General features: G+C 37.6%; 2 protein-coding genes and 1 long non-coding RNA gene across 8 annotated transcripts; 1 reads left to right on the top strand and 2 right to left on the bottom strand.

Annotated features, from left to right (window-relative positions):
* Positions 1-11866: 11866 nt before the first annotated feature.
* LOC109014544 lies at positions 11867-12884 on the bottom strand. The gene is made up of 4 exons (XR_004801198.1): positions 12662-12884; positions 12511-12533; positions 12258-12364; positions 11867-11913 (listed from the first exon to the last, which is right to left on the bottom strand). It is a non-coding gene; the product is annotated as an uncharacterized LOC109014544 (long non-coding RNA).
* A 1861-nt stretch (positions 12885-14745) lies between these two features.
* LOC109014542 (protein ROOT PRIMORDIUM DEFECTIVE 1-like) lies at positions 14746-19674 on the bottom strand. Of its 3 annotated transcripts, none has more exons than XM_035688181.1 (2): positions 17861-19674; positions 14746-14986 (listed from the first exon to the last, which is right to left on the bottom strand). In XM_035688181.1, exon 1 carries the CDS (start codon positions 19397-19399, stop codon positions 18122-18124), a length of 1278 nt encoding a protein of 425 aa, XP_035544074.1. In that variant the 5' UTR covers positions 19400-19674; the 3' UTR covers positions 14746-14986; positions 17861-18121. The 3 variants fall into 3 exon arrangements, with proteins under 3 accessions (XP_035544074.1, XP_035544075.1, XP_018852588.2); XM_035688182.1 differs by having other exon boundaries at positions 14746-14973; XM_018997043.2 differs by lacking the exon at positions 14746-14986 and adding an exon at positions 17370-17684.
* Positions 19675-46012: 26338 nt separating this feature from the next.
* Positions 46013-55774, top strand: LOC109014543 (50S ribosomal protein 5 alpha, chloroplastic-like). 4 transcript variants are annotated; one of them, XM_035688159.1, is made up of 3 exons: positions 46013-46294; positions 46630-47001; positions 55593-55774. In XM_035688159.1, the coding sequence occupies exons 1-2, from the start codon at positions 46201-46203 to the stop codon at positions 46944-46946; spliced, it is 411 nt and encodes a 136-aa protein (XP_035544052.1). In that variant the 5' UTR covers positions 46013-46200; the 3' UTR covers positions 46947-47001; positions 55593-55774. The 4 variants fall into 4 exon arrangements, with proteins under 4 accessions (XP_035544052.1, XP_035544053.1, XP_018852590.1 ...); XM_035688160.1 differs by lacking the exon at positions 55593-55774 and adding an exon at positions 54220-54247 and having other exon boundaries at positions 46032-46294; XM_018997045.2 differs by lacking the exon at positions 55593-55774 and adding an exon at positions 48095-48437 and having other exon boundaries at positions 46032-46294.
* The last annotated feature ends 8098 nt before the right edge of the window (positions 55775-63872 follow it).

Genomic DNA, 63872 nt, shown 5'->3' with positions numbered 1-63872 from the left:
ATTCGGTGGTCTTTAAGATCGGCGGCAGGGCATCACCATGGCAGGGCGTGTGTTGGCGGGAAGACCCAGATCGGCGATTCACTGTTATTTCGCTTAAAAATACACAAAAATACAAAACAAAAACTACATAGAAGAGAAGGGAAGGAGGAGGAGGAGGAGGAGGAGGAGGAGGGAGGGAGGGGAAGGGAGCCGAAGCTCCCACCCCTCAAGCCGGATCTGCGAAGGAGGTTTTTAGAGAGAAGGGAGAGAGTCCAAGGAGGTTTTTGATCAAAATCTTTTTTATTTAATCCTAAACTTCTAAAATAACCTATTTAATTCCTTAAAACCTAAAATTACAAATCATCACTTTCTAAAATCATCAATAATCGCATAATTCTCTTAACATAATAATAACAAAATATATTAATACTAAGTAATATAGTTTAAAATCTTATTTATTTTCTATAGGAAAAATAAAGTTTCTGTAATAAATTATTACCTGGTCAGTCTATTTAAAACACAAAATCAACCCAATTATGAGTTCAAAACACCTTATAATTGACTTGAAACCTTGAGGGTAAAATAGTAATATCATAAAATGAGTCTTCTCCTACGTAAAATGCAAGAAAGCAAAAACACTTGTAAAATATCACAAGCGAGAGGGAGGCCTAGGTGCAATGGAGACTCACCGAAAGAAGTTGCGGCAGAGCTGGGCGGACACAGAGGTTGTGTGATGAGAGAGATGGGTGGCTGAGCACTGATGAGAGAGAGAGAGAAAGAGATGAGAAAGGGTGAACACAATGAGAGAAAGAGACGGAGAAGCAGTGGAACGTTCGGCGATGGCTCACCGTGAGGAACAAGGCTGAGATAAGGTGGCATCGCGGTTGACGATAAAATGACGATCGGCGGATTCTGTTGCTCATCTAATTGACGACACTGTATTTCCTTGCCGTGGCTGGTGGCACAGAAATGAGTTGATCGGGACAAGGCTGTCGTTGCTTTGTTTCGGGGAGGAGAAACCAAGGACAATGGCTGGGTTATCCGTTAGCTTGAGGATGACCTGGTGGCTCTCCTAACAGGTGGTTGCGATGGTTGAGGAGTGGGCTATCATGGAGGTGGTGCAGGGACGGCGACGGAGATGGCATTCGGGTTGCTTTGTTTTTGGTATAGTAAACAGAGTATTCCAAAGGCTTGGAGATGATTCACGGCTGGGCTATCGGTGGCTTACGGTTTCACATGGGGCTAGGCATTGGCCAGTGGCTTCCTTCGTGCAGGGTGAAACTTTTACGGGGTGGTTTCCATTCGGTTGAGTGCACATGAGAGTTGGTTTTTCTTATGCAGTAATGCCACGGAAAGTAACGTCAAGTTGCGTCTTGGGCTGGCTCGTTCGCGGCAGTGGAGTGGTGGTTGAAGAGGGTAGCAGCGGCGGGAACTTGGTGGAGGGTTTGACGGAGGGTGAGCCACAGTGTAAGCATGCTACGAACGTACGTGCGTGGGTGGAGGCGTTGGGCTGATTTTCGGATGGTGTGAAGAAATTGAGTTACAGTGCTGCAACTTGGTGTTTTGCATGAAGCATGTATATATAAATGCGATGGAAAAACCCTAGAGAAAAGAGGGAGTCGTGCGTGTGCATGGAATGGGTGAAACATTAGAGACGTGTAAGCTTATGACTAACGGAAAGAGAGGTTGGGATTTATTTTTTTAAGAAAAACAATATGCGGCTGGGTGCTGGACCTGGGTGTTACAGAAGGCACGAGTAAAGTATTAGATAATGGTAGGGCTGGTGACAACATCACAGTCCCAGCCCCTCTTACAGAAGAGATGCCTCCATTAGCATTGACAATGCTAGTTCGCCGAGGAGGGGAGTGCTAAGAAAAATCATTTGCATCAAACGTCATATGGTCCATGGCGCCAGAATCAAGTATCCAAGCATTGTAGTCAACCTCTCGATTAGAACCAAGTAGAGCATTACCTGGGTTAAAGTTTGAACTATCGGCTGGAATAAGGGAAGGATGTGGTTCTACTGCAGCCACAGCAGCCTTGTCGGTGCTATCATCATTCCCACCTCCATCACGGCGCTTTCGAGCCTGGAGTTCATGCCACCAATCGAGATACTCATGAAGCTTGAAGTAGGTCTCACGAGTATGCTTTACACTCCCACAGTGTGAGCATTTAGTGCCATAAGAGGTGGCTCGGTTAGAGTTGGAACCGAATTTGCCACCATGCAAAGAGAGAGACCTGGAGGATGCTTGAGATCGCGAGCCATGCTTGAGACTCTTGGATGCCAGACCCGCTCCTGGTATATCATCGGGGCTACTCGTTGTCATGACAGCTTGACAAAGAGCTTCCCTCCGGACGTGGGCATAGGCTTGCTCCACTGTTGGGATTGGCTTTATCTGCAGGACATCACTCTTGATATGGTCTAAGCGTGCATCGAGACCATCCAAGAATACATATACCCGATCTTTTTGAACTAGGGTATTGTAATGTTGAATATCGGTTGGGCATTCCATCGGGTTTGGACGACAGAAGTCGATTTCACGCCAGAGGCCTTGGAGATCATTGTAGAAGTTTTCAAGAGAGCCGCCAACCTGTTTAAGGCGGGTCATGCGTCACCGGAGGTCATAGTTCATATACCTGGGAGGTGTTGTTGCCATCAAAGTATGTAGTAGCAATTTCATCCCACACCAACTTGGTTGTTGGGAAGCGAATGAAGTTACCGATAAAAGAGGAGTCCATGGAATTAATCAACCATCCTTTAACAATAGCGTTGTTGGTGCGCCATCGTCGAAAGGTAGGGTCTATTTGAGGAGGTTGAGGTAGATCGCCGTTTATGTATCCCAGTTTGTCTTTGCTTGAGATATACATCTCGACCATCTGGGACCAAAGAGCATAGTTGGTGCCATCCAACTTGATGCCGATCGGTGCAGTAGCAATATCGGAGGTTTGGGTTGGGGCTGAAGCTTTGCTGAAAACTTCAGTCATTTTCGCGGTCAACTCGGCTAGGATGAAGGAAGATGGAGATTCATTAGTATGGGGGTCTGTATCAGCCATGGAGGGAGACGAGATTGGTTAGGAAATTGACAGGAGGATCGGTGGCTTTGATGCCATGACAAAAAGTATAAGAAATCTCGTATATTCCATCCTTTCTTTACAAGAATGAGTGGGTATATAACATAACGAAAACCTCTAAATTTCGCTATACATGTATCACGGCTTAATTAACTAAATTGATAGTGTATCCCAAAACTTCCTCCTATAATCTCGCGGAGGACAACTCACGCCAACAAAGCCAACCTCCATTTTTCTACATCTTCCTTTTCATTTAGACTCCCACCTCTCAGTCCCAAAGCAAACCAATATACTTACCAATTTTCTACATAGCAACATCGACTCCAAAATGCCAGCCTCTTTATCCTTAACTCAAACACTCTTAACACCTCTTCCTATGACCAACATCATAATCTGTCTTAATAAAACTCAACGACTGCAATTATTCTGTGTTGAGACCAAAGATAACTAATACTCTTTTGCACATATCTGACTAGCCATGCCCATGCATCAATTTTTTAGCTTGCTAAAACCATCAAAATTGTCGAAAAAACTACCAAACAAAGTACTCTTTGATCCCCAAATTTTCCTATCGTTTACCAAGGTTTTATAGTCCAATATCTTGGTTAGTCAACTTTAACTCAATGAATCAATGAGTTCAGTCTTTAATCAGTATAGAATATGTAACTGCATCTTTCGAGAGTTCTTTAGTGCAATCTTTGATTCTGTATTTGATTCCTTTTGTTGGACTGTACCAAATAATACCTTTCTAGAAGCATGATATTTTAGACATGGGTTGGTCAATCTGTTTTGCCATTGGAAAGGTACTTTAGCAACCAAATATGAGTACCATGGAGTTTTCTTTTACTTTGGAAATCTCCATGGCCACTTCATAAATTATTTTTAGGGTAATCGATTCGAGAAATTATTTCAATGTCCATAAATATTTAGTGGATGAGTTGGGTTTATTAGGATTCAAGAACTAAATATTGGAATTTATTAGATGAAATGGCCAATGAAAATACAGACGAAGCACAAGAATTTTGTTAGGCCTATTTAATGGCCCAACCTACTTTTTAAGCCCAAAGAAATTACTTGAAGCCCATATAGGCCATAGGACACAGGGGAAAAAGTAGGGCTAGGTAGCAGGGCACTGCCCCCTGCCACCCTACCATCCACCGCCTCAGGCCCAAGGAAAATTCCTCTTACTCCTATGCAAGAAGAGAAAGACGAAGGAAAATCCTCTTCAGTTGAACAAAAGTATACCCAGGTGACGCCAAAGGAAAAATCCTCTTCATCATAAAAAAGTCTACCCAAAAGTATCATTTCTGGCACGAAGAAAAAATCCTCTTTAGCAGCTGCAGCCAAAGGACTCCCACAGTAAGCCACACTGTCGACGTATCCCATAGTCGCCGCCGAACACTATCGACATTTCCCACAGTCGCCACCATAAGCCACGCCGAACACCTCCTGGTTTGCTTCCTTTTTCTTTTTCTTTTTTCTATTTTATTTTCTAGGGCTGCATTTTATTTTGTTTGGTCGAACTCTTCTTGTTTTGGGGCTGCATTCTTTTTTCTGGGGCTGCATTAAGGTATGTCTGTGATCCTTGTTTTGAATTACTGTAAAACTCTATTAGTTTTATGTTGCAATAGAAAACTTCATCTATATGATTGAAAGTTGTCTGCATATTTAATTGTCTCACCCAAGCATCTGTTCCTGCCCAGGATTGGCTTGGCCCTTCATAAAGAAATCACAGTTCTAGTGAAGATAACTTCACTGTTGCCATTCTGATTAATTTTCATTTTTGGTATGATTTCGCATGTTTCTTATTATGCTAGATCGCCAACAATATGCAGGGCATGAAAATGATAATAGAAACGGCTGATGATCACTGAAAATAAATTATTTGATTATAAGTATAGCTATTTCGGATCAAGTGATCCAGATCTTGATTCATTAGGGTAGTGGTGAATTATGGTTTCTAACTCTATTTCAAAAATAATAGCAAGACCATACTATTAGAAATTTGTTGACAATGCCCTCAATTGCAAATTATGAAGACTGGTAGAAATCTTGGATCTATATGTGAACTCACCTTTAGTTTACAAGTGGGTTGGATGATATTAGTCGTGCCCCATGTCTAAGCGACAATTAATATGCTAGTATTTGTGGTTCAGTCTCTGGAAATATAGGTTACTTTGTTTCCACATAATGGTATGTACTATATGAATTATGGAGTAACATTTATTTCATGTTTTGAATCTTGGATTGTATTTGACATTTTAGGAGTCTTTAACTCCAACGTTGTTTATGTTTTATGAAGTAACGTTTATTTGATGCAAGGCAAAAAGGTTTGTAGTTAGTGAATCGGTATGGCACGATTTTTTTGAAAAATTGAAAAGAAGGCATCTATTAGCATAGCATAATTGAAAAGGAAATTTCTATTTTCATATGTGATACTACCTAATTTAATGTATATAGAGTAAGCAAACATCAAACATTCAAAATGTCTAGGAACATAGAAACTACCACGAAGGGAAGCCACAAAACAACAGACCATGAGAGCTCCTCAAACACAAAATCCATAATTCTCAGCCTTTTCGAAAGTGAGAAACATAAAACTTTAATACAACCATAAACTTTAATAACTTTAATACAACCATACACCATAAAACATTAATACAACCATACACTATAAAACTTTAATACAACCATAAACCTTAATAACTTTAATACAACTATCAACTTTAATACAACCATACACCATAAAACATTAATACAACCATAAAGCATTATGCGGCACTCATGGCTCATTGCTCTTGGAAGCAATGAAATAAACCCAAATAATCTCTCTCATTCTTTTTGCGTGTGTGCATGACTCATGGCTCTTGGGCTTGAATGAGAGAGGCCTTATCACTAAATCTTTTCGGGTAAAAAAGAAATCTCAAGATCTATTAAGATGGGCTTGAAAAGATTTTACTTGGCCTAATTGGGCCATGAGTCAAATTTATACCAAGCTTGGCCTAAAGGCCTTATACCTTCCTCATGCTTAGGCCAAAGCTAGTCTTAAATTCCTAAGGGCTTGTTTCAAGGCTTCTTGGGCTAGGTCCATGAATGCTCTGAGGTCCTAAAAGCCTCACTAAATTTACTAACGGACTTGCTTCTCTAATCATTCATGTTTAATAAGTTGGGCCTAATACCTTAGTGTCTCTCATAAACCTTTCTACCGAAAAAGCTTGGGCCCTTAGTAAACCACTCTTTGGGCCTTCTCCAATTCCATCAAATATTTAACTCAAATTGCTTAGCTCATTAATGTGGCAACCATCCAATATGCCATGTGTTATTCCCTTATGGGCCTTTTGGCATTAATCCTCAAAATTAAATAAGCACTAAAAATTCTCCAAATAATATCAAGCTCCAAAATTTTCGTTTTTCCTCAAAAATTACTATTGCACTAAAATCTTCTAATAATTCTTCTAAATCCAAAGTATAAGGTCCTCTTGCCAACTTAAATATCCAAAATTATTCTTATTCTAGAATAACTCAACTCCTAATTAACTAGGATTAAGGTTACTAAGGTCAAGGGCTAATGAGCTTTTAGGCGGGGTGTTATAACTGCTAAAGAGGATTTTTCCTTTGTGCTAGAAATGATACTTTTGGGTATACTTTTTTATGAAGAAGAGGATTTTTCCTTCGGCGTCGCTTGGGTATACTTTTGTTCAAATGAAGAGGACTTTCCTTCGTGTTTCTCTTCTTGCTTGAGAGTAAGAGGATTTTTCCTTCATCTTTTTCTTCTTGCGAGGGAATAATAGAGGCAGCGGAAAAAGAGGAATTTTTTATGATGAAAATGATATTTGGCTGGCCAGATTTGTCTAGTGAACAAATGTTGGGTTAAAATTACTGTAGATTTATTGAGTCCATTGTAGTAGATTTTTGTGCAACTTAACTAAACTTTGGCCAAAATTTGGCTAAGTTGAGTCCGTTACTAGTGCTCTAAATTTATAAAAGTGAATTCTCTAACCAAATTTTGATCAAATTTTGTTGAGTCCACTACTAATGCTCTAAGACTCTTACCTATGGCATTGTAAAAAGGAAGAAAAAATTATAACTTGGGATAGTTAAAAGACACATTAAAATAAAATATTCTGAAAATTATTTATTTTGAGTGATTGTTTTATTGGAGAATTATAAAAATTATTAGACTTTTAAAATTAATCCAATACAAAATGTTGATAAATGATTCTTTTATTTAACAAGGTTTGAATAATTAATTTTAAATATTTTAAAATATTTTTATTAAATATAAAATATAATAATAAAAAAACATTTTTAAAATTTTCACCTAAGCATTGGCATTTGGATAATCCAATGCCAGTGAAATGCATAATTTGACTTATCTAAACGCAAAATTATGACTTCTAGCTAGGGTCACGATAGGGTCAAAAATCCACTCAAATGTGAGACAGAATTTCTGAGTTTTATCACGAGTATAAAAAATCAAATATTGTGAACCGTTCGATAGGGTCATTGATCAATCGTTGGTCCATGATCCAGAAATGCACAAACAAGTTTTGTGCATTTCTAGCGCAAGTAGAATCATTGCACCCAAGTGGTGCGACCGAGCAAGACAAGGTATGTACCATTTTCCTTTAATAATGTATTTATTTATCTAAGATTACTTTTCTGATAATATTCATTCACTTTTTCAGATTGAAAAAGAAAAAATAATGTACAAAGAGATAGAGAAATCTAACTTCACACTAGAGCATTGTTGGTGTCTTTTGAGACACCAACCCAAATGGCAGCAACACATGATCTTACTGAATACGAGGAGAAGACCACATGATAAACGTCTAGCTAATGAGCAGTCAAGTGAAGTTGCCGACGACGTTGTGGAGGAGAACGTTGAGAGGCCTCCAGGCAAAAAGGCTGAGAAAGATAACTTGAGGAAGCGAAAGGCCTAAGAATCATGTGATGCTGAGTTCAACGGTGTGTTAGAAAAAATGACCGATGATAGACGGTTGTTTATGGCAGAGAGGAGAGCATGGGTGACGAAGGCAGATGAAGCTAGAGGTGCACAACTGGAACTTGATAAGAGAAAGTTCATGGCGGAGATCATGAGCAAGGATCTTTCTAGTATGACTGCCATGCAACAAGCCTACTTCCTTAATATTCAAAGGAAAATTTATAAAGACTCTTTGAATAATTCCGAAGGTACATTCGACAAATCTCCATCCACACCTCATGGAGGTGTGTAACTGTTGGGCTGATTGCGTTTTTCCAGCTTTTAGTGGCTGCCCAGCCACATGTTTTGGATAAACATGTGGCTGGGCAGCCACTATGAAATCTGAATTGGTTTTTTTAAAATGATTAATTGTATTTTGGAAAGGTTAACTTTTGGGCTGATTGTATTTTGGGCTGATTGTGACTTGATTTTGGAAGTGGAACTGAATTGTGACTAGATGTGAACTGAATTGGAAGTGGGCTGGAAGTGGAACTTCACACTTGATCTGAATGTCACTTGATGTAAACTGAATTGTGACTGGAAGAGGAACTTTTTGTGGGCTGATTGTAAATGCTTGTTATTTATTTTGTGTAATAGCAATTAGTTGAGTTAGATTAATATGAATGTTATGTGACAGCAAGTTCAAAGTGTTACAGTTTTTAATTTGATTGTTGGAATTAATCTGAATGTTGGAATTTAATTTGATTGTAGATGCTTGTTAAATATTTTGTGTGATGACAGCAAGTTCAAAGAGGTACATTAATCTGACTCAATTGGGTTGTAGATGCTCAATATTTCAATATGAGGATTGATTAGTAGATGCCGTGTGGTTTAATATTCCAAATTATGATTTAATTAATTTTTCTTTTTAAACTGAAAATTTGAATTAAATTATTTAAGTATCAAATTAAATTATTTACTTAACATATTGTTAGTGTACTTGCAAGATATGAAAGAAAAAATTAAAAATATTTTTTTAAAAAAATATTATTATATTATTATTTTGATGAATCTAATGACTAATCCAACGTGGGATTATGAATATGAAAGTTTTACATTTATGAAAAATATATACTTTTCATCAAATTTTAAAGTTAAAATTTGATGAACCCAATGCCAATGCTCTAACAACCATCCCTTTCATATTTGACTCTTCACTGTTCAAAGGTCAGAACAATAATTTAAGAGAAATTCTATTTGCAGTCCTGAAGTGGGGACTGCATGTGCAGGCACATGCTTAAATGAGAGAAAACATTATTTTAGGAGGGATAATTTTGTAATTTTACAAAATTTTAAAGTTAAAATAGCCTAGGCCTGCACATGCAGTCTCCAAGTGAGAACTGTACCTAGCATTGCTCATAATTTAATTAATAAAAGGTCCCGTCCAATGCTATTTTATTTCCCTCAAAATTTTCTCTTTCCTAACTTGTTTTTGGGAAATCCATCTTCACCATTTTTGCTATTTTCCTCTTCCCTAGTCACTTTCCCTCTTCTCTCCGTCCGTATTTCCACTTTCAAATCACCATTTTTGCTTCGATCTATATCCAGAAATGAAGAGTGAAAATTTCTCTCATATCTGATTATTTCAAGCAATCGTTTTAGGTGTGTGATTATTTCTCTGATTTTGCTTCTGGTTTCTGACTCTCTCTCTGTTTTGTAGGCCGACTCTTTCTCGTTTCCGTGGTCCGTCGCACAGATCTTTACTCTCACAAATTCGACATCAACGGAATCTCAACTCACCCATTATGGCCAACTCACGAGCCCTACATTGCAAAGATTCCACTGCTGTCACGTAACAGAATGCAGGCACAACGCACGTCATTCTCTGTATATGGCAACAACACCTTTTCGTAACAAACCCAAGTCTAGCATAGAATATTCTAGCACCTGCTGCATTGCAGCATTGTACAGAAACTCTGGCTCACATCTATATAAGAGCCTCATGTAAATTCATTTAATTTAATGAGAAATACAAACAATACGTTTTGTAACATGGTATCAGAGCCAACAAGGACTAACGTCAATGGCTAATCCAATGTCTTCTTCTCCCTCCCTCCCTCCCACAACCTTCCCTTTCTCATACAATTTTTGTCAAATTAACCCCAGACAATTACCTGTTATGGAAGATTCAATTGGTCCCTTACCTACGCGGTCAGCGCCTCTATAAGTTTGTTGACGGCACCTGCCCAGCCCCTAAACCAGAGCTCGAAAATCATACTCCCAACCCTGCATATGACCTATGGCTACAGCAAGATCAATTAGTGATGTCTGCACTAATTTCATCTCTAGAATCCACCTACGCTTCCGTATCCCAAGCTTGTCTCATCCAAACCCAACTCCAACTTGCCTCTCTCAAAAAGGGGTCGGACTCCATCTCTACCTACTATCGACGAGCCAAAGCCCTTACAGATACCATGGCTGCTGCAATGATGCTCCATGGAGGATTCGCTTCAGCTAAGCTGTTGGGAAGCTCTCTCACTCATCACTCAGCTCTTGATGTTTCATTTTTCCTTTTATGCTTTTGCGTTAGGAAAAAAGAGAAAAAAATATATCTTGTAAGTTGGACATGTAACGCCCCGACCCCGAGGATCCGGAGAGTTAACTCATAAAACCTGATAATCAACTCTAACAAGGCTAGAGTACTCCCAAAATCAATAATATATCCACTTTCCCAAAACTCAAATCGAACGTAAATACTTCAATTAAACACATCAAATAAGTTCATTTATCCAATATTCAATCCAAATAACCCAAATAAAATCAACTCTTCTTCTTGTCTCAAATAACAACTAGAAATAATAAAACATTAACATAAATCTCCATAAACCGTCTAAATCCATTGATGCAACTTAAGAAAATAATTAGTCTCTAACACCAACACTAGTAACATGAGATACCCAACCACAAGTCAGTGCTAATCTTCTCCATAGACTCTAATACTGATCCTCAGCTGAACCATCGATGTCATCTGAAATATTATGAAGATTAACGGGGTGAGTTATCAACAACTCAGCAAGCAAGGAGCATATACCAGCATGTAAACATGAGCATTTATAACATTTGATAAGCCGAACAAAACATTTACTTTCAGAATGCAGAAACAAAACTTTTACAAAACATTAGAGCGAAGTTTTCAGAAAATAAACTTATTCCAAAAAGAACTTCCGTTGGCATTTCCAAACTGAAACATTATAATTAAATCATCTCTTAGCATCACATCGGGACAATACCATGTTTAACCCCCGTGGTAGGGTTATAAACCACCATTATACCCGTGGCTGGGCCATATTCCATGTTTCACCCCCGTGGTAGGGTTATAAACCACCATTATACCCGTGGCTGGGCCATTTTCCATGTTTCACCCCCGTGGTAGGGTTATAAACCACCATTATACCCGTGGCTGGGCCTTAACAGAAACAGAACGGATTTCATCGAAAATCCGGTTACAATCATATACAGAATCAGAACATCATGCCAAGATTCTCAGATGATACCTCATATCAAAACAAAACATTGAAAGGCTTCAGATCATTTCACATGTTCGAGATAAACATAAACAAAATATTCTCATTTGTTCATAACAAAACTTCCAGATTTTCATATTCGCTCTTTTACATAGTTCAGAAATAAAGTACACAAAACTTGCTCATGTCTACACTAGTCATGACAGAAAAACATTTTCCCTTATATAGAATTTATGCATATGCAGAATAAACATTTGAGGTTGTTTTCAGATCATCTCTTTCAAAAATAAACACATTTATTCTCAAAGTCAACCTCCTTTCATTTATTTTATGCAAAACTAGTATATAAACCCCGCTTACCTGACTTCTTCGTATTATCAACACCTTGAGCCGGAACTCTAATAGTAACACCACCTAAACAAAAAGAATATATATCCAACATTTAATAACCAATCTAGTAGTCTGCTATTTAATGAATAATAATTCAAAACAGTCCCTTCACAACTCCATAACTATCTAACAATTAAACCCGAACAACCTTCTCTTCAAATCATTCGCATTTATAACCCAAAACAACCATCATTTTATATCAAAAAGTCTCAAATAATAGTCCAAAACAGTCTCACAAATCCATCCAAAAATCATACTCCTCAATATAAAATCTCCACCACACTCAACCACCACTAAAACAGTAACTCCATTACATTTCACAGTCCAACCTATCATTCAAAAGCTACCAAAAGCTTCGGGGAACATACCCCAAGAGGAAAAATTTCCAAAACTCCAAAAAACCACTTCGAATGGGTCACTGCAAATTCACGTCCAAAAAATGTTCACATAAATCCCCAGTGAAAGAGAAAGTGGCCTGCACAAGGAAAGTTTGAGAATCTGAGTGTGTGCGTGTGATCAAACCCAGCAGCACCAAAAGGAGATAAGCCGTGCGATTAAAACCAGTAAAACAGGAAATAGAAAGTGATAAATCCGGATTGAAGGAAAAAGAAAATACCAAACCTTGTTCAAGAGACCGAACGACACTGCAGTGAAAAGAAAAATAAGTAAATAAATTGCAGTTCCAAAAGCTTGAGTTGCGGACGGTTAAGCCCGAAAAGAAGAAAAAAAAAAGAAAAAAAAAATGTAGAACGAAAGAGAGACGATGGCTCACCTTCGGAGAACCAGAAAGTTGAGACCCACGGAAAAAAAATCCGAAAACACCAGTCCAGAAAATACCAGCCAAGGTGAAAACACCAAAACGCGCAAGAGAGGATCTGATTAATTCGGAAAAGTGATGAGAAAGACACTCGTGTGGAACCGCAGCAGATAAAATCGTGGGGCGTGGGCGTGGGAAGCAGTTGCACGAGAGAAATGGGGAACTCGCGGACGCAAAAGGGGACTCAACGAGGAAGAAGAACAGTGCACGGCAGAAAGGAAAATAATTCCCTCTCCAAACGACGCCGTTAGACTAACACAGATGCTCGTGGGCTGGGCTTCGTGCCTCCTGACCAAAATAAGGGCTGGGCCTAAGCCCGGTTATTACAGGACATATTTAAACGTATACAAGTTTGTTTGCTGGTGCTTCTGTGGGAAACGATTAAGAGGTGCTATTGTTTTTTAATCTGAGAGAGGATACCAGAATGCTTTGGGTAGAAAAATGAGTTAATGCACTTCATTATTATTGATCATGGGACGATTGTCGGCATTACTTTCAATTAGGACTGTTAATCAAGGTCGGATTTTTTTTTGGCCCGGTCCGAAACTTGAAAAATCGGATTTCGGTTCCGAACCGGAACCCGAGTTGCAAAACTTGGATACACTTGGTCCGGGTACCAGGATTTACAATCCGGTACCCCCATTTTTTTTTGTCAGTTTGAATTTATGTTTCAGTAAATCCGGGTACCCCCATTTTTTTTTTGTCAGTTTGAATTTACATTTCAGTTTCAAAACATTCAAAAATCAAAACAACAGTAAATGGTTCTAGTAGCTAAGAAAGAAAGTTAGCGAGAAAGTGCAAGAAACGGAAGAAAGAACCATAGGAGAAACTTTGTTTCTGTCAATAATTTTCTGGGTCGAATACTCGAATTCCTTTATTAGCTTTTTGGAGACTTGGTGCGGTTTTCTTGGGTTTGGTGAAAAAATTTAGAGTTCCAAACTCCAGTGATTAGCAGAGGTGGCAACTGCAATGGTAAAATATTTTAGTCTGCAATTTCTATCTGTTAATCTCTATCTTTTCTAAATGTCATTTTTATTTGTTTCAGTTTCAAAACAATAATAAAAAAATAAAAAAAAATACCAGGTTTCGAGTTGTAAACCCGTGTTCTGGATTTACAACCTAGATTCATTCGGGTTTGACCCGGGCTAACCCGGCCCTGGTTTGAAACCCATGTTCCTGGGCCGGAATCCGGATGAACAGTCCCACTTTCAACAACATCATCTTATTGCAAGTTCAATAAATCTCTCATTTCAAAAATCTGAAAACTTTGTTCTCGACCAAAGCATGACTTCTCATATTTGGAGGAAGTGGCAAGAATCAAAGAGCAATAAAAAATTCTGAAGAAGGTAGATATTCGCTTGTTCACAATGAGTGCTGTCTATTTTGGACTATCATAACTTAAAGAATGGGACAGTGGTTCATTTGGTGTATGGTGCTCACGTGCATGAATTGTTTGGTAACATTGTCATTTTGAGACTGGGCAGTGTTTTTCTTATGCATTCTTATGTGTTTTGAACAGCTGGAATGATAGTTATGTGTTTTGAACGGCTGGAATTACCTACTGCTGATGGTTACCTGCCGCTGTTTCAATTGTGGAATGTCGTTGTGGAATTACCTGCTGCTGATGGAATTGATGTTGTGGAATTGTGGAATTAGTTACCTGTTGCTGCTCTTGTGTTTTAATTGTGGAGTGTTGTTGTGGAATTAGTTATCTTGTTGATGTGTTTAAATGATTCTGGTTGTTTATTAATGACTTTGAGTAGTTGTTGGATTATGTAATTTTTACTAGTGTGGGATTGATATAATTCAGTGGCCTGAAATTAAATGAACCTTGAGTCCTTGATGGTCATCAAACATAGCAACATATATAATATTTTATTATTATTTAAAAAATATTATTAAATTGATAATATTTTATTATTATTTGACTAATGGATAGATAATCTAATATGAAAATAAATTTTGAGTGAAATAGTCAAATACCAAATCATGTGATATTATACAAATTTTATATTTACATTTACATAATCCAACGAAAATGCTCTAAGGCCGCCTTTGGCATTGAACCGGCCCAGGAACCACCCAAGGCAAATCCTTCACGGCACCACAAACCATCCCAAACCGATTGCATTGAGAAGTTCACAACCCACGTCCTAGACACATCCAAATTGCGTGACGAATCCGTCCACGTCGCCGCCCTCTGTTGAAAGCAAACCAGAGGCCACCGTGAAGCACAGCCTCCTTCCACCGCAGCCTAGTCACCAAACCTGTTATACCGTCCTAGCACCATTGCAATTAAACAAATCGTGTTCGGATTAACTCATATAATCTAATATTCATAATTTGACATGATACTCAAATTGTCACTCCTAAAAATAAGTTAGAGCTGTTTTTACACCACTAGAGTCTTGAATAAGCAAAGATTAGAATCTCCAAGTAGTGAAATATCACGCTTGGAGCCTTGGACAGACAGAATTTCACATGCTTAATTGCCTGAATTCGGGATTTATCGGGTTCCGCATTAATTTTGAAGTAGAGTAGTTATTGCAAATGATGGCATACAAATATAAAAACATAGCAGAGCATTCACAGTAGATTTTGTAAAATATAATTTTCTGTAGAACATAAAAAAAGATGACCAAAAGTCCCCTCCAATAGATCATCTATTCTATTTCTATTTTCCGTTTAGCTATAGTACACTGGCTACATGTAGTGGTTACTGTTCATTCTTCTAAACAATTTGTTATTATTTCTCTCTCATTTCATCATCATTTTCTTTTTATCTTATTTTCATTTTAGCCCTTTATCACTTTCACACGGGCCCCTCTTGTCTCATTACTTTCTAGCACTCCATTTATAGTTTTGGACTTTTTTTTTTATTATTATTTTTATATTTTCAAAGTAAGCATAATATAGATTAACTAAGTGGTTACAAAGATACAAGATTCAATAAGTAATCATTCCAAAACAAGTAAAAACAATACCAAAAAAAAAAAAAACGAGAGCTGGTGCCAAAAGTTTGACTCACAATCTTTGACTTTTATGCATTAGAAGTTTTGATGTTAATAATAAGGCTACCCTTTCAATCAAGTGTGGGGCATCAGGATCAAATAGATGCATTGAACAGATACTAAAAATTAAATTAATTTTCTCTGAACAAATCAGGTTTGTTTGGTTTAAGCTAAATTTACTTCATGTGAAAATGATCAAGACATCATGCATTTAGTTAAAAAAAGCACGTATTCTCTCCTTCTCTACCCATTCTCTCCCACAGAACCCAGGGTATTACGACTCTCCATTCTCGCCCAGGGCCCTCTTCACCATCAGGGGAAAAAAATCCAAGATTTTTTGCCAAGGAAAAATAACCCAAATTCTCTTTTTAGTTTCTAGTCAATCGCAATCATGAACTTGCTTATTAAAACCCCACCACAACATTCTGGTAAGACTTTATATTTTCGTTGTTTGAACAAAGAAGAGAAGGAATAGAAATTATTGGTTAGACATGACTGACTCGTCCTCCTCCTCTTGATTCTGGTAAGGCTTTATATTTTCATTGTTTGTCATTGTTAGTTATGGTTCTTTTTTTCCTACAAATTTGAGTATAAATTTTCCGAAGTGTTTTGATTTATGATTTACATGGGGATTTCTTTAAAGTGCTTTACTTTCTAAGTTGAATTTTTTTATAGATCTAAATCTAAAAATTTGTAAGTTAATTCTTTTTTAAGATTTTGTTCTTGTCTTTATCTTTTTTTTTTCTACAAATGTGAGAGGGAAATCTTTTTCTTACATTTTGACGGTGTTTTTTCTCCTCTTCACCTGCAATAAATACTTAGATTTGGGCATCTCTTTTTCGATCGGCAACACAGGAAGGTAATAGCCTGCCTCTCTCTCTCTCTCTCTCTCTCTCTCTCTCTCTCTCTCTCTCTCTCTCATTTTCATCTTCAATGTTAATATCAATGCAATTTAATTAACTGTGCTGTATTTCTCTCATTCTTTATTGGATTTTTTTCTACAAAATTGGTACTTTCGCTCCAGAATTTGTGGACAATTTTCATATGGGCATAGTGGGTGACAAACTGGTGGAGGTGGACTGCTGCGGTGGAACTTTGCTCGGCGGTGAAACTGGAAACACAACATAGTTGAGGTTCCCATGAAGAGGAGATCGATTTCCTATTTGTTTGCTTTCTCATGTGAACGAGTGTAACTTGAATTTGATGTAATTTTTGAAGTGGCAGCACGTAATTGGAAGGCTGTTATTTGAGAAAAATTGGCCAGACCGCTTAGAAGCGGTCCTTTTATATATATATATATAGTTTTACTCTTAAGTTTTTTTCTATTTTTTAAGTAATTTAAATATGACATTATATATAGGAAAATATTGTAAATATTAAAAGATATGAGAATATCATTAATAGTTAGAGGAAATATTAGAAATGAATAAAAAATATATTAAAAAAGAATATTTAAATGATATAGAGAAAAAATAGATAAGCTGATGTATGATGTATTGTAAAAATCAATATATAAAATAAATAAATAAATAGATTTTGGTTATGTATTTTGAAGAATAGGATAAAGAAGTGCTAAGATGTTGGCCTCTCTTTTCTTTTCTTTTTATATTAAAATAAAATTTTATTAATAGAGGTAAATGGACGTAATCCAGGGACACAAGAAGTACACAAAGAGAACACCTAGTTACAGTTAGGGACTACAAATGGATAAAATAAATCAGGAAAACAAGCCCCGTTAAGAACAACTACAGATGCACAGAAAAATGTGTTGGAAGGAAGAAAGAATCTCTTAAAGCTCATCCAAAAAAGGTTCCCGATCTTCAAAGCTCTTGCCATTTCTCTCCATTTAAAGGCAGCACATGAGACATATGGGGATCACAACGATTACTGATGACAAAATTGTTTCTATAGAGAACACTATTCAGCATACAGGAAAGCACCACTTCTTTTCGTGCAAGTGCTAAATTCTTGTGATATGAACCATAAGAAAAGAAAACCCAAGAAGATGTCACGAGTTAGACAATGAAATTAAGTACAGGTTCTTCAGCGCCAAACAGGTGTTTAGGGAAACAATCAAGAGATACTACTACATCCAGGCCAAATAAACACTCGAGACAAAAGAATTCAGGGAGATGCAACTTACCAAAATCGATATTTTTCACGGGGAGTTACTAGCAACTAGTCGCCTTGGGTGGTCCATTGTTTGAGGCAACCTCCTTGAGGTCCACGAAGGATATCATCTGACACTTTAGAGAGAAGAAGACCACTTTCCATAGATTAGATGTCAATCATCACATGGTTAAATTCGACTAACCCTTAATGCAAGCATCACTTTCACTACCTCCAGTGAACTTCTTCAAATTAATAATTGATTTCGCCTGCACTGTCGTAAGGATTTCCTTTGTCAAAGACTCTCCACAATTGGAATAACCCAGTCTCCATCTCTCCCACCTTCACCATCAGTTCTATAGACTAAAGAATCACTAGCCTCCTTGACTTCCTTCTCAGTGACAAATTCTCCAGTACTTCGACACCCTTGCAAGACAAGGTCCAACATCTTCCTTCGAACAACATATATTGGGTTGGGCTCAATCAGATATCCTTTGCAATATGCTTCTCTAAGAAAGACCATTTGTAGATTCCCTTTCGTCGATATGTAAAAAATTCCAGGATGCTCAAGAAGTAGTTCCCGCACATTAACTTCCATGGCAAAGTCCCTTCGGAAATGAGCTAAACGATCAACTTCAACCATTTTCTCCACTGTCAAGCTCAATAACTCATGAAGAATTCCGACTGCTCTCTTCTTAAACCGCTCCATCCCTCCACAAGTTCGAACCCGAACTACTTCTTTCCTCTCATACGGCTTCAAATACGGTAGCCTTTGCCAATTCTTCAACCTGTCTCTAACACCTGCCTCGATCTTAAACCCAGTCGGGAAATTAATAGGAAATGCGTGTTTGGTCTCGAACTCACTCAACCACTTCTCTCTATACTCTTTCTCCCTCCACGTCTCAACTTGGGCAACTCCCAAATTCTCATCCCTACAAACCAATCCCACTACCTCCAAACCAATTAAATTAAAATCACCAGAATACTTTGCAAGAATCGAGTCACGAAAATCCCGGGGCAAACCCAATTCCGTTCTTATCAACCTCAAAGCATGAAGACGAACAGTGCCACTGACCGACATCATTAACAACTTCTTCACGCGGCATACAGCTTCCAACTCACATTCTTTAACAGCATTCTCTTCCTCCCTCATCAAAACTCTTACCTTCTGCCTAATGCGGCAGCATAAATTCCTCCTAATTGGATGCGTAAACAGCTCAAACACGTGTGGGTATTTTTTAATAAAACCGCCGATAGCGATGTTTAGTCCAACGATGTTCCTCCACCGGGACATCAACTGTACGGAAACGAAGGGACCGCGTTTTCTTTGCAACATTAGCTCAAGCAGGTTGAAGATGGTTCTGAGTTTTTTTATGGAGGTGACGAGCTTGTCAAGCTTGGGGTCCCTGACTCGGTCTTCCAAGCGAGTTCGGGCAGAGATTACTGGTTTCTTGAACCTCTTCTGAGTGAAAAAATTGAATGGACCAAATTTGAATTTTTGCGGCCTCGTGAAAGGCAGACAAAATGGCGTAGATTGCAAGATAGTGAGCCTGTACCTATCTAATACCCTCATGATATTCGATTCGGAGAAGAGGGCTCTGAATACGAGTATACTTTCGCAGTCAGAACGGAGAATCAACGGGGGAGAGTGAAACTAAGCTGAGGAATCACTGATCACTATTCCATTCATTCAGGGACTTGAGGCCCCGTTTGGGTTTCTAGCCAAGAAACTCTTTTCAGAACGAAATTGGTTTATTATTGGGGCGAAAATTCTATTTATTAGACTGTTCTTTGACACTATGGCCACACTCTCCATACAAAAAGGGAATGAATTGGCGTTAGGAAGAAATTGGCACCCGTGAACCCCTTCTTCAACGAACTAGGGGCTTAAAATTTTCGGTCTAGACTAGAAAAACTGACTGGATCGGATTGAAAACTTTTTTTAGTAGGTTTCGGTTTTTTATTTGTGGGACCGAAAGGTCCTGTCTTAGAATGAGATTTTTTCATTCCGAACCGGGTCGGACCGATCAAACTACAAATATATATTTTTAAATATTTTTTATAAATTACATATATTATTTTGTATATTAGTTATATAAGTGAATTATGTAATTTTCATCTAATTTATAACTATTGAAAATATAAAATGTTAAATATATAATTATTAATCAACTAATATCAATTAACTAATATATAATTATCATTTTTGATAATTTGAACAATTTTTTTTAGGCTATTTTTAAGTAAAACATATGCAAATTAAATTAAATAGTTGTATTATTTAAAATTACAAATATCGTGAATTTTTTTTTATACTAATGGGCCGAAAATACACATGGCAAGCTTTTTAGTATACTTCAAGAATGATGGACTTTTTTGTATGATTGGGCCCCATTTTGAAACTGGCCCGGACCGATAGCTAACGGTCCGGTCCAGTCCACTAGGAGTGATCGATTTGGTTTGGTTCGGAAAAATGATGGACCGATATCTCCTTGAGACTGAACCGGACGGATTTACACCCCTACTACGAGCTGGCTTTCTCAAAATCAAATGCGATGAGTTTCGGCAACAACTTCTTCAAACCGACAGCGACACTAGCTATTTAACTCGACGGCGACATTGGCCAGGGAGGCTTCCTTTCTTCAAACAGTACCAACCCAAATCGCAAAAGCTAGGTCACTCGGTGACGACAAACTTTTGCAAACCTCAAGATTTCTTCTACTTTTGACTTTGTCATTGTCCTCACTTCGGTCTTTCTTTGATTGTTTTCTTTTTGTGATCTTTTTGACTGTTGAAACTTTTTGTGTTGCTCATGGCCTTCCTTTAGAAGATTAGTTGATGCAGTAAATATAGCGGCCACAACTCTTTTGAGAATCTCTATAATAAAAAAAAGGACTAAAGAATAGAATTTTTGTTAATAAAAATGAGGATGCAGGGAACTTGGAAGCAAATTTTTCTGATGGAGGTGGAAGTTGTTATGCAAATGGAAACTATGACATCAAATGCATGTCTAAAGAAAGGGTCCTGAGGAGCAGGGAATTCTATAAATCCTTAAGCATGCAGCTAACGACCAAAGGTAGCTAGTCCATACGCATATTGGACAACATTTGTCAAATTTAAGCAGTCCATGTTGCTCATTTAGCAAAGAACTTAGTGACAGTCTATTAGGCTATGGGTGACACACTTGCACTACAATATGGTGGTTCCCAAGCACACAATAAGGTATTAATCCTTCACAAATTTGGTTTATGCTGGAAATATTAAAAATGATTACATGTTAGTGGAAATGAAATTTTTTGTGTTTGCTAGTCAAAATGATAACATGTGAATGGCCAAATTTAAAAGAAAAAGAAAAAACAAACAAAACCAAAGGGAAAATAGAGTTATTCAACCCAAAAATCAGGGAGGACCCAGAAAGGCAAAGACATATGTACCTTTTAACAATCTTAGCATAAACTCTACAAAGATTTCGAAATGTAAAGTAGAGAACCTGAAAAAAAATCCCAAAATTAAATCAAAAAGAAGAAAATCAAAATGCAAATGCAAGAGCTTCATGGTGTCATTGAAGAACCCTGCTTTCGTGGGTTGAATCTTCACTTATAGGCGATGAGGATGCAATGCAACACTAGAGAACACAACTTCAGGATCAAGCAGATGGGGAAAACTTGTGGCTGCTCCTTAAGGATTTTTTTACTCTTTTGAAAGATTTAAGAGGTTGACCAAATGGGGCATTTGCTGTTAGTTTCTTTTTTTCACTTAAGCCAACTCAATGTACATGTTGGCCAGTGTGGCCAGAGTGTTACAAACTAAGCCTGAAGCATAGTAGAACTCTTATTGGGGTGGTGCTAGAGTCACCGATAGTCGATACTGAATTCGGTACTGACTGTGTAATTTTCTTTTCCCTTTTTCAAAGCATTTTTATGTATTTTTTTTAAAAAAAATGAAAAAAAAAATGAAAAACACAATACTTAAATATAAAGAAACAAAAATCCTAAAAAAGAAACAGAATTGGTACACTTTGTTAGTAGAAAGTGTAGGTGGGAGTATCATTTCCCTTATTATTGATGCAACATTCATTGTTGACTAACATGTTCACGATATAAATAGGGGCTTCTCTTCATTTAAGTCTATCACGTTTGATTCCAACAAATAGAACTTAGTTATGGAAGCCACTTCCTACCCTTTCAACTCAGGAAAAAAAAATTGTACATGATAGAAATAAAATGTACTAATCAAGTTACAAATAAAAATCGTAAGGTTCTTTAATATCATCTCGTGCAATGGTAATGTTGATGTATATTCGCGTGACACCTTCACGTACTCTACCAACCTGCAACCAAAATAAGACTCTCGAGAAACCCTGTAGAGAATGCCTTCGATAATTAAGTTAGGGAGGAAAATATTTCTCTCATTAATCAACTTAGAATACCTTTAGAACGAACCTGGTAGGGTATTTATAAGGGTTGAGGTATTCTATTATGGAATTACTTTTTCAGGGGCATGATTCTTGGTGCTTAGTTAGGAATATTACCTTCCTAAGCTCAGTTATACCGTTGTAGCACTCTTTTGGTGCAGTTATTAGCTTAGACTTATTCTACAGATTCCGATCGTACAAAGATACAATTGGCTAAGATTTACCATGGTAAATATGACATCCTTCTGGGCTTTATCTATGGGCTCGTACAGTGAGTTTTGTATAACTTTATCCTTTGCTCTTCCTTAGTCACGTGAACCCCCCGTGACTTAACCATTCTTCACCAGCTAACCTTTCCTCCCCAACAAAATATTTATTCACACACAATAGTTACCCTAAAAATTCTTACCATAGACGTGTAGGTGTGAATTTTTCTTTTTGATGCATACCATTTTCGAATCTGCTAGGCACTCCCATGGACACCCGGCTCTTTCCCTATTGTTCTTTGTTCGTCTTTCTAGATGTTGCTCCTTCTCAACATCTCTTTTGACACCTTTCTACCTACTTCGTTGTGCAGCGTGAAATCCGACGGTTCGTTTGATAGAAGACTTACCCGTCCGTTCTTTCAACGCGAAAGTGAGATTTTGGCGCCCTCTTCTTTGCTCAGCACTTGCACTTTCTTGCTACTTCATCTTCCCATAATCTACGTTCCTTTTCTACTTTCCTTATTTCCTTCTACTCTAAGTCTTTCTTTTTGCTCTTGTTCACTTTTTTGCATTCTACCACCTCATCTCATTTCCTATCTTCCTTCATTCTCGAGTCTTCACACTTCTCTACCTTGAAGGCTCTAAAAAATCCTTCCCATAATACTTCCCGTTCTTCTTGCTCATACCAGTCACTGGACTATTCTCACAGAGTACCACCCAAGTGGAACTAGACACCATGAGAGAACAATATGACATTCTTGAGTTAGAGAGGTCCTTCTGATTCTCATAGCAACATTATCAACTCGGAGGGCACTACAGAATACGTCAGGCTCTACATCGGCATGTTCTTGATGGGACTAAGACTCCACTTCCCGACATTTTGGACTATTTGGGCCTGGCTCCTGCTCAACTCTTGCCTAACACTTGGAGGATCTTGTTGTCCTGTTGTGTTATTTGGAGGCATGCCCTAGAAGCAGTGGGAGAAGAGAACCGCAACCTTACCGCTCATGAATTTTTCCATGTCTATGGCGTGAGGAGGCACGACGGGAACCAATGCAATTTTCGTTCGCACAACGGTTAGCGAGTCATCCACCTAGAGTCCCACTACTCCCACATCAAGAATTGGGATCGTGAATTCTTTTTCATTTTTGGAGTTGGTTGGGAATTTTCTTCCAGCGAGTCTGTCTGCTGTGAATTTCTTATCAGGGCCTCTTGGAGTTCTATCCCTAACATTCACAGCTTTGAAGTGACTGCCACTAGGGGGAACATGACATGTTTGGATCTCATCTACGCATGGGTTAGGAGAACTTAGATCATGTTGGGCTGTCAAGTCTTGAGCTCAACGGATCTAGAGCACACCTGTCAACACAAGAGGTTTGCCCTTGCTCCTTCGAACAGTAAGGGAAAGAGAACTTACACAGAGGGCGACGAAACCCGTGACAAGTCATGTGCTTGTAGCGACCCCGCTTACCCAAACTCATTTTATCCCTACCTCTGGGGATCAACGAGAAACTAGGCATTCGCAACCACCGTTGCATGATTATCGCCTTGCGGATGTAATAGGCCATGGGGCCTAGGATCTAGACTCGTTGCTGGATTCCAACTTCTTTTACACAATTCCTAACGTCTTCCCAGGCTTTTTCCCTAATGCGCTGTTCAAGAAGTTTTGCCCATCGTCCTCCTCATCTTTGGATCCATGCAAATCCGTCAAGGTGTTAGAAGTTGGCGACAAAAGGCTTTCTCCAAGAAGGCCTGGGCAGAAAGCCCTCGAAATTCGATCTGCCCACCCAATCCGCCCATCCTGTAGGGGCCCGTTATCTCGTGAAGGTGCCAGGTTTCATTATAAATTTAATGAAAGTGAATGAGGGTGGGTTAGGCTTTAGCTCGACAATGTTCTACTTCACCCCTCCCCCGTTGTTTATGACACACACACACACATATACTTAAGAAAAAACCCTAAACCTGACTCATTTTCTCCAGCCGCCATCTCTCTCTCTCTCTCTCTCTCTCCTCCTCTTTTTCTTCTTCATTTATTCTCTATCTCCTCTTTCTTTTCTTCTCTTCTTTGGCCTTCTCTTCTTCGCACACTCTTCTCCACACCCTCTTCTCATTTCTCATTCTTTTTTTGGTTTACTTTCTTCTTCTTCTTCTTCTGCCTGTCTGTCTCTCCTCCAAAACTTGCCTAGTTGTCTATGTTTCTTCTTCTTCTTCATTTCTTCTCTATGTCCTACTTCCAGATTTTCATTGGTTGTTTGGTTAATTGGTTGACTCGGTTCTCATTCAAGGTAGGTGTGGAGGATCGGCCAAGTGACTGATTTGGTGGTCTCCGTGCATGGAGAGCCACGTCCATCAAACACGAACATGGTTTCCCACCAAACTGGATGAATAGTAATGCGTAGGGCAGGGATACGAAGATGGTCAGTGCCACCCGTCCGCTTGTCAAACAGACAGGGCTAAGGAGTATATATGGGCGGGGACGAGGTGCAAGGGAAAAACTAACTCCTAGCCCAAGCAAGGGTGGGGAGTGTTGAAGCCGCCACTGATTTGCCTACATCCTTGGAATGAAATGGGCCCTAACTGAAGAAGTTTTGTCTATTGTCAGTGAGACTATTGTAGGCGAAGCAACCTCTGCATAGGGCGCACCCATGCCTAGTATTTTCTTTAGAGAGGAAGTACTTGAGATTGCTATTGCAATTGGCTTAGGCAATTCCTGAGAATTGGTGGGGCAACACTACTTCTACTGACCCCTTGGAGTCTCGTCTTGTGGTTCCTTCTCCAAGCAGGGAAATCTCCTCCCCATTGCATGTCCTTCGAGGATGGCCTCCCTGGTAGCCCCTACCGAGTAGGTTGACCATACTTCGCTTGATGCAGTTCCTCAGTCCTCATTCAGAGGATCTTGATTCCTCCAAGATTCTGCCCACTTCGTTAAACCCAAAAGCGAGTCTTTCGATCCCTTAGTTGCCAAAATAGGCAAGGAACTTGGACAACTCCTCTCTCCAATACGTAACTCTGCTACTAGCATGTTGTAATCTTCCTTTTGCTTGTTATAATTGTCCTAGGTCATTCCTTGTAGGGCTTATCTTCTTTGGCTCAATGGGTCACCTAACGCTAGTCTGGTTTGGAGGAGTAGGTCCAGTCTTCCCATTCATTCATGGAAGGAGCCTTTCAAGTTTTTTCTGAGGCAATAGAAGAGACGAAATGATGGGGGGAGGCTTACTCCCGCCTGGGCAGTCACTCGGTGTTGCAAGAGGTGGAGATTGTCACACTAAAGGCCGAGGTGTTGGACTTTCGGCGTGAGCATGGAAATTTGGATATAACCTTGGCCTCTAGAAATCAAGAAGGTTCCTGTTAGCTCATCTTGGAGAAGACTTTAGGGCCTTGGAGCTGCGTAATGTCCTCCCCAACATGGTGACCTTGGCTATTTTAGACTCTTTAGGAGGCGATGTGATGCTCGAAGCCTTCTTCACCCAACCGCTTCCTCATCCTCCTAATAACAGCTCGAAAACTTAGCCTCAGGGATAGCTCCTCCCTTTGGCTACACTGGTTGCAATGTTAGTTAGGATATTTCGTAACATACTTATTTTGTAAGGGGTATATTTTGTAATAGATATATTTTTGTGACTAATGGTTGTAGCAAATTTTCTTTTACATTTGCCACCAATCTTGTTGTTGTTCTTTTGCTTTTTGTTTGCATTGCACTTCCCAAGAGCTACAGCTCCTTTGGCTATTTCTTCCCTTTCAATGTAGTTAGGTTATGTACTTGATCACCTAAGGTTTACCCCACTTGTCCTTCTTATCATGAATCTACTGTGGCATGGGATTTTTCTAGGTCCCCATCGTGGGTGCGAGAGGTTTCCTTGTTCACCATGGTCGCCAAGGTGTGTGTCAGCCTTGGATGTTGAAGCTTTACTTGCACATTGCTATGATTGCTTCTTTGGGCGGGGGAGGTTTCCTCGATCGCTATGGTCACCAAGGCGTGTGTCAACCTTGGTTGTCGAAGCTCAACATTCATGTTGCTAGGCTTGGCTATTTGTGTGCGAGAGATTTCCTTGACCGCTATGGTTGCTAAGACTTGTGTTAGCCTTGGTCGCTAAAGCTCAACCTGCACTTTGCTAGGCTTGGCTCTTTGGGCATGGGAGGTTTCCTTGACCACTATGGTCACCAAGTTGTGTGTTAGCCTTGGTCGTTGCTAGGCTTGGCTATTTGGGTACGGGAGATTCTCTATATCACTATGGTCGCCAAGGCATTTGTTAGCCTTGGTCTCCAAAGCTCAACCTAAGCTTTGCCAGGCTTGGCTCTTTAGGCGCAAGAGGTTTGCTCAACTGCTATGGTCACCAAGGTGTGTGTTAGCCTTGGTCGCTTAAGCTCAGCTTGCACTTTGCTAGGCTTGGCTATTTGGGCATGAGAGGTTTCCTCGATCGCTATGGTCACCAATGCGTATGCTAGCCTTAGTTGCCTAAGTTCAACATGCACTTTGGTAGGCTTGGTTCTTTGGGCTAGAAGGTCTCCTTGATTGATATCGCGTTGAAGTCGTATATATGCCTTGTTTGCCTAAGCTCAGCTTGCACGCTGCTAGGCTTTGCTTTTTTAGCGCGAGAGGTTTCCTTGACCGTTATCATGGCGAAAGTGTATATGTGTTGTCTTTGCTTGTGCGAGCAGTAACAGTTCCTTGCTAGTCTGCCTTAATCATTCGAAGAGTCATGGGTGTGACTACTTGAACAAGAGTGATTCTTATTCATCGTTTGTTTCGGTTACATGAAGTTATTAACGAAACACTTCCCCAGGTGCTCTGCGTACCACTGGTGTGACAACTTCTTTCCATTCATATCTTCCAAATGGTAAGCGCTAGGTCTGTTGCTGGCTACGATGACTCATAGTCCTTCCTAACTTGGCCCAAGAAAGCCTTTTCCTTCTTTTTGAGTGGTGGTGCTGACTTCCCTTAGCACGATGTCTCCGACTTTGAATGTTTTGTGTTTGACTCTCTTATTGAAGTAAGTCGTTGCCCTTTCTTATAGGTTGCTGCTCTTACCTCAGCCTCTGCTCTCTTCTCATCGAGCAAGTTGAGGTTTCTTGCCAAGCCCTGCAACCAAAACAAGAGCCTCAAAGAACCCAGATGGGAATGCCTTCGATGGTTAAGTTAGAGAAGAAACTACTTCTCTCAGTAATCAACTTAGAATAATACATTTAGAGCATAATTGGTAGGGTATTTATAGGGGTTGAGGTATTATACCATGACATTACTCTTTTGGTGGCACGATTCTTGGTGCCCAGTTAACATTCCTAAGCTAATTCTGCCATTGATAACTCTCTTCCGGTGAAGGAATCTAACTCAAACTTATTTTGCAGATTTTGATCTTACAAAGATACATATATGAATGGATTCATATCAATATCCAACCAAATTTAAGCTAGTTAGTGGTGAAGCCACTATGTATGCTTTCCTAAGTTTAGATGTGTCCAGGGATTAAGCAGGCAGGAATTCAAGGAACAAGGATTTCACTTGGATTCAGATGAGTGACCCAAATCGCTAAATGCCTTGTCGGGCTAGTACCCCCAGCAGGACAAAAAAGCCTTGCACAAGCTAGTACCCTGGCAATACATCATAGACCTTGTACGAGTTTGTATTCTGAAGTGGCGCGAAAAGCCCTAGTCCAAATTAATCATGCTCTCAATAGCACTTGAACTAACCTTGTAATGGCACAAAGGACATCACTTGGAACCATCGAGTAAAGAAAAGAAAGTAAGGCCTCACTCACACTTGGTAGGAGAGTGAATCAATTTAGGATTTGGTTGATTTGTAATATTTGATGAAAATCCTTATAAAAATAATCTTAATAAATCGAGATTGCCTTAAGAAATCCCTACTAGGGATGCGACATGATAAGATGTTGAGCTATGCTATCGGGGGGGCGGGGGTTGAGCTCTAGGAATTACTTTTGCTCCAAATAAGAAATTATCTAAGGGAAATGATACTCTTCCCGTTGGGGGCTACCGCTGGAATTTTTAATTTAGTTTTTTTTACTTAATGATTAAGAAAGTGTTTTTTAATAATATTGTATTTTTTCATTTTTTTAATATAATATTTAAAAGTGTTAAAAAATACATGTATGAAAAAGCAAAAAAAAAAAAAAAATGATCCTATAACTAACGGTAGCTCAGCGGGAGCTGGGAGCAGTAGTTGTAGAGCCACCCATTATCTAATGGGTCCCTCTCACTAAACCCATGAAGGAAGACAACTTTGCAACCCCACTTTTTTAGGGGATAATTTCTTTAATTATTCTAATAACTCCAAGCCTAAATTGTGACAAACATATAAGGAATCTACTCATAAAAAATAAAATAAAATAAAAAACATTGAGAAGGGCATTTCCACAATAAAAGAAGATAACAAATTCATTCTAAATAACACTCCCTACCATTGATTTTCTCTCCATAAATGAAATAAACTGACTTAATCATCAGTAGTGTCACCAATCTCTAGACCCAATAAAATTTCAGTGATAGTTTCCTTAATTTGCAGGAGGAGCTCTTCACCAGTCTGGCCAATGTAAAAATTGCATCACCAATTGATGTGGAAGCCTATCGCTACAATTAGCATAAAATATTTGCGTTTTTATTTCTTTTAATAATTGTATTGTGTTCTTTTTTTAAAAAAACAAAAAAGGAGGGCAACACCTCTATGTTTTATTGAAAGAAAACCTCACTTATGGTTGAGGAAACCTTATACATAATAGCAATACCAAACAAATAAGACCAACGTGCAAACCAACGTGTAAAAGCAAACCAAACCAACCAAAATAAAATATCAACAGAACCCAAACTATCAATGTAAGTGCAGAAAACCCAATTTATCCAAGCGCAACATGCCTATTAATTGTCGAAGAAGCAACTCAGTAGCCTCATATCTCTTGTTCAAGCCTTTCGCACCATATCTTGCAAGAAAATTAGCAGGCAAATTCCCTTCTCTAAACTGATGTGAAATGGAAAATTGTAGATTAGAAAGGGACTGAACTCATTCATCCCAATAATCCCATAGGTACCAAATGGAACAACTTCGAGTATTGACCCAATCCACGACAACTCTGTTATGAACTTTCATATAATGTAATTGCAATGTAAAGTAGAATGGATATAAGAGAATCACAAGATTCATTCATTGCAATGTTATGAACACCCAACCTCTAAGAACAGTAAGCCAATTCTTATAATTTCCAGATGAAAACCATCGCACACACGTCTCTCACCTTTTCTAGATTCCCTCTATAGAAAATAACTAACTCAGCTAATCAATGGCTTACAAGTGTAAAACTAACAATTGTAAAGCAGGGCATAAAAGTAAATTGACAACATTAAAATAAGAACATCTACTTTATTTTCTCATTACGGAAGCCTTCCTAAAGAACTTCAAAATGCAGTGTCTCCACTCCATCCATGGGCCTGGCCATTCACTTGATCAATTATGGCCCATTCCCGCTTCACTAGGCTTCAGCCCACAGGCTTCATAACAACCCACCCCGCTTAAAGAACCTAGCCCACCAAGTGGAGCTATTCCTCCTGATTCCCATGGCGATTCACACGGCGGTTCAGCACTGCTTCCGGCTCAGGCTTCATTTCCCCAAGGTCATTGATAGGAGGCAGCGATGGCAGAGGGTTGATCTGGGCACCTAGCTTGAGCTTGAGGCAAGACACGTGGAAGATCGAGTGGATCCTCGATTCCGGTGTCAACTCCAAACAGTAAGCCACTGTCCCCAGGTGTTGCTCCACCCGAAAGGGTTCGTAAAACCTGGGAGATAGTTTGTGATTGTGCCTTACCACCCCTGATTTCTGGCGGTAGGGTTGCAATATGAGGTAAACCCACTGTCCAACTTCAAATTCCCTTTCCATTCTGTGCAACTCTACATATTTCTTCATTCTTTGCTGAGCAAAGTTGAGATTTTCTTTGAGTATATGCTTGATCTGTTCTCTGGACTTAAGTAGCTTGTCAACTGAGTCATTAGCAGTAGTCCCTGTGACATAGGATGTGAGCTTAGGGGGTTGATACCCGTATAAGGTCTCGAAAGGTGACATATTTGCAGAGGTGTGGTATGAAGTATTATACCACCACTTTGCAAGGGTCAACCACTGTACCCATTGTTTAGGTTTGGCCCCAACGTAACACCTGAGATACCTATCCACTGCCTTGTTCAAAGCCTCAGTTTGGCCATCACTTTGTGGATGGTAAGCTGAGTTGTAGTTTAGTGATGTTCCCTGCAACGCAAACAGGGTCTTCCAGAAGGCACTTAGGAAAATAGGATCCCTGTTTGAGGTAATGGTTTTTGGAAAACCATGCAGTTTAAATACCTCCTTAAAAAATACATGAGCTACATCAGTGGTTGTATAGGGATGTGACAAGCTCATGAAATGGTCATACTTTGTGAGCCTGTCAATAACCACTAAGATGACATTGGCCCCTTTAGATGAGGGAAGGCCTTCCACAAAGTCCATAGAAATCTCCTTCCAAGCTTGTTTAGGAAAGATTAGTGGTTGTAAGAGAACTGCAGGATAGACATTTTCTGATTTTTTGATCTGGCACACATCACAAAACTTGACCAAGTTCTTGATGTTCTTCTTCATGTCATGCCAAAAAAAATCTCTCTTGGCCCGTTAGTAGGTCTTAAGAAACCCTGAGTGACCCGTAGCTAGATCATTGTGTATAAACTGTAAAACCTTCGCTTTAAACTCAAAATTAAGGGCTATGACCACCCTCCCCTTCTTAAGTAGCAGCCCCTGCAGCGTTGTGTACCCTTTAGGAACTGGTTGGTGATCCTCAATTTTCTGCATTAAGTCCAACAATTCAGATGCAGATTTATAGCTCTGCTTCAGTTCCCTAATCCATTCAGCCTTGGGAAGTGAAATGACTGCTAATAACCCATCTTCCTCCACAGAACTCTCGAGCCTTCTAGATAAGGCATATGCAACTTTATTCTCTCTCCCTTTTTTGAACTCAATTGTAAAATCATAGCCCATTAGCTTAGTAACCCATTTTTGTTGGGCTGTTGTTCCCACTTTCTGTTCTAACAGAAACTTTAAGGCTTGTTGGTTAGTTTTGACCACAAAAGCCTAGCCCAACAAATATGATCTCCACTTTTGCACTACGGTGACTAGTGCCAACAATTCCCTTTTATAAGTGGACAGTGCAAGGCCTTACCCTTCAAGGCTTACTGAAAAAACAGATTGGTTACCCCCTTGCATGAGCACTGCCCCTATGCCACATCCACTAGCATCACACTCAATTGAAAATGCCTTGGTAAAGTCTGGAAGCTTAAGAACTGGTGGCTATGAAACTGCAGTGTTAAGCTATTGGAAAGCCACAGTGGCCTCGGGGGACCAAGAATATGCATATTTCTTGAGAAGAGCAGTGAGGGGTGCAACTATGTGGCCATAGTTCTTAATGAATTTTTTGTAATACCTCGTCAATCCTGAGACACCCCGTAGTGCCTTTATATTACTAGGGATTGGCCATTCTAACAAAGAAGACACTTTACTAGGGTCTGCCTTAACCCCCTCCCATGACACCACATGTCCTAAATACTCAACTTCAGGCACCTCAAAGGTGCATTTAGACAACTTGGCAAAGAGTTGGTTTGTTGTAAGAACTTCCAACACTTGTTTAAGATGGCTCAAGTGGTCCTTTAAACAGTGGCTATAAACCAATATATCATCTAAAAAAACCAAAACAAACATTCTTAAAAAAGGTTTAAACAACTCATTCATCAAGTCTTGGAACGTGGCTGGTGCGTTGCTGAGCCCAAATGGCATCACCAAAAACTCATAATGGCCTTCGTGGGTTTGAAAGGCTGTTTTGGGAACATCCTCAGAGGCCACCCTAATTTGGTGGTACCTGGACCTTAAATCCGATTTTGAAAAGATAACCGAGCCATGTAACTCATCCAAAAGTTCATCAATGACTGGATAGGGAATTTATCTTTAATTGTTTCGTGGTTGAGGGCCCTGTAGTCAATACACAGGTCTGCCTTGCGTACCAAGAGAATGGGTGAGGAAAAAGGACTAAAGTTGGGTCTAATCATCCCAGATTCTAACAAATCTGCCACAAGCTTTTTTATTTCAGTTTTTTTATAGAAGGGGTATCGATAGGGTATGGTTGAAATGGGAGTTGTTCCCTCTGTAAAATGATTTTATGGTCTTGGGTTCTCACTGGAGGAAGCCCAATAGGTTCCTAAAAAATTCTCCCAATTTGTCTCAACAATGCATCAATCTCCCCATTTATAGGCCTAGGAGGCTTGCTGTCTAGTTATGGTAAAAGTTTCATGGCTTTTAGTTGAATGAAGACCCCCTTGGAACCATTACTAGGAGTAATTTTCACTCTACTGCCCTCCTCAAAAGCGGATCTGCCCAGTTGCAAACCCAACAATTTTATCAGTTTTCCCTTCCACTGAAAATTCATAATAAGCTTGGAAAAGTTCCAATTAATGCAGCCCAATGTATCTAACCACTGGATGTCTAACACAGCATCACAACCTCCCAGAGTTAACAAATAAAATGGTGCAGTGAAATGATTACCTTGCAATTTAATTGAGGTGTTGGGGCAGAACCGTTCACTTGTAAATGAATCTCCATTTGCGACTTTAACATTCAGCTGCTTTGTTGGATCCACTTCCAATTTGGCCCTTCTAGCAATCAAGGGATCTAGGAAGTTATGGGTGCTTTCTGAATCCACTAAGATTACCACACTTTCTCCTCCAATAGAACCACATAAGCACATTATTTTTTAAAATGGAGCTCTTGTGATGGCATTTAGGGAAATCTCTATTTGTTTCTCAGCCTTGTCTCTAAGTGTAGCATCTTTTGTATCATGTGTGTCAAAAAAAACTTCCTCTCCCTTTTCATCCATATCTTCCTCCCAACCATGAATCACATAGAGTTTAGGGGACTTGCATACATGTAAGGTGTTCCATTTGTCATTATAGTGATAGCAAAGACCCCGTCTCCTCTTCGCATCAATCTGAGCAAATGAAGTCTGTTTGATGGGCTTAAATACCCTCTGCCCTTGTCCAGGTTGCCCCTTCATTGTAGGAAAACTCAGGTGAGTGCCAGGTATCAAACATGAGCTAGGGGAACCTGTTTTCTCACCCCACCCTTTCACTGATCTTTTAGAGTTGGTCAAATATTCCTCCTGAATATTTGCTAGCCCAAAGGAAGAATAAGGTTCAATGGGTTGAACATCCACACCGGAAGACAAATTTCATCTTTCAGCCCACTAAGAAAGCAACTAAGTTTGTGAGCTTCTGGAAGATTTCGAAGTCTATTAGAAAGAGCCTCAAATTGTACCTTGTACTGAGATAGAGTAGTGACTTGCTTGAGCCTAGTAAGTGCCTCCATAGGATCATCATAAGCAGATGGTCTAAAGTGTAATACCAAGGTTCTAGTGAATGTCTCCCAGTTATTAAATTGGCCTGTTTCTACTGCATCTTGATACCAAATTAAGGTATCACTCTCCATGTGGTATAAGGCCATAAGCAATTTTGTGAGCAGGTGGGGTTTGATAATAGTCAAAGTAATGGTTAGCTTTAAATACCCAAGTAGCTGGGTTTTTACCATCACAGTAAGGAAAATCAAGTTTAGTACCTCTACGGAAATCTCTGCAAATTTCATTGTTTTCTCTGTCATGGTGCAGGGTGTAGTCACGGTGAGCCACCTGGGTAGCAGAATTGGTCACTAAGGCTCGGACCATCTCAGTCAATTAGGTCAGAATTTCACGTATGGCATGAATCCTTTCATCTTAAGCATCATGTCTCATTGTGAATTCCTGGTGTTTGGAACATGTATTATCAGCCATGAGGAATGTTGGTGATTTTCTGGTTTGGTGTTTGGCTTGAGGTGGGAATGGCAATTTTGTAGTATTATCTAAGTTGGTGTTTGGCTTATGTGGGAAGGAAAATTTTGTGGTTATTTTTTGGGTACATGATTGGAGACTTGATACCACTTGCTATGAACTTTCATATAATGTAATTGCAATGTAAAGTAGAATGGATAGAACTATAGAAGAGAATCACAAGATTCATTCACTGTAAATGGGCATTTTCGAGGAACACCCAACCTCCGAGAACAGTCGGCCAATTCTTACAATTTCCATATGAAAACCATCGCACGCACGTCCCTCACCTTTTCTAGATCCCCTCTACAGAAAATAACTAACTCAGCCAATCAATGGCTTACAAGTGTAAAACTAACAATTGTAAAGTAGGGCATAAAAGTAAATTGACAACATTAAAATAAGAACATCTCCTTTATTTTCTCATTACGGAAGCCTTCCTAAAGAACTTCAAAATGCAGCGTTTACACTCCATCCATGGGCCTGGCCATTCACCTAATCAATTCTGGCCCATTTCCGCTTCACTAGGCTTCAACCCACAGGCTTCATAACAAACTCTTGAATCGTATTCAATCTCTACATGCAAATAACCTATGTCCTTGCTGAGAAGAATTCCTACAGTTAAGGCCCGCAACTCAGCTGCGTTATTAGTACCCTACCCAAAGAAAGATGAGAAGGCACCAAGAAAATTTCCACATTCATCACGTATTACAATCCCACCTCCACAACTCCCGGGATTGCCTCTGCTACTATCGTCCACGTTGAGTTTCACCCTACCCGTTGATGGCTTAGTCCAGCGCACAATTGATGGATGAATAGCAGGTGACTCTCGAGTTTGCACCGCCAATGCTTGTAAAATGTCCTGATCAAAATGAGAGATAGGGAAGCTCTTAGTCAACTGAGCTAATAAATTCTTTAACCAGACCTTCACTGCCAACCAGACACACTCTCCACTGATTCCAAATGACCCTCTATACGAGCTTTACACCTGTGCAACCAGAGTCTTCAAGTAATCAAGCTTGGCAAAAAATAGATTAAAAGACCTCATTGTGTAGTCTTCCTGGCATAGGATAACCAGTGAACCATACGCGACCACCAACTATTGGCGTGCAATCTAGGGATGCCAAGGGCAACTTTAGCAAGTTTCCATACCCAAAAAGCAAACTCACCTCTGCTCAACAGATAATCAGCATTTTCAATTTGGCCCAATCTGCTGCAGTCACACTTAGACACAAGAGGAATACCCACTAATTGGATCCTAGCATCAACAGGCAAGCAATTGTATCTAGCCTTCCAACTACAGATTGACACCTTCTTTGGAAGAAGGCAATGACAGATCCAATCCATGCCCTAAACCTTTGGAGCCTTTATTCGAATCAAATTCCATCACTAGCAAATGAAAACTTACCATGAGAACTTGGCATCCAAAGTAACAAATCCATCCCCTCCTTTCCCGTAGCAATGGAAAGAATAATCTCATCAGCTTTTTCTTCTCCCACCAACTCAACCAATTTTTCCATATCTCATGCATCCTCTACTCACACATCTCTAATTTTCAGGTTAACATTTTGGACTGAATTCGTGAGCTAACTAAGAGGTCCACTTGCCAGCCATCGATCATACCAGAAGGAACCCTCCCCATTCATCACCTTTAAATGCACATGATCAATCACATCCGAAATAACTCAAAGGATAGATCTCCACAAGCGAGACCTTGTATTCGAATGAACTGCTTGAGAGAGATGACCTTTCTTCACATATTTTGCCCGAAAGTAATTTGTCCAAAGATTATCCATCGTCAAAAGACACCAAACAAACTTCATATGGAGAGAACGTTGAACTTCCCCAAAATCACTTAGATTTAAACCACCCTCACTAGTAGGTTTACATAAAGTCTTTTGTGAACGGCATTTCTTTTTATGTTTTCCATGTGAATCCCCCCAAAAGAAGTTTGCAAGAATAGAGTTGATTGTCTAATGCACAGCATTAGGAACATTCATAATTGTGAGAAGGTGGGTAGGCATACGCGAAAGAACATTCATAACTGTGAGAAGGTGGGTAGGCATACGCGAAAGCACATGTCTAAGTAAAATGAGCTTGACATCCATAGAAAGTAAATGAGCTTGACATCCTTAGAAAGTAAATGAGTTTGACATCCTTAGAAAGTAAATGAGTTCGACATCCATAGAAAGTAAATGAGCTTGACATCCTTAGAAAGTAAATGAGCTTGACATCATGAGAAAGTAAACAAGTTTTCCATCCCACTACTTTTCTTCTAATTTTTGCCACCAAAGGTTCCAAATCTCGCACTTTCAATCGCCCCACAACAGTTGGAGCTCCAAGATAAATCACAGGAAAAGAACCCTCAACAAATCCTGTCAGCCGCATCAAATTCTGTCCCCTACTCAAGCTGATATGTTTAGAGAAAAAGAGCGCAAATTTTTCCTTACTAATCAACTGTCCCGACCATTTCTCATAAATCTCCAAAGTGCGAATAAACTGCCTTATGGATCTCTTCTCCCCATTAACAAAAACTAAAAGGTCATCAGCATAGAGCAAGTGAGAGATTAAAGGCATCCCCCTTGGATGAGAGAAACTTCTTATCCTACCCTTGTCAAAATTCCGCCCAAGAAGCCGAGATTAAACATCCTCCATGAGAATGAACAAATAAGGTGACTTAGAATCCCCTTGACAGAGACCACGCATAGACTTAAAGAAACCCTTGTACGCCCCATTCATCATAACAGAAAACAAGGGCGAGCTCACACATCCCTCCACGAGCCTACAGAATTTCTCAGAAAGCCAAAACGAGCAAGAACTTTCATAAGAAAACCACAATCAACCCTATAAACTTTAGACACATCAATTTTCACCATAACATTACCAGCTGCAGTTTTCTTGTGTAGATCATGAACCATTTCTTGTGTTCTACAATAAGTAGTGTGTACTAATAAACTTACAAGTAACAAAGCTATTTTAGTCTTGTTATTTAATATATTTCTTAGTTTTAAACTTTTGTTACTTTTATATTTCAGGAATTTTAAAGCCGATTTTGTGTTTATATTTTTATGTTATGTTTTATTGGCATGGCTAATGCACCACTTTGGCCTCTGATTAATCCATATGTAATATTAAAATTTAAAAATATCATTAGAGAATTTTCACACATTACAACAACCAAATTGTTTTTTTTTTTTTTTAATGTAATAGGATGAAAAAATTGAAAATCTCGAAAGCTTTTTGGCAATCTAATAATAATAAATAAATAAATAAAAAAACTCCATCATAGCCTCAAGCTAAAGTATTTTTTTTTTCTCCTCTACTCTCTTGGTTGAATCAAACCAGGCATGGCTCTCCTTTCCAGTTCCAATTCTTCTTTTTTTTCTCCTATTTTTTTGTTAGAAGAAGTATACTCCAAACCATGCCATTTCTTTTTCCACTTCACCTCTAATGTCACAAAATGCTCCTTCTACATCATCGTCTCCCAATCCTTTCAATGTTAGACTAAATCCTCCTGCTATTAGACAATCTTCCAGAGCTCAAAAGCAACCCTCTTACTTATAGGTTTATCATTGCAAGTTAGGTGTTGCTCATACATTCCCCAACTTCATCAGAACCAAGTGTTGGTAAGTCTACTTCACTTCCTTATTCTATTACTTATTTCCTTTCCTATAATAAGTTGTCGCCTTCATACAGATTTTAGTTCGTTTTGCTTCAATCCATTATGAACCTAAAATTTTTAAACTAGTTGTTTTGCATATCCATTGTCATGAAGCCATGGCAATTGAGATTCATGCTTTAGAAGCCAATAACACTTGGACTCTTACCACTTTACCTAATGGAAAGCAACCTATAGGTTGCAAATAGGTGTACAAAATTAAATAAAAGCCTTATAGCAGCATTGAAAGGTAAAAACTAAGATTAGTGACTAAGGGTTATACTCAAATTAAAGATCTTGATTTTCAAGAAACCTTCTCACCTGTAGCCAAACTTGTGACTATCAGATGTTATTAGCAATGGTTCCATCTGGCAATTGCTTTTTACACCAATTGGATGTTAATAATACTTTTCTTCATGGTGGATGAGGAGGTCTATATGGAAATCCCTCCTGGTTTTAGTCAACAGGGGCAACATATTGTTTGCAAGTTAAACAAGTCATTGTATGGGCTTTAGTAGGCTTCTCGACAATGGTTTTCCAAATTGTCATCAGCCTTAACTTCTTACGATTTTGTGAAGCCACAAGCAAATCACACTCTCTTTGCCTTGCATTCTTCTACTCATTTCATTGTACTTCTAGTGTATGTTAATGACATAATTGTGGTTGGAGGTGACCTTGATTCCACCTCATAGCTTTGAAGACGTTTTTTTATAAGAAATTTATTATTAAGGATCTTGATGATGTGAAGTTCTTTCTTGGTTTGGAAGTGGCTAGATCCTCTAAAGCATTGTTTTGAATAAAAGGAAATATGCTCTTGACATTTTAGAAATATATGGTTTTCTTGGCTCCAAACCTTTGTTGTTTCCTTTGTAGCTAAATCTCAAACTCTCTAAAGATGATGGCCGTCCTTTACAAGATCCCTCTATCTATCGAAGGCTTATTGGTCGCCTTATTTACTTGACCATAACCAAACCTGACTTAGCATACTCATTCGAAGTTTTTAGTTAATTCATGGATCAGCCACGACAATCCCATTTGGATGTCATTCACAGAGTATTGCAATACCAAAAATCTACTCTTGGCCAGGGTCTCTTATTTTTTGTTGTTAATGATCTCCATCTTTAGGTGTAACATTCCAAAATAAATTCAATAGATTTATTTCTTTAGACCTTAGAAACGTCATAAAATCCCAAAAGGATTTCACAAATTGAGCGATCGATTAGTTTTTAGTCAGTTAGCGTATTTGGATCCTGATCCAATATGGTGATGAAATTATATTTTTATTTGATTGAGGCACTTAGGAGTATAATATTACAAAAAAAATTACATCATTAGACTCGTATGAATATTTAGGATTTTATGATGCAATAAAAAAAATTGAGTTTTTTGGATGAATAGTAACCCTTTGGGAAAGCGCCACGTGACATCTATTTCAAACAGTTTTCAAATCACTTTGTAGGATGTATAAATCCACTTAGGATAAAAAGTGTTGGACACATAGTACAATCCTAGTCATCCACTTGGAAAGCCATCGGACACTTGTTAAAAGGAGTACAAGTGTGTAAGTGATGGAATGTGAATCAAGCCTTGTCATCATGTCTTACACCATTTACTATTTAATCCAACCAAACACTTTTTGGCCGAGCATTTCAACCCCAATGAGACCCTAAACCTAATGATGAAAACCGAACCCCCTATAGTTTGGGTAACCAAAACCTAAATGATTGCACTATGTTTTGACTAAGTGTTTTCTCACTTAGTTAATTCACTTCCACAAGCAATCAACCACTCAAGTATAAACTCATATACCCTCATTCACTCTCTTACACCTTGGTAATTTCACTTAACCAAGAAAGATTATGATTGGACTAAACCCTAATCGAAACCCCAATGAAACCCCAAATGGAGTGCCATTTGGTTAGCCTCCCTTAGTCCCACCGAAACCACCTAGTTGCACCAAGCTTCTTCCACAAGCTTCCACCCTCTTATAAGGCCATGCATTGGCTACCATTCCATCTCATGATTAGCTCCAAATAGTTCCATTTATGACAAGTCAAATAAGCAAGAGTCAAGTCCCTCATCACCATTCGACCAGCCCTCACTTCCATCAACTTGTCCTTCTCCTTTTCACAAGTCAACTTAACCTCATTGTCTCATAACTCCACCACCAAGTTAGACCCTTCTATACACCCCATGCCACCCTCACTTTCCTCCCACACTTGTGCATTTTCTTCATCCATTTCCAAGAGCAAACCAAGAGAGAGCTCGAGAAGAGTTTTTGGCAGCCTTGTGTTCTTGAGATCTAATCCTTTGGAAGTTATTTTTCCTAGCTCAAATCTTGTGTATTTTTTTAAACAGTGAGTCTAGTTTACTTGGGAGTGTTTTTGTTAATTTTTCTTGGAGATTTGTTGAATGAAAGTTGGTGTCGATGGTGGAATGGTTCAGTTATGATGATTGATGATGAACTTTGGACGTTTTGTGAACCTTTTATGAGAAGTTGTGTATATCTCAGTTTTATGAATTTTTTACATGATTTTTATGCAATTTCTAGTTTGACTCAAAGCATGTTAGATTTTTATAAAATGGTTTTGCATGATCTATGGACTGAAAGAAACTGATTGGTCTAAACGACTTTTTTCGTTTGGTTTAGTTTTTGTGATTTTAACTTTAGGATCTTGATTCAATGGTTATGGTTTTTGTAAATCTTATTTTTAAAGCTTTGATCTATGGATTTTTGGAGATTTATAACTTAGGTTTTTGTTGGATTGTTGATCAACATGCGAGTAGGTTTTTAAGCATGATTTAGAGGCTCTTGATTTTGATGTTTGTTTTGATGGATTATTTGCTATGGCTTGCTAGATTTAATAATTTGATCGATTTAAAACTTGAATGTGAGTTATATGGTTAAATTCTTTACAGATTTATTGCATGAAAATCAAGGATCTAGTCACTATGATTTAAGTCAAGAGCATGCATGATTCGGTTTCAATGATTTACATGCAAACTGATTCTAAGTTGTTATGTTTTGTGATTTTTCAAGTTAGTCAAGCATGCTATCACCTCGGTTTGATTGATGAGCATGTTATAAGTGTCATTTATAGACTTTTGGAGTCCTTGGAGTTCATATGAAAGTGTTAGACCTAGAACATCAAAAATTGGTTGTATTTGAACTAGTCTTGATGTTTTTGAGCATTTCCTTGAAGTATTGAGTTTAAGATTTTGTTTAATTTATGATTTAGTATCTTTGCATGATTTTAGAATTAAGGATGTGAGTTTTGAGAGTTGTTATATTCGGTTTAAGCATGTTAGTATGTTAATTGGCCAAGTGATAACAAAATCATGGATTTTAGCCTAGGAGTGAATTGGCTAAGAGGAGTTCCCATACTTGGGTTTAGTTTTTAAAATTTATAAGTTCATATTTGGATTTAAAATTAAATTTACATGAGGAATGCAAATTTTAGTGAGTTTTGGAGTGCATTTGCAATTTCCTTAAGTTTAGGGGCAAATTTATAATTTTCTAAAAGTTGACGGGTAACTTCAAAAATTTAACCCAAAGTTAGTGATTTTTGTATTTATGAGGATTAAGTGAGATATTCTAACTTTAGAACGTCTCTAATTTCAGCTTACGCTCTTTTACGCTATGCTTAGGTTTACACAACATTTTGTAAGTTAGCTTCTAACTTACCTATAGTATAATTATGTATGTATGGTGGTAAGACTCATGCAAGTTATGTTCATGTTTCCTTTAAGTTCATTAAATTGAATTATATTATGCTATGTCATGTTGTTATGTATATCAAGCATGAATATTTGTCACATGTCACGATTGCCATTTTATGAAGCATACAAGCATGTCATGAAATTCTTTTATCAGTCAATCATGATTTGATTAAGCTATCATGATAACCCCATGAGATATGATCAAGATATCATGGTAACCCCATGAGATAAGATATCGTGGAAACCCCATGAGATAAGATCTCTGTGTAACAAGCAAGAACAAGAATGAGTGGTTTATGTCTTAACAAGCAAGTATGCCATGATCATGTCAAGTTTTAATGTTTATAAGTCATGCTTTCACAACCAAGCCCATATTCATCAAGTATACATGTCATGTTTACTGTCATGCATGTTTATTTATACTGTTGGTAGTTTAGGAGCTTTACTTCGTGAGATTTATAAATCTTACTGTGGTAGTCCTAACTACCATTCTCCCGGAATGGTAGAAGTTGTGACAGAGACCAATGAAACCTAACTGGATGAGGTAAAGAGTGGTGTGACCAGAGTCGATTGGCACCAAGTTTACTATAGACGATCGTTTTCGGTTGATTGATTACTATATGGATATTATCATACATCTAGAAAACGATATTGAAGCAATTTTGGTGGGGAATCTTGAGCCCCAATGGATGTCATACTATGAAGAGTTTCTCTCCTTGAAGAGTAACTTTGTATTAGCTAACAATTTTATGGAAGTCAATTTGACACTATTGGGCGAGATCGTGGAAATTTTGGAAAATACTAGATAAGGATTGGGATCTTGTAACCTATACTAATTGCTTATTGTTTTTAGGTTTAAGAGGGTTTATGTTTTGGGACCATACTTTTGTTATATGAATGGTTCAACTTAGCTTTCTGAATGAAATACGTAACTTTGGTTTATGTATATATCAATGGAAGAATGATTATGTCTTGGGATTAGCATTTTGTTACATTATGTATTACTCAAAGAAAATTTTATCTGTTGCGATTACTGCATATTGTTATAAGCATGCTAGGTGCATTGCATTCTTAACTATTATGAATGAGGGTATGTGACCTTGTGTTGTATGTCCCGAAACTTCAAACTCCATAAAATCCCAAGCGGAATTTAAGAGTGTCATACAAGGCATTTACAGGTTTCAATGGAGTTTGCATTTGTGCCCCCACTATGACCAGCAAAAGGGGTAGAATTATTGCCTATTTGTCTTTGGAAGTTGCTAATGGTGGTGGGTCCCAATCAGAAAGTGATGACTGGGATAAAAACTTGGCTCTGATACCACTTGTTAAAGAGCTTAGTTAAAATCGCTGGGTATAGAAGTGATTGTATATTTGAATGAAGAGAAGATGTATAGAAATCGTATTTGTATTTCATTAACATCAACTACTGGGTGATTAAGACAACCTATAACCTCCACAGGTCTAACGACGTTCAAACAAGATTCGGAATGCCACTTCCCTTTTCCTCTCTGCACTAAGTACTCGCACCCCCCCCCCTAACGGACTAAAATACAAGTGACCAAATTGACCCTTTAACCCACTTAACATCTCTTGCCTAAATGCAAAGTACTAATAAAAGGAAAATTACATTGTTTTTCATTCTGACTTCGACTCTACTTCTGTATTGTACATGTAAAAATATATTTTATATACATAGAATTTATGTGGTTAGTTAAATTCAGTAAAATACTAGTAAGTAGAATGAGTTAATTATTATAAAATAATATATTTATACTATAATATAAATAGACTAAATTGAATAAGAATAGTTTAGTATATATAAACAATGAACATCATAGTATTACTACCATGTAATACTAATGTATAATAATACTAATATAATAACATGTAATACTAAGTCTAGTATATAATTAAGTTAGATATTAGTATAATAACATATAATTAAACACTATAGTATAAGTCTATAAGATGAATAAGTTAGATACTAGTATAGTACAAGTATAATGAGTTAATAAAATGTAATACTAATGTATAATAACACTAGTATAATAAATTATATTTAAACACTATGGTACAAGTCAATTTAAATAGTAATTGTTAATAATCAATACTAAGATTTAAATTGAGTGATAAAAAGATTATAAGAACTATGACTAGAATTATCAATACTAACAAACTATAGTATGATAACATATAATTAGACACTAGTGAATTAATATTTACTAATAATCAATCATAACAATTATAAAAACCATAAATAAAAAATTAGGGCTAAAACAAAAATTTAAATTAAACTTAAATTTAGGATTTAGTTTAGGGTTTAGAGAAAAAAATGCAAAACATAGGAAAATTTGGGTTTAGAAGCCCATAATCAGAGTAGCCCAGTCCAAAAGGTGCTACCAGCCCAAATTTAGTCAAAACATTGCTATTTTTCTTTTCTTTTTTTTTTTTTAAAGAAAAGATGCCATTTTGACCTCTTTTTCTGCGTCTGCCCAAAAAAAAAGGCGTCGTTTTTATAGGAAAAACAACGTCGTTTTGACTACATTGACTACGTTTCTACCCAACCCCACCCCTACGCGACCTCAGGTTGTCACTCTCATTTTCATCTCATATTCTAAACCTTAGGTCCTAACTTAGCCATCGCCTCTCTCTATCTTCTCCTGTCGTGCGGCCGTCGATAAACTCCCCCTCCCCCTCGCCTTTTGACTCACTCACTCTCAAAGATTTGCGATTTCATTTAGGATTTCGAGACATCAAATTCATCGGAGCAACCAACACCATCGAGCACAACCGATCGAACAACGGAGCACGGATATGGAACCGAAGCAACCAACACCCTCTGCCTCTCGATCTATGTCTATCAAGTCTCAATCTGTGCAAGTTTTTTTGAGTTTTATTTTTTGGTTCTAATCTAATTTTACATATGCATTTTGGTTTTATGTTTTGTATGATTTCGGTGATTAGGCGGTTCATGGTTGTTGGTTGTTATCTGTGATTGGTTGTTTGTGATCTGTGATTGGGTGGTTGTGAATCTTGTGTTCACAGATCTTTGATTGGGTGTCAAGTGGTTGTGGATCCGACTTCGCTCTAATTTCAATTCCGACTTGCTAGAGTGGAGTTTACAATAATCGGAGTCGGTATCAGGGCATATCGACTCTGATTGATGTGGAGTTTGGATAGTGAGATGAGATGAGATGATTTTAGATGAAAAATGAATAAAATATTATTAGAATATTTTTTTAATATTATTATTGTTTTGAGATTTAAAAATGTTGAATTGTTTATTGTATTTTATGTAAAAATTTGTGAAAATTATAATGATGAGATGAGATGAGATGGTTGAAATGGTTTTGGTATCCAAACCTAGCCTCTGTGCTCAGCCTTACTGCTAAGAGCATTGGCATTGGCTTCGTCAAAGTCATATTCAAAATTTGATGAAAAATATATATTTTTCATAATTTCAAAACCTCTATATCCATAACCCCACATTTGATTAGTCATTAGATTCATCAAAATAAGAATATAATATTATTTTTTTAATAATAATTTTTTTAATTTTTTTTTCATATTTTACAATTACACTATCTAAAAAAAGCTCAATGATTAATAATAAAAAATTAAACGGAAGGCATCCCAGATAGCATCGGGAACATTTTTGCTAGCCTGGAATTAGATGGGAGCATTGGATTTTTTAACTAATAATATTATGCTATATTATTATAACAAATAAAAATTACTATAGATATAACCCTATAGTATTAACCCTATATGAATTTAATTGGGTTATTATTTAAAGAATAAACTATTATATTACTGTACACTATTTATGTTGGAAAATAGTTGGTTTTAGTTTTTATAATAAAATATTACTTTTGATGATGAACAATATAATTTGAAGATGTACTTAAAATCACTATAGGTCAAAGTTCAAACTTTTACATTTTGATAAAGTTAATGTTGATAATTTTATCTACATTTCTTCGAATTTTAAAGATGCATTGAATGCTCTATGATGTGCAGTTTTAAGGCTTACAATACGACCTCGTTTGTATACTTGTTGAACTACGTCGTTTCTTCTAATGATAAGGCTTCATTTGGTTACTAAACATCTCTCAATTCATCTCAATTCATCATTGTAATTTTTTCAAATTCTAACATAAAATATAATAAACAATTCAACTTTTTCAAATCTTAAAATAATAATAATATTAAAAAATAATATTTTAATAATATTTTATCATCTCAACTCAACTCAACTCAACTCACTTCAACATCCAAACGCAACCTAAGTCTTCACTCCTACGATTCCCTTTGTCATTTCTTCTTCCCGTTCTCTCTCTTCGCCAAGCCAAAGGCCCGAGCTTTGCTTTCCTCGTCCCGGTTGTCATCTCTCGAAGACTTTGACACAAAAATACACAAAAAGTGAATTCCTCTATTTTCTTCTCTCCTTTGCTCTAAATATAGTCATTTTCTGCAACTCTCTAAAATCAAAGAAGGAGATACAATGGCAGTGCAGATTTTTTCATTTTCACCTTCCTTGTCGTCGTCGCTCTCATTATCGTCAAGTGTATCATCATCGGCATTGGCCACAACTTCTAGTAAGACCGTCTCTCCTTTCTCTTTTCCTTAAGGAAATTGCTTCCTTTAGTGGTGCGAAATATGAGAAACGATTACTGATCTTACGTTGCAACTTTTACTAGTTTCGGGGAAAATGAGTTTCTGCCAAATTACTCAGGATATCAATGTATCTTCTTTGGAGGGAATGTGGAAACACCGATCCTTGTGCTAAAGTTTTATTTGTTATTAAAGTTCTTGTTTCTTCTAATTTTTTAGGAGACTACAGCATCATACACTAGGGTTTTTTTTTTAAACACTCTTGTTTTTTCCCCTCTTTATTACTCGTACTTTGACTGAATCTTGTTCTTCTTTTTAGCTTATAGGTTTCTTATGAATCCCATTGATCGGCATGCTTTCGATGGAGTTTGCATTTGTGCCCCCACTGTGACCAACAAAAGGGCCGGAATTATTGCCTATGTGTCTTTGGAAGTTGCTGATGGTGGTGGGTCCCAGTCAGAAAGTGATGACCAAGTGGATCTGGCATTTGACAAAATTCCAGCGGATCCAAAGCTCCAGCGGAAGCTGGAGCACAAGATGAAAATGAAACTGTCGAAGAAGATTAGGCTTCGAAGCAAGAAGCTACAAAGGAAACGGAGGATGAGGAAGAGAGGCCGCCGGCCTCCTTCGAGATGAAGAAGTGAAGCAATATCTGACTTTTGAGCTTCAATTTATCTTCGCAATCTTGCAGGTTTAGTGCTGACGATTTTTGTGATTTTAATTTGATCAGTTGATTTTTTTATTTATTTTTATTTTTATAGGTAATCAGTTTAAATTCATTCCATATGGATGTATCTTGTTTCATTTGAATCTCAGTGATTCCAATGGATCCAGGTTGAATTGATGAATCACTGGTGTAGCATCCTAATAGATAAAATGCCCTTTCACATGGTATTCTGCCCTCACTAGAAAATATATGGCTTAGAAACACAAGTAAATGCGTCGTTTGTTAGAGAGATAAAGAGCTTTAGGCTTTAGGCAAAAGAGGACATATGTGAGCATTTCAGATAGCTTTGAAGATCTATTATTTCCCCCCATCTTTAAAAGCAGTGAAATCCAATTTATACAGTATCCTTTCAAATATCTAGCAAGTCCTCAACAAAAGGCAACTTTCCCTGATTGGCTGTTTTTCTTGAGCATCTACATGAGGACTGTTTTTCAGACAAGCAATAAGTGAAGACTCATATAATAGAATATATGGGTAAGAAACCAAGAATATTGACCATTGTTTTCACATTTACTTGGTATAAATTATTTGGTTTTAGGCGACTCTACAAAACTAAAAACCCATAGCCTTATGTGTATGCTATTAGATTGCTGTACTGGAGCAGCAAATGGAAGCCATCTGACTAGCAAGATCTTGGGTTGGTGGAACTCTCTGGGAAGTCAAACATTGCATCTCTGCCTTCAAGGTTGGTTGGCTTGGGCAGGAGTGGAAAAATAAAGTTATGGGCAAGATTCAGGAGTAAATTAGGACGGTAAACTGGTAATATTGTAGATTTTGTTTATATGAGAGTTTTTTAGCAATACTTATAAAAAAAAATGAGAGTTTTTTAGCAATCACATAAATACTGCTGCAGTAATTTGATACTGAAACCAGGATGAACCCTGCCTTGAATTAACCAAAGCCCCCCCTCCCACGGATTTCTCCCTCTCTCCCTGAAATATCTTCCTGCTTGTTTGGTCATGTGAAAAGCATGAATCTAAACTTATAGATGTGGATCACTTACACCTTGACCCTACTTGTAATGAAGTTAACATGGTATTGATAGGTGAACTTTCAGGTTAGGTTTCGGGTATTCTTTCCATGGCCTCAGAGAATTAGACCCTGGCATCCCCACCTCCCACACCCTTTACCTTGGGTTTCCAGATGTTGGGAAGAAATTGTGTAGCAGACAGTTAATAGTACTTGTAAGGGGAAATATTTATGTTAACAGCAGCAGTGCATGCCATTTGGCATGGAAAGAACAATGGGATATTTTAGACTATCACTAGAAACACAAGTATTGTTTGCAGTACTTTGAGGCCTGTGTTGAGTTAGGGTCAAGATTAATTGATCGTGATAGGAACTAAGGTGGGCCTACTCTTAAAGATCCTTTGCAAGTTCCAGATGGGCCAATTACAAGATCAAGGGCCAAGAAGATCAAGGAAGCAATGCAAGGATTGGTGCAATCCACCTGGGATGAAGCCAGCAAGAGCCCAACACTGAAGATGGGTCTGAAAGAAGAAGAACCAGTTTTGATCCACTTTATTCAAGCTGTGGAAGACATGACTTAAAGATACGGCCTATTGTTATTGGAGGCTTCCAATTTGGTTAAATGATTTATTTTATTAGTTTAGAATAAGTGGGCTTGAAGATGCTTGGCTCACATGTCTTATTTCTTTTGAACTATGTTTTTGGGAAGGCCTTGTATTTTGGCCAATGGCTTATTTGGAAAATTACATTTTAGGAACTAGGGTTTCATCAATTTACTGTTGGGGTTACTGTAGCCGCGCGTACTGTAGCCGGTACTGTTCATCAAGGGTAATTTTGGGTAAAAGGGGCATTATTTTGGTTAGGGTTTTGATTAGGTTTGGCTTTAAAAACACTTTGTAGCCTCATTTGAGAGTTAGACAATATTGAATTTTATTTGTGAGTTGAGTTTTCTCCTCTTGTTCTTGATTGAACTCTTGAACTTATCAAAGGTAAATCACAACCTTTGTGGCGTTCCTCCCTTGTAATCTGGGTTCTTGAGACGGGTTCTTCAACGGGTCTAGATTTTAATATAATCTAGGTTCTTGAAACGGGTTCTCATCGGGTCTAGATTCTCCATCCTTGACTTGATTTTTGGCTTTCTTGGGGAGTTTTCAAATTGATTGTGGGTTCAAGGGAATTCATTCCCACGGGTTCATATCATTTGGTATTCAGAGCAAGGTTTCCAATCAGGTCTTATTCTATCTTTTATTTCTTGCATATTTAATTCTAGGGCGTCATTGTTCTAGGATTGATTACAAAAAAAAAAATAGTGGTGGTTAGCAGATTTCTTCAGGGGTTGCTGAAATTCATTGTTCTAGGGTTTGTGTTGGCTGAAATCTCTTGTTCTAGGGGCTGCCGTATATCACTTGCCCAAGGGTTTTTGAGTTATTGTTAGGGTTTTTCTCAACTGCTTATTCTTGATTGTGATCAAATTGTGATCAAATTAGTTGGTGAAAGGAAAAGAAAAGAAAAAATCGTGAAAAAAAATTTCTTGAGCCTTATCATCAAAGGGGGTGATTCTAGTTGGTATCTTGTCTTATTGTTACTGTTTCATTCGTATAATTTCCTTGATTCACGTGCCATTTTTTTTTTCTCCATTCCTTTCGTGTTTCTCTTGTTCTTGTTTCTTGGATCTAATTACTAGTTGGGATAAAACAAGGTTGCTTTGTCTTGATTGAGTCAATTAGTTCTTAAAGAACTTGAGTGGGAAAACTCTTGAGGTAAAAGGCAAAGAGAGTGTGAGACTATTATCGAAAAAAGCCAATTAGGAGTGAAACACGAGTGGAGTGTCGTTATTCGAGTGTAAACACGTGAGGGAGTGTGTGAGGTTTTTTTTTTTTTTTGCCACTAACATTCTCTTGTGCAGCGCCTGATAATGTCTCATCGGAGTAGCGCATCACCAAGGGGGAGAGCAGATAACTCATCCTTTGTGCTGCAAGCCATGCAACAACAGTTTGAGCGGTTGAACTTGGTGTTGGGTGAAGTGAGGGATAGGATGGATCATCAAGAAGCAGCGATTAGAAATCTACAAGGTAGGAGGGATAGGAGGCGACGTGAGCATAGAGTTGAAAATCAGTATGAGAATGAAGGAGATGGTGAGGAAGAGGAAGATTTAGCATCTGACGTTGGGTCGGGTAGAAATAGAGGAGTTAGGCATGAAAGAGGACTTGAGGGGAATCTAAGGGGTCGGGATGGTGTAGATAGAGACCTTGGTAGCATCAAAATGAAAATACCATCTTTCCAAGGTAGAACTGACCCTGAGGTTTATCTAGAGTGGGAGAAAAAAATAGAGTTGGTGTTTGATTGCCATAATTACTCTAAGGAGAAGAAAGTGAAGTTGGCGGTAATTGAGTTCACTGATTATGCTATTATTTGGTGGGATCAATTAGTGACCAATAGGAGAAGGAATTATGAGAGGCCTATAGAGACATGGGGAGAGTTGAAAGCTCTCATGAGGCGGAGATTTGTTCCTAGCCATTACTATAGAGACCTTTTCCAGAAATTACAAAATCTTACACAGGGGTCTAGGAGTGTGGAGGATTACCATAAGGAGATGGAGGTGGCGATGATTCGGGCTAATGTAGAGGAGGACCGAGAGGCCACCATGGCTAGATTTTTGAGTGGGTTGAATAGGGACATAGCCAATGTAATTGAATTGCAGCATTATGTGGAGATAGAGGACATGGTGCACATGGCTATGAAGGTGGAGAGGCAATTAAAGAGAAAAGGGACAGCAAGGTACACTACGGTTTCTAGCACTACTTGGAAATCAAAATGGGATAGGAATGATCCAGCTGAAGTAAAGAGAAAGACCGAACCACCTAAGGGAAAAGATGAGGGAACTAGCAACAAACCCAAGGTAGAATCCCAACCTTCACGGAATAGAGATATCAAATGTTTTAAGTGTTTGGGTTCAGGGCACATTGCTTCTCAATGTCCAAATAGGAGGGTGATAATTATGCATGACAATGGGGAGGTGATGACTGAGAGTGAGGATGATAGTGATGAGGTGCCCGAGTTGGATGATGCTAGTGATGATGATGGAGTGGTATACCCTGTGACAGGTGAGTCTCTTGTTGCCAGGCGTGCTCTTAATGCACACATTAAGGTGGATGATGCAGAGCAACAGAGAGAGAACATTTTCCATACTAGATGCCATGTCAACAATAAGGTATGTAGTATGATCATTGATGGAGGGAGTTGTACTAATGTGGCTAGCACTACTTTGGTTGAGAAATTGAATTTACCAACCTTAAAACACTCTAGACCATACAAATTGCAGTGGTTGAATGATTGTGGAGAGGTTAGGGTGGATAAACAAGTGTTAGTTACTTTTTCTATTGGGAAGTATCAAGATGAGGTGCTTTGTGATGTTGTGCCTATGCATGCGGGCCATATTTTGTTGGGGAGGCCGTGGCAGTATGATAGGAGAGTGACACATGATGGGTTCAAGAACATGTACAGCTTTGAAAAGGAGGGCAAAACAATTAAACTTGCTCCTTTAACTCCAAGCCAGGTCTATGAGGACCAACTGAAATTGAAAAGTGAGGTTGCTCAAAAAAGAAAGAGTGAAAATGAGAGTGATCAGAAGAGAAAGAGTGAAAATGAGAGTGATCAAAAAAGGAAGAGTGAAAAAGAGATTGAGCAAAAAAGAAAGAGTAAGAGTGAATATGAGCATGAAAGAAAGAGTGAAAAAGAAAGTAGAGAGGTGGCTGAGAGTAAAGAAAAAAGAGTGGAGCCACGAGAGAAAAAAGAAAGAGAGTCTTCTGAGAGAAAAGGAAAGGCAAAAGTGAGTTTCTATGCAAGAGAGAGTGAGGTTAAGAGGGCTTTCTTCGCAGATCGCCCTATGATTTTTCTTGTCTATAAAGAGTCTTATCTTACTCTTGATGAAACTAATCAGTCTCTTCCTAGTTTGGCTATTTCTTTGTTGCAGGAGTTTGAGGATGTATTCCCGGAGGAGATGCCAAATGAGTTGCCACCCATTCGAGGCATTGAGCACCAGATTGATTTTGTGCCCGGGGCTGCTATTCCAAACCGACCAGCCTATAGGAGTAATCCAGAGGAGACAAAGGAGCTTCAGAGGCAAGTTGAGGATTTGATGAGCAAGGGGTACGTGAGGGAGAGCATGAGCCCTTGTGCAGTACCAGTGCTACTAGTGCCAAAGAAGGATGGGACGTGGAGGATGTGCATTGATTGCAGGGCGGTCAACAATATCACGGTAAAGTATCGCCATCCCATTCCTAGATTGGATGATATGCTTGATGAATTGCATGGCTCATGTATTTTCAGTAAAATTGATCTTAAAAGTGGGTACCATCAAATTAGAATGAAAGAGGTGATGAATGGAAAACTGCTTTTAAGACTAAGTATGAGCTTTATGAATGGTTGGTTATGCCATTTGGACTTACAAATGCGCCCAGTACTTTCATGAGATTAATGAACCATGTCCTACGTGCATTCATAGGCAAGTTTGTGGTTGTGTACTTTGATGATATCTTAGTGTACAGCAAGAACTTAAATGAACATATTGAGCATTTGAGATATGTGTTTGATGTGTTGAGATGTGAAAAGTTGTATGCTAATTTCAAGAAATGTGCCTTTTGCATGGAAAAAGTTGTTTTTCTTGGTTACGTTGTTAGTACAAAGGGTATTGAGGTGGATGAAGAGAAAGTCAAGGCCATCAAGAAGTGGCCAACGCCAAAAAGCATCACTGAGGTAAGAAGCTTTCATGGGTTAGCTAGCTTTTATCGGCGTTTTGTTAAAGACTTCAGCACTATTGCTGCACCACTCACTGAGGTAATTAAAAAGAATGTTGGGTTTCATTGGGGGGCTAATCAAGAGAATGCTTTTGCCACTATTAAAGAAAGGTTGTGCTCTGCACCTGTGTTAGCATTATCTGATTTTAACAAAGCTTTTGAGATTGAATGTGATGCCTCAGGAATAGGGATTGGAGCCGTTTTGATGCAGGATAGGCGGCCCATAGCCTTCTTCAGTGAAAAGTTAAGTGGGGCATCCCTGAAGTACCCTACTTATGATAAAGAGCTTTATGCTCTTGTTCGTGCATTAGAGACTTGGCAGCACTACCTATGGCCAAGAGAATTTGTGATCCATACCGATCACGAATCATTGAAGCATCTCAAGGGTCAAGGTAAGTTGAATAAAAGGCATGCTAGATGGATGGAATACATTGAGACATTTCCCTATGTCATCCGTTACAAGCAAGGTAAGGAGAACATTGTTGCTGATGCTCTATCCCGGAGGTATGTACTTCTTACTTCTATGAGTGCCAAAATGCTTGGGTTTGAATACGTGAAAGACATGTATGCCGATGATGCTGATTTTTCAAATGTGTATGTGGCATGTGATAAGGCGGCATTTGGTAAGTTTTACAAGCATGATGGTTATTTGTTTAAAGAAAGCAAACTTTGTCTGCCAAATTGTTCTATGCGTGAGTTATTGGTGCGTGAGGCACATGGTGGGGGATTAATGGGACACTTTGGTGTTAAGAAAACTTTAGACATTTTGCATGAACATTTCTTTTGGCCTAAGATGAAGAGAGATGTTAACCGTATTTGTGGAAGGTGCATTACATGTAGAAAGGCCAAATCTAAGGTTTTGCCACATGGGTTGTATACACCCTTACCCGTTCCTAGTGAGCCATGGGTAGACATATCTATGGAACTTTGTTTTGGGGCTGCCTAGGACCAAAAGGGGTAGAGATTCTATTTTTGTTGTTGTGGATAGATTCAGTAAGATGGCACATTTCATTCCATGCCATAAAACAGATGATGCAACAAATATAGCTGACTTGTTTTTCAAGGAGATAGTGCGACTCCATGGTGTACCTAGTAGTATTGTTTCTGATAGGGATGTTAAATTCCTTAGCTACTTTTGGAAGGTGTTGTGGGGGAAATTGGGTACTAAGCTCTTATTTTCCACTACTTGTCATCCACAGACTGATGGTCAGACTGAAGTAGTTAATAGGACTTTAACTCAGCTTTTACGCACTGTTGTTCATAAGAATTTAAAAACTTTGAAGGATTGTTTGTCATTTATAGAGTTTGCATATAATAGGACGATGCATACTACTACTTCATACTCTCCTTTTGAAATTGTTTATGGATTTAATCCACTTACTCCTTTGGATTTGATGCCTTTACCTGTTGATGACAGGAGTAGTTTGGATGGACAAAAGAAGGCGGAGTTGGTGAAGTCACTTCATGAGAGGGTATGGCTTCAAATTGCCCAAAAGAATGAAAGGGTTGCTTCCCAAGCCAATAAAGGACGAAGGCGTGTCATCTTTGAACCAGGAGATTGGGTTTGGGTTCACATGCGCAAAGAAAGATTCCCAACCCATAGAAGGACTAAGTTGCATCCTCGAGGAGATGGACCTTACCAAATTCTTGAGAAAATTAATGACAATGCATATAAAGTGGATCTTCCAGGTGAGTATAAAGTTTCTGCAACTTTCAATGTTTCTGATCTTTCTCCTTTTGATGTAGGTGAAGATTCGAGGTCGAATCCTTTTGAGGAGAGGGGGAATGATAGGAACCAAGGTGGGCCTACTCTTAAAGATCATTTGCAAGTTCCAGATGGGCCAATTACAAGATCAAGGGCCAAGAAGATCAAGGAAGCAATGCAAGGATTGGTGCAATCCACCTGGGATGAAGCCAGCAAGAGCCCAACACTGAAGATGGGTCTGAAAGAAGAAGAACCAGTTTTGATCCACTTTATTCAAGCTGTGGAAGACATGACTTAAAGATACGGCCTATTGTTATTGGAGGCTTCCAATTTGGTTAAATGATTTATTTTATTAGTTTAGAATAAGTGGGCTTGAAGATGCTTGGCTCACATGTCTTATTTCTTTTGAACTATGTTTTTGGGAAGGCCTTGTATTTTGGCCAAGGGCTTATTTGGAAAATTACATTTTAGGAACTAGGGTTTCATCAATTTACTGTTGGGGTTACTGTAGCCGCGCGTACTGTAGCCGATACTGTTCATCAAGGGTAATTGTGGGTAAAAGGGGCATTATTTTGGCTAGGGTTTTGATTAGGTTTGGCTTTAAAAACACTTTGTAGCCTCATTTGAGAGTTAGACAATATTGAATTTTATTTGTGAGTTGAGTTTTCTCCTCTTGTTCTTGATTGAACTCTTGAACTTATCAAAGGTAAATCACAACCTTTGTGGCGTTCCTCCCTTGTAATCTGGGTTCTTGAGACGGGTTCTTCAACGGGTCTAGATTTTAATATAATCTAGGTTCTTGAAACGGGTTCTCATCGGGTCTAGATTCTCCATCCTTGACTTGATTTTTGGCTTTCTTGGGGAGTTTTCAAATTGATTGTGGGTTCAAGGGAATTCATTCCTACGGGTTCATATCAGATCGTATGGTATTCTGCCCACATGAGAAAATATATGGCTTTTACCGATATACGTTCTTGAGCATTGGAAGTTAATATACTCATCCTGCTTTCATTTCTTGCTGTATCAGGCTATTCGGAGATTTCCTGACCAGCTAACTTTTTCAGTATTTTTTCCCTTTTGTGCAGTGATTGAAGTGGTGGTAACCGAAGACCATGGTAACATATTAAGCTCGTATTGAAACCTCAGGGCTCTGTCTTTTTGTTGGTCCTCACTGAGCCGGGTTAGTGAAATTTGTTATAATTGTTCTGTAATACAGATGGACCTCTGGCTCTGGCAATGAAGTGGATATTCTTACTTTCTTTTGGCTTAACGTGAAACCCTAACACCCTTTAACTACCTATGTTATAAATAAACCAATTAACTATTTGAGATTATTAACTTATTGTAAAATTTCCTACTTCAAATTTGAAAATCTCAAACTAAATATCTTCAAATTTAAAAAGAGAAAAAAAACAATACAGTAGTTCAACTTCTCAATTTTCATCTAATCATTACTCAAACACAAAAATTAAAACAACTTTTACAAACAACAAACAAAAATTAATTTAAAAAATTATATTCAAACAAATTTTCAACTCTACCTATGTGATTTGTCAACTCCCAATATATTTTTTGTATAAAGAAATCATATATTTTTCTTTCCTTTCCCAAAACTCAATAAAACATGTCTTTAGAAAAATTCTCAAAATTTTTCCTGAGCAGACATAATGAAGCAGCTCCACTGCCCATCACCACCCACTTAGCATGTCTTCCTCTCGTTTTACACTCCATGCCACAGCCATCACAGACCCTTTGAACTGCTTAGCACCACCGGTGAGCTGCCGCAACTCAAAAACATCATTGCCAACCATGGAACCTTAGATACTGCTCGGTATACACCCTTGGTGCAACACAATCCCACCCTCTTGGTAAAGATACCCTTTTTGCATTGTTCATCTCCATTAGAATGCATAAGATCATGTATAGATAAGAGGTTTACGAAGTGTGAACCACGTAGAACCCATGTGCATGAGTCCAAGGAGCAAACCGAGTATGTACCTTAGTGGTTTGATTGTGGTATGCATGTAACCCTAATATGTATTGGTGGTTTGATATTGGTTGTAGAGCTTAATGATATTATAATCATGATCCTTGATCTAGGTTATTTTAGGTGAAATTGTGAAAAGGTGAGAAAGAGAGGTTTGGGTGCTAAGCGGTGCAATCTAAGGTTAGTGATTCCATGAGCAAGTGGGAGTAAGGCTTGGATTAGTGGTTGTGGACTATAGTAGAGTCATTTATGAATTTAAAGCGTTTGATGTGAGTTCAAAGCAGGTGTTGTAAGTAAGGATTTTATCCACTTGAAGTTTCGGATAGTTGGGGTTTGGAGAGTTGGGTATTGGACACTAGGGTTTCATCATTTTGATGTGATGACCCGAGGTTAAACAAGGTTGATTTGGTGAGATTGAGGTCTTATGGTATGATTTCAAGAATGCATAAAAGAAGTGTGAAACCGTAAGGATTAGATTAAAAGTTACACCTATAGATAGGGTGGGGTTCGGGAAGGTTTTATAGACACACTGTTCACTCTTTGGGCCTAGTTGCACGATGCATGTTTCATATTTTATTTAGCAGAAGGAGATGCTTACTCGACTATGACATTTATAGGTTCTGCTTGACGCTTTATGAGTTGTGCATTTAAGCTTACTTTGCACAATGATTGAGGTACGTGACTATAATAATATTTTTCAATGCCATTTTACGTAAACTGAAAATGTCATGTTATAACTAAATAGTCAAGTACATTTTATGAAGGTATATGTATATGTATGAAACATCTTTGGCAGCCTTATTCATGACCCCTATTATTATTAATGTAATGAATGACTGATGATGTGACTAAATACTAAATGGTACGACTATGTATTTCAAATGAATGAAAGGTAAGCTAAGGTTAAAGGAAAAGAAAATGAAAACGTAAATGTATGATTGCATGTGCTTGTTGAGGCAAATGATCTGGTCATGACAGTGAAGACGGTACAAGGTTAAGGGGCGGATTACAACGCCGGAATGCGTCACTAGCGATGCACTTAGTGATGATGCTCATTCCTGAGGAGGGCAAGGTTCTAACTTGCTAGCTCTAAGTAAAGCCATGACCACAAGGATCACTAGCCCTAACGCAAGGGGGTAATAGTGTTACGACCATTAAGGATGTGGTTAAGAAATGTATGTTTTTCCTTGAGGTTTAATGTTATGTATGATATGAGGTTAATATTGATTGAGGTTGTTAATATTTGATTGAAAACCTAGACTGCTATTATGTTTACCACATGATATACTTCTTACCAAGTTTTCGACTTTTTTTTTTTGAATTTATGTTTTTCCTAACCCAAGTGAAGATAATTATGAGAACGCAGTAGAGCAGGAAGCTGCTCAAGGAGATGATATTGAGGCGAACCCTATTTATTTTCGGTATTGAGTGATTTGTAGCACAAAAATGTTTTTGACTCTTTTAAATAAGTGTTACTAACATTAATTCTGAGAGCTTTTATATATAAAATACTATGATTTTATGACTTCTAGTAGGGATCTTTTGTACTTGGTACAAAATTGTAATTGTTTTAAACTTAGGGCGTGTTTGGGGCTGCAATAGGAGTTTTAAAAAGTGCTTAAATAGTCTTAAGAACTCTTTAATGGAAAAATCAGGTTGTTTAAGTGTTACATATTAAATCACTTTTAATCTCAAATAAGTTAAAAAGTACGTTTGAAGAGAAACATCATTTTGTGCTTTTCTAGATAATGCGGAATGTAATTCGAATTTTAAAAAGACTGTTAATGGATGAAAATATTCATAATTTTCAAATAATTACAATTTTTAAATTTTCAAGAATATGATCATAATCTTTAAAAAGTCAAATAATCGTAATTTTTATGTCAGAAAATATTTTTTTAATTTGTTTCCAAACAAACGTAACATATTTTAAAATACTTTAAATATTTTACTAATAAAAAAAAATAAACATATAGTTATCAAACAGTAAATAATTTTTCAACAGTAAAACTTATTATTCAAGTTATAAGCTATAAGTCCTAAAGTTATAAGTTATATTTTCTACCGTAATTCTAAACATGCACTTAGTAGCATTTAGTTCCTTTAAATTTATAATCCTAGATGAACGGGATGTTGCAAATATAGTGGATGGTACAAAAGATGTAACACCCCATTTCCAAGGGTTAAGAATAAAGTTATTTTTAGAAATTTAGGGAACCAAAATGCTACTGACATTGATTTTAAAATTTTCTTCTTAACGAAGTACCAAATTAAAAAGATTCCATAATTTAAATATAATCATTATTTATTAAAATTTTGCAAATATAAAAGAGACTTATGTGGAAACACTTGTTAAAATTTCTCAAACATTTTACTATTAAAATCATAACTTAAAAACTTTGTATGTGATCTAAGTCTTTACCACGCCTCTTTGGGCCAAGTCTTGTTCCGTAGCTCCATCATTAAAAAAAAAAAAAACATATAAAATTGAGTCGAATACTCAATAAGTAGTACATCATATAGTAAACATAATAAATATAAGATTTTTTTTTGAAATATGTGCATACTTAATAGTTATACTAACATAAACATGTAACTTGTATTAAGCATAACTCATGAAACTTGTATCTTTCTTTCTTTAATGGCCAACACACTTTGACCCCTCAGGTGCAGGATTGTGCACTGGTTCCACATCCTATGACCACAAAGGGAACTACTGATCTGATCATAACATATTATGGTGGCCACACTTAGGTCCATGGCTTGCTCATCCACCCATAACTGCATTGGTACCATGCATCTCCGATGGTCATTCTTAAATCTTCTTTCTTAACTTGTCTTTTATCTTTTTTTACATGCATACTTGATACTTATATTAACATAAACATGTAACTTGTATTGAGCATAACTCATGAAACTTGTATCTTTCTTTCTTTAATGGCCAACACACTTTGATCCCCTATGCAAAGTTGTGCACCAGTTCCACATCCTATGGCCACAAGGGAAATTGTTAATCTGATCATAACATATTGTGGTGGGCCACGCTTAGGTTCTTAGCTTGTACATTCACCCATAACTGCATTAGTACCATGCATCTTTGATGGCCATTCTTAAATCTTCTCTCATAACTTGTCTTTTATCATTCTTACCATGATGCATGTTGAACACATAATGACATAACTTATCGTTATCATAAATGAAAACATAGCATGATGCATGTAAGACATATCAACATGACATACAAAACTCACTTTCATCATAACTTGATACATAAAAAGAGGCTTCCAATAGAGGGAATACATACATAATACTTTTATAAAATGACATGTCGTTTACCATACGTAGAAAGGTATAATCATACTACTTACCTCATAGCATTAATCCAAAGTTTTCGAGGCAAAGCCAATTATCTATAAAATAGGCATGTAACTTACGTCAAATTTTAATTAAACACGTACGTTGTAATTAAACTCGAATACTTAGGTAACCTATATTTCTATAAACCTAAAATATTCATAATCCTAAAATCGCATTAACTCCATAACATTGACGTTATAACCGTAAATCTAGTATTAAAATATCCAACTTCGATTTCACAATAATTTTTAAAAATAGTCTAACCTTTCAGGGGCTCGAACTATCATAAATTCATATACCCCACGTGAACCAATAACTAACAAATTTTACACTCAAATATCTCCAACATGTGATGCCCTCAATATCTACCAAACATAACATGTGCTAATTATTAGCTTACGAGAGAGGTAGTGAGAGGTGTTGTGAGAGAGACATCACACGGACAAAGAGAGCTTCATAGAGAGAGAGAGAGTTTACATCGATTTCAATTGGTTCCTTCAGTACCCTACCGTTGGTCTTACGAGGGAGGCCTAAGCAGGGTGATGGATGTTCACAATGCTGCGAATATGGGCGAAGGAGCTGGGTATGGCATCAATGGCTCACGATGGTGTTTTATAAGGGAACAACAACACTATGTTTGTGGTGTAAAAGTAGAGGAGTGTTGGGGTGGCAGTGGCTGTTTCATGCGGCGACTGTTAGAATTATTTGAATTAATGGACATACATAGATTATGAATCATGCATTGAATAATTGCCAAACATAAGGTTTGGATAATATCTATAAGACCCAATGTGTGATTAATAAAGTGACATAGTCAGGCCATTGACACATCTCTAGAAGCCCATGAATTTGGTCAAATTATGAAAGTGGTAAGGGCCCGATTCATGTATAGAGACCCATTAAACCATGTAATTCCATTATTTTATGATGGGCAAAATTGAAATTCGGGTATTATATATAGGTCATAGTCCCCATTCCAGATTCATCTTCTTGACTCTACATATTCCATTGTTGTGTGTTTTTCTAAAGAGTGAATCTTGTACATGGAAGGTCATACTACTAAACTCTTTTCTCCAATGATTACAGGTACACTCTCTTGACTAGATTTCTACACGGATTTGACAAGTGATATTGGTGATTTCAGATTTATATAGATCCAACGAGTGGTATCAGAGCATCCTTGTTGTATTTTGTGAAGTTTTCACTGTTCAAAGTTCCATATGATTCAGTTTTTTTGAGTGACCAAAAAGTTTCTCTTGAATTGATGTGGTTGTCGCCGGTGTTTATCACTGGATTTGTCAAAAACCGCCACTTATGGTAGCCAAGAGTTTTATTTTATTTTATTCTATTTTTGCTTTTTGACTAAGAAGGGACTGCTAAAGGCATGGGACGACACCGAAAATGTCCTTACCAACACCCTCTCATCTAGATCTGTCGAAAAATTGGTTCGGTCGGCCGGACTAGTGGCCGGAACAACACTTGAATAGTGACGATGCCGGTGGCTTCTTTTTGGAATCCGGCTCCGCTCAGAGTCGGAGTTTTTTCCCTATTAGAAATTGGAGTCGGAGTCGGAGTCATTGACGAACCGACTCCTGCTCCGCTTCGATCCGCCTCCGACTTCGATTTTATACATATTTTATAAAAAGATGTGTTTTTCTATATATCAATCATTTAAATTTTATAAAACTATATCTTATATAGTTAGTTAAACTCAATAATATACTAGTTAAATAATATATTTATACTATAATATATAGACTAAATTAACTAATAAATAATAATAGTTTAGTATATGACTATATGTAAATATCATACTATTACAAATTTACAATATTACTACCATGTTACATAACACTAAATCACTAATGTATAAACATAACAACATGTAATACTAATGTATATATAATATACTATAAACACTAAGATGCATAGTAACATCAACATGTAATACTAATGGATAAATACTAATCTATAAATTTATAATAACATATAATACTAATGTACTATAACTAAAGTATTATTCATATAAATTTTATATAACAATATCTTGTATTAATTATATTTTTTTACCTAATAAATTCTCAACATATTCATTTTGATAAATATATTAATAATACTAATACTAATACTTATATACATTAATATATTAATTAGATTTATGACTAATACTGATACTATTAGTAATCCACTTTAGTCTATATATAGCAAATACTAATATATAGTTATGCTAATCACTATAACTAATACTAATACTAATACTAATATTTATACTAATACTAATATAGACTATAGTTATAACTAATAGTAGTATACCTATACTAAATCACTATAACTTATACTAATATAGTTATACTAAATCACTATAACTAATATTAATGTAGTTATACTAACCACTATAACTATATATAGTATTAATATATCACTATTAGTATAATATATAGTATTAATAATAACTAATACTAATATAACTATTAGTATAACTAATATCACTACTAGTATAACTAATACTAATACTAATATACTAATACTATTAGTGTATTACTAATATTTATATATATTAATATATATATCAAGTATAAGAGATTAGAGATTTAATATATATATATATATATATAATGACTCTGCTATTGATTGGTTGAGAACAAGGGAAATAGGAAGTGAGGATTGTGTTGCAGCTCACGAATTTATTCACACGAGGTGTACGACACACATCTTAAACCTTGTTGTGAGTGAAAGTTTAAAAGATGTTGATGACTCAATCATAAAAGTCAGAAATTTGATTATGTGAAGTCTTCTCCCCAAAGACTTGCCACTTTCAAGTCTAATGTTGATAGGTCAAAAGTGCCATGTTCTAGTTTCTTGTGTCTTGACGTGCTTACTTGATGGAACTCGACTTTTCTTATGTTGAACGTGGCTGAGAAGTATAAAAAAGCCTTCCAACTTTTGCTTGATGAGGATCCCTACTCACAAGTTTATTTGTCTGAGGATGGGCATAGGAAAAAGGGTCTAGGAGCTCCTAGGACTGATGATTGGGAGACCATAAGAAACTTTTCAAAATTTCTTCATGTATTTTATAATGTCACCCTGCATATTTCTGGTACACTATATGTCACATCAAATTTGTATGTCAAAGAGCTTATTAATATTCATAATAATTGAATGCTTTTTGTGACAATAGTAATAGACGCTTGAGTTCAATGTCTTTGAGAATGAAGACAAAGTATAATAAATATTGGGGTGATCTTGAAAAAAAAATCGATTGTTGTTTGTTGCTGCCATTCTTGATCCACGGTACAAATTGGTTGCTCAAGCATATTGGTTCAACAAAACATTGGGTGATGAGAGGAGTGAGGAATTTGTTGTACTCCTTAAGAGGGATATGAAATATTTGTATGAACAATATGTAGGGTTTTGTGGTGGTCGCGTAACTGGGTCTAAGTCAGCTCAGAGTCAGAGTGGTGAAGGTAGTGCATCAATGGGGATATTGGGGAGTAGTAGTAGACTTGTAATGATGATGATCCCATTGACTTTTTGTTGGGATTCCATAAAGACAGAAAATCAACATCCTTGATGGATTGTAAGTCTGAACTAGAGCAGAATTTGTTGGAGGATGTTGAGATTCCTACAAGGAATTTTGAAATTTTGGTATGGTGGAAAGTCAACTCAAGCAAATATCTAGTTCTTGCTCTAATGGCAAGAGATATCTTGGCCATTCTGATCACCACCATTGCATCTGAGTTGGCATTTAGCATAGGAGGCCGTGTTCTGGATCCATTTAGGAGTTATTTGGCTCCTAGAACTATAGAAACTCTTGTGTGCACGCAAAACTGGTTGAAGTCAACTCCTATATACTTGAGTCAAAATTATACGGATGCCATTAATGATGCGGAGAGTTATAAGTTAGACTCAGGAAATGTATTTAGAGATTTTTTTAAGTTGTTATATATGTTGATTTTGACATTTTGTGATACTAATCTCCTATACTTTAACATCTTAATGTAGAATTAATAACTGGTATGGC

This window comes from Juglans regia, chromosome 3, assembly GCF_001411555.2.
Source record: "Juglans regia cultivar Chandler chromosome 3, Walnut 2.0, whole genome shotgun sequence".
NCBI lineage: Eukaryota > Viridiplantae > Streptophyta > Magnoliopsida > Fagales > Juglandaceae > Juglans > Juglans regia.
Note: the sequence above shows the minus strand (reverse complement) of the source record. Positions and strands in the feature narration are given on the sequence as shown.

Coding starts and splice junctions, on each gene's coding strand:
- LOC109014543 (XM_035688159.1), top strand. CDS start 46,201: ATGGCAGTGCAGATTTTTTCATTTTCACCTTCCTTGTCGTCGTCGCTC. Junction 46,295..46,629: donor GGCATTGGCCACAACTTCTA/GTAAGACCGTCT, acceptor TCTTCTTTTTAG/CTTATAGGTTTCTTATGAAT.
- LOC109014542 (XM_035688181.1), bottom strand. CDS start 19,399: ATGAGGGTATTAGATAGGTACAGGCTCACTATCTTGCAATCTACGCCA.